This window comes from Phodopus roborovskii, unplaced genomic scaffold (genome assembly GCF_943737965.1).
Source record: "Phodopus roborovskii unplaced genomic scaffold, PHOROB, whole genome shotgun sequence".
In the NCBI taxonomy this organism is placed as follows: domain Eukaryota; kingdom Metazoa; phylum Chordata; class Mammalia; order Rodentia; family Cricetidae; genus Phodopus; species Phodopus roborovskii.
The window spans coordinates 28,867,237-28,939,325 of record NW_026126549.1 but is presented as its reverse complement, the minus strand read 5'-3'; the positions used below and the strand labels follow the sequence as shown (position 1 = coordinate 28,939,325).

Below are 72,089 nucleotides of genomic sequence, written 5' to 3'. Positions count from 1 at the left end.
GGTTGTGTTGGAAATTGAGCGGTGACTTCCCCCCTAGTTCCTGAAGCATATTTTGTTTTAAGTATGTAGTGGACGTTGATGAATGAGCTTGCAATGCCCACCTTAAATTCTCCTCCATAAAAAACCAATTCAGAAACTAACTTGCTTTTACTTTTTAATGTTATTCTTAGAAGAATACAACATCCAGGGAAGATATGAAATTGATGACTTATTCTCAAGAGACTGGGAAGGTTCCCATTTATCCTTCCTGGGTCATTGCCTCAGCTTGTCACAGCTAAACCTGACTTATCTGACAGCTAGCAAAAAAAAAAAAAAAAAAAAAAAAAAAGGTAATGATGCTTCTTCTCTGAGCAGACTAGAAAAAGTACAGCACTGAAGAAATCAAGCAAGGCACTGTAGGAAAAATGTATGATGAAAAGGAAAATTCTATCTCCTAAGTTACCTAAATATGGTGTCCTTGTTTCTTTCAAGCTTTGACACACAGCATTTCATTAGAGAAATTAGATAATTAGATAAAAGCTGAAAAGCCACTGATAAACTCACGACAGCCAGGAAAGAGAGGTATTCTGTGGGACTGTCACCAGGTTGCCCGGGCTCCAGCAGATGGCGCCACACTCAAGTGCAATGTGCATCCAGGCTAAATGGGACACTGTGTGTGTGTGTGTGTGTGTGTGTGTGTGTGTGTGTGTGTGTGTGTGTGTGTGTGTGTGTGTGCGTGTTTAAATGAGAGAGATAGGATAAAGATGAGTAGGGTTTCCTTCCCTAAAGGAGTTGGATGAAGTTGGGGAATCCAGGATGGGTATGGTCGTAACACATTGTGTATGAAACTCTCAAAGAACAAATAAAAAAGGATACTTCCATGCCAAGCCCATTTTCTCACTGTTAAAAAGAAGCCTTTTCCCCCTCCTAGTCCTCCATTTCTCAGTCTCCATTCCCACTGACTAAAGGTCAATCACAGCTTCTCTCTCTGTTAGGGACTTCCGCAAGAATGTTGCCAAGAAAGCTACTCTCTCACTTGAACGTAGTCTACTTTTCTCTAAGACAACAGTGACACCCCCCCCAGGTGGTCATTTTGGCGTGAAGCTATTCTGATTCACAGGAAACATAACATAATGAAGATGAACCCTGGCAACACGCTGTCCAGGTTCAAGCCATTGCTGCTCTGCCTGCCAGCTGTGTGGTTAGAGCTCCGTGTCCTTATCTGCAAACCAGGAGAGCAGTAGCTCTTTGGGGCCACTGTGAGTTTATGCAGAGAACATACAGATGTTTGCCACTGTTAATAAGAGTGTCATGAGCTGGTCTCTGGAAGTTCCCAAGCGCAAGCATGGCTGGGGTGTCTTGTCCATGGAAAAAGACATTCCCTGGAGCAGAAACAGGAAGGAGAGCAATGTCCAACTTGGATGCAGTTGATCTGTGTCACGTCCCAGACAGGAAGGCCCTGTCATTGCAGAGGTCACCGCCCTTTTTCAGTACATGTTTTAATGAAATCACAGTAGTGGCCCTATACTATTTATGTCCCTTTCATTTGTAGCTTCATGCAAAGTTCTCAAATTAGCTGTCTTTTGGGGAAGGGGAACTGCATTAAATTCAGTGGTATTTTATTTTCTAGACCAGCCTAACAATTTCCCATTATTTAGGATAATCATAGAGAAAACAATCAAATATCATCATTGGGTTTTCCTTATGTGTTAACCACAAACCACGTCCCAAATCATCCAAGAAGATAAAAGCTGGTTTGTAATCACAAAAGAGTAAGAAATTACAACTGAAATGTATGTAGTAAGGAATATTCTCTCAGGACTTGTAAGTTCCACATTTGACAACAGTATGCAAGATCTATCCAGTGTCAACACAAAATGAGAAAGACCAAACACCCTTTCTCAACTCATTCAGAAAACTCCAGATCAGCTGCACATAGCCAGTGTGTATATGGTATGGCAGATGGCTTAGCACAGGGCCCACCTACCCGTTTACTTATTCTTAATCACCAAGAAATTCTAAACACAACTGATCAAGAAAAAGGTCACTTTGTGTCAGGGACAGAGGGTGAGAGTACTGAAAAAGGCTACTGGAAAGAGGGGGGATGGGAGGGGCTGTCTCTGATTCTTCTACAGGCCTTTGGGACCCTACTCCTCATACTGGGTTGCCTTGTCCAACCTTAATACATGGGGAGGTGCTTAGTCGTACTGCAACTTGATATGCCATGTTTTGTTGACACAAGCAAACACTCACCCCAAAATTATTGTACCTAATGCCCAGATCTAAATTACAGATCATTAGTGACATGAAACACGAAGGGGAGAGGGGAGCAGACGTCAATAGAGAAAGGGTTGTAAGGCATCCCATCTGATTGTAGCATTTCAGGAAAATGGAACTAGGAAGAATCTGAGACGAGGACAGGCTTGGGAGAGGAAAGAGCCCTCAGATTTGTGGATAACTCAGTATGCATGACCCCTCTCTCACCCTACCTGGCATCTAGGATGCATCAGTCATACCTGTCCAGCTTCCTGGAGTGCCTGATCTCTGGATGTTTACCCAGAATTTGGTTCAGACACTGCAAGTCTCTGAAAACAGTCCTGTCACTAGGTTCTTTCACTCAAAAATGGGATGACAGTCTCCTAATAGTCCCTGGCCACAATGATGGGAAATGGCTTTCATTTATAGGGTCATTTCCTGTTTTCATGCTTGTCACATTCATCAGCATAAATTAAGGTGAATGGATGCAACACTAAAGCAAAATTTGGGAGGGTTAAATTGTCTCTGTAGTTTACTTAAGGGTAATCTGAAGCTTTGCTGTGCATAGATCAAGCTTTTCCTTTGTTTGATCCTCTTAGCAATAAATCAGTCTTCCAGAATGTATTAAGATTAGTTGTGGTTAAAAAAATATAGATAGATAGATAGATAGATAGATAGATAGATAGATAGATAGATAGATCTTCTTGGGTGGGTGAGATACAGTTTTTCTGTATAATCCTAGCTGTCCTGGAACTAGCTCTTGTAGACCAGGCTGGCCTCAAGCTCAGAGATCCACCTGCCTTTGCCTCCCAATTGCTGGGATTTAAGGCATGTACCACCACCGCCACCCAACTTGGAGTTAACTAGCACACTAATTATTCTCAAATACACTGAGAACAGAAATTAAATACATATACACACACAGCCTGGTTCAATTTAAATGACATTCCAGGGGAAGTTCAGCAGGAAGTTGGACAGTCCATGAGGCAGGAAATAGGCAGAAAAAACAGCATGGGAAGATTCTGGAGGGGGTGAACAGCTGTGTGTAGTCACAGTGGAGAGTGAATGACTACTTCTCAGGATTCAGAGCTGAGCATCAGTCCCCCGAGTCTTACTTAGTCTGTAGTATTAAAAGTAAAAACACATTTTTCAAGCCCGAATGAATGGCGGTTTGCCCCTTCAGGTAGACAAGAGAACTTTAGAACTCTGCACCCATGTGCCCCTATACATTTCAGATATTAACATTTATAAAGACAAAATAAAATGCTCAGACACTCCTATGAAGCCTTTAAATGAAGCACTCTAGGACAGAGTTCATCTTAACTGACATTTGTCAGGCACTATAGAAGTCTTAGCAATATGCCTGGCCTCCGTCCACTTGACGGGGCAATAAACAGCCTCGCCCTTCTTCCCCAACTGTAATAACCAAAAATGTTTTGGTATTAACCAACCTCCACTCAGAGGGAGGGAGCAAGTGCCCTAGATTAAGAATCACTATTTTTCACTAAAATTTGGAAATATTTTATAGGTAGAGGTGTCAAACCATCTTGTACATTTTTCAAGGAAACTGGAGAATTTTCTAGGACGGTGAGTATGTAGAAGAAGGAAATGGGAGAGAAAGATTGATTCTGGTATTGATGTTGACTTAGCAACAGCAGGCCTTCCCAGATGCAATGACTCCATTGTAGAAATAATGGGAAATAACACAAGTGAACATCTGTCCTCCTGTCCCAATGACCTATGCTTCTTAAGTAGTCTAGTCTCATAAGATTAGAATCAAGAAACTGCTAATATTATATGGAAGATGGTTGGATTTAAAAGGTGAGAAAGAGAAAATACCTGTGTCTCTAATTGCTGTGGTTAGTAAGTATTAGTGCTGAAGTTAAATGGAGATCTTTGTTGCTTGTTATCAGGGAGTCAAGAGTTGCCCTTAATGCTTAGTATCAAACCTTTCATTTGTTCCAGATTTTAAAAAAGCATTAATTACATATTAGTTACCTTATATAATTCATGGTTAAAGAAAGACCCTCATAATTTTATGTGATCACTATGACAATATATTCCTGCATGGGAAGAGTGGAGCGGACAGTGGAATGGCACTAGATGCCAACTCTTCCTTAAGTAGAGCTTTGCCGTAATTTTGCTGTAATATCTAAATATTAGCATGATTATCAATGGTGAGACCCCTAGGAATAGCCAAGTTAGCATCTGATACCAAAGTCCTTATCATAAAATGGTGGTGCACACCTTCAATCCCAGCTCTTGGGAGGCAATGGCAGGCAATCTCTGTGAGTTCGAGGCCAGCCTAGTCTACAAAACAAGTTCCAGGACAGGCTCCAAAGCTACACAGAGAAACACTGTATTTAAAAAAAAAAAAAAAAAAAAAATGTGCCTTGCCCAAGGAGAGGGCTGGCTTTTGTTGTTGGCTTCATGGTGGAGGAGGAGAAATAGTCCTAGTGCCTGTCTAACGATACTATTTCTTTCAGATGGGGCCTAATCGCAGTGAATTTTAGAATAAGCCAACCATACATATCTCAGAGTAACACTGTAGTCATCCACCACTTGAGAAAGATAAACTACCTGGTTTACGGTGAGGCTCTAGTTACATGCTAACAGTCAACCTGGAGACAAAATTCACCCACGAAGGCCATCAGTCCCTCAGTTAATGCTGTCTACACAGTGAAGCCTCAGGGAGAAAACACTACAGGCCACAGCTCAAGTGACCTGTCCTGGTTCACACTGGCCCATACACATCTCTCCAGTACCAGGTGTGTAGTGGTTCTCACAGAGTACAGTGGAGGGCCCCAAACCCTCATAGATGCTCCCCAATGTGTCTCTTGGGTGGGTGTCCATCTGTACTCGATCTCAGTAATACACTGCCACTATAAACATGATAGTTTTTAGTGCAATATTTTCAATTCTTGCAGCAAACTGTCAGGTTGAGTTGGCTCTGAAAATTCCCTGGACTTGCAATTGGTGTCAAAGGGAAGACTGTCTTATACAGGCCCGTACCTTCAAGTTTTCAAATGACAAATCCTAAAGGAATTTACAGTGTTGTTCATATGAGAAACACTTGGGGATCTGTCAAATGTAGTCACATCCAATGTGACAGGAAGGCCCATGCAGCTGAGAAGGGACAGATGGGGGAGAGAGATGCATTTGGCAAGCTATTTGAAAAGGAAATGCAGAGCCCTTGGGCTTAAAGAAAATGTAGGGCTTGAACAGACTGAAGAAAGGGGGGTACTTCTACAAATAAATGATGAGATACAGAAGCACAGGGATGAGGAAAATGTGGCACGAAAGAACAGTTAGGCACCTCAAACGAGAAGATGGAAACAGGTGCTGTGGTTGAGTCTCCAACCGCCACATCACACCCATGATTAATCTCAGCCATCGGGGTAATTCCAAACCCCTTTCTCAGTGACTAGCTTAGCAGTGGATATGTTACCCAACTGTAGCCAATGAGATACAAAGGAGTGGGCACAGGCAAGGTGTTTGAGGAATTCAGTGCTGACACAAAAAGATAAAAGCTGTAAGTATGAGCCAGGAGAGTGGGCAACGTGAAGAGTATATGAGAGAGAGCTGGTGACAAAACAAAAGCTGGAGGCAAGTCCAGCAGTGGGGGCACACACTTTCGATCATAGCACTCAGGAGGCAGAGGCAGGCAGATCTCCGTGAGTCTGAGGCAAGCCTGGTCTACAGAGTCATTTCCAGGACAGCCAGGGGTATATGGAGAGGGACGGGGATAGAGCAGAAGTACAGATAATGCCATCATTGCAGTCCAGGCAGGGGTTAACAAGGCTCTTCCGGGAGCAGCAGCTGTGAACATCTGTGAAGTCATGACAATTAGAAGCTTTCCTGTGCCCATTAGAGTTCAAAACTGAGCATTGAATTCATGTGACAGTTAGCTCTTGTTTTCTTAAGAAACCCTAAAGGCATGCATTCCTGCAACAGTCATTAACAAGCAGTGTGCAAAATATTGTTAGGATTGGGTCGAGGACTTACAGGTCACTGAGAACTCTCCTGCTGGCCTTTTGTGTCTTGGTTTTGGTCTCACAGGAAAAGATAAAATTTTGTTTTTAGTTGGGAATAGGAGCTAAGTTCAGTTTGGTGCATTTGAATTAAATAGTACTAAGTAATCATGTTGTGTTTTTAAAAACCTCTTCGTTGTTAGGTGTATGTTTTTCTTCCCTAAATTTAAGAGATTCTAATTCAGGGAAAGTCTCCGAGTAGCTAGAATTATTTTCCTTCTTCAACACTGCTTGTGTGTTGATTTTAATAATATGACAATTATAAGGAAATTAATTTTCTATTACATGTCCTCCCAAAATCTGTGTGTTGAACACTTGCTCATAAGCCCACAGGGCTACTGGGGCAGGCAATACCTTTAGAAGCCTAGAAGAAGCCAAGTCACTGGGGATGTCACCCTTGAACGGACCTCTGAATCCTGACTCCTTTCTGTTTGAAACTGACAATCTCCTCAGCACTTGCCGACACCACCCACACACATAAGTGTCCCAACAAAGACCCAAAGCTGAGGCCTCCTCCACCAAGACAGCAAATCAAAGCAAGCCCCTCCTGCTTGTAAACTGATTATCTCGGATATTTTGTCACCATGGTGGGAAGCTGACACAGTGACAATTCACTGGGTAAATCTTGGGAGGGCTGAGTTTGTTTTTAACTCACTGAGTAATACTGTTTCTTTCAGGTGTTTGTGCCTCTGTGGTAGGTGACTAATCTATCCCCTTCTTACATCGTGACAAAATTCAAGTTTGTACCATAAAGTTACATTCGTGGGTTTTTTTTCCCTTATAGTCATAGCCACAATACTGTTTGCTCATCTTCAACATTATATTAGTCACCCCATAATTAGAGAAGACAGAGAAGGGAAAGAAGGGGTCTTTCGAAGATGAAAGGAAGGCCAGCAAGTAAAAGCTTTAGCAAAACAAGACTAATGACCTGAATTTAATTCCCAGATCTCACTAAGGAAGCAGAGAACCAAATTGGAAGGAGTTGGCCTCTGACCTCCTCACAGACACCTGGACATACATAAGTATAAGAAGCATAAGTACCTAAACACATATACACACGCACACACATAGAGACACACGTACACACAGACACACAGATATACATACAAAGACACACACAGATACACACACACACTCACACACACGGATACACAGATACATACACATACTCCCACACACAGATACACAGACACACACACACACTCACAGACACATTCATACAGACACACACACACACTCACACACAGATACACATGCACACATATATACACACTCCCATACACACATAGACACACAAATATGACAATTATTGAAAAATTGTTTTCATACATATATTCTGATCATGGTTTTCCCCTCCCCCACTCTTCCAAGAGCATCCCTACCTCCTCATTCACCCAGCTCCACACCTTTCTCTCTCTCCCTCTCTTGGTTTTTCAAGACAGGCTTTCTCTGTGTAGTCCTGTATGTCCTGAAACTCACTCTGTAGACCAGGCTGGCCACCAACTCAAAGATCTGCCTGCCTCTGCCTCCCAGGGGCTGGTATTAAAGGTGTGCACCACCACCTGGCCATACCCTTTCTCAAACAAACAAAAACATAAACAAATAAAGAGAAACAGGCACACATACACCCCCCCCACCGAAAACTGAAACCAAAAATATACAAGCAAAAAGCCAAAAAAATAAAATATGGCCAACCAAAGCAATTTGTGGCATAAAGTAATCAAAAATGTCACTGAGTTTATTTTGTGGGTCTACTGCTGGTCATGGGGCCCACCCTGAAGTGTGGCTAACACAGGCTAACACACCCAGTAAGACTCCATTGAAGAAAACTAGTTTTTCCTTTGCAAGTAGGTATCAATTATAGATAGCGTCTTGGTTAGGGGTGAGAGCCCATGGGTGCGCACAAGTGCATGCACACACATGCACGCTCACATAATTTGATTCTTTACAGTGAGGAAATCCCCATCATTAACTGCACATTCTACCATGTGTTAATTGTAGGTGTTCTCACAAGTTCCTAATGTATCCATTGTCATACAACTAGTTGTCGGGACTGAGGCCTTTTTTAAAGTTGCACCAAGCCTTACCATCATTTTGACAGCTCCCTAAATCATACACATACAACCCCAACTTTGGGTTCTCTTTCAGTAAAAAAAAATCAAGGTAACTCTCCCAAAAGGCAATTCCAGCCCTTTAAAATCGCGTTTTTAATTTACTTGGTTTTTGTTTTGTGTTTTGTTTTGTTTAGAAGGAAGAAGTTGCTACCATTCATAAAATATTTTAGCGTGTGTTGAACAAGAGATAAACTTGCAGTACTCATCCACTGAATTAAGGTAGAAATTAAGATACAAATTCATATGACTGTGTGACAGACTGAAATCACTTGCCCAACCTTGGTGGTTCTTAGACCAACCTTTGATGGCTCATTGTGTTTTATTCCCTGTTGAGAATTCCACAGAAATGGCCTCATAAGGACACATAATCATAAAAGCATGCAAATTATGGCAACACACTGGCAGCCTCCTGATGGGAGATTACTCCTTACAGCCTCCTTAACTCCAGAAACAAAAGGAAGCTAGCTCTTTGTGGGAGCAGTGGCCTTAAATCTCTTTAATATCCTTTCAAAATAAAAGCATGTATCCCAAGCTTAGGTTTATTTACAACTTGTACACGTCTTGTACATGTGAACTACTCTGCTGACTTGTGCATAGTAAAACATAAAAATCCCAAAAAGATGAGATAAAAATAAATGTTGAGTCAAATAGTCCTACTCTCAATGAATGAGTTAGTACATGCCCTACTACATACCCAACTTTTTCTTTCACCAGGGCTTATGGTTCAATTACATCTTGTCACAGAACTCAGAGAATTGGCAAAACCTGAACATATCAGCAATAGTACCCTAAACCTCATATAAAAATAATCCCCAACATTCTATGTTAGAAGAACTATGCTTAGGTAGAAAATCATCCTTGAAAAAGATTTATCAGTGAGGGTATTCTGTTAAATCTTTGGCTAGTCACACCCAGGAGCAGCATCGTCCCTCTGCCTGGCATCAGCTTTTAGGGAGCAGGGATGCAATACCCACAAACAATGTGCCACTCTCTGTCACAGAGAGATGGAGGCTTAAGCAGGGCCAGCGTGGAGGGTGAAAGCTGTAGTGGGATATTCACTTTGTCTCCTTCTGTGGCACTGACCACACCCATTGAGGGGTGGAGCCAGGGGCGGAAGTGACCTGGGGAACTAGGTCGGAGGAGGTGCAGGAGAGGGCTCTCTTGCAAGCGTTAAGGGGACAGGAGGACTTCTGGAGGAATTCTTGGAAGCAGGAACCTGTTGGTGTTCACCTGTCTATGTTGTGAGTTATTTCTCCCTGAATAAACATCTGTTCGGCCTAATTGTTTATCCTGATCCTTATTAAACCGCCATAGAAAGCTTCTAGAAACAGACCGCTGTACTCAAATTCACTCCCTGCTCTGTGTTAATGTCCACAAACCATCTACGTGTCCATAATGGGTCTTAGATTCCTTAACTCTTCAATGAGAATAAAAATATGCATCTGTTATACAGTTAAAAATTCAAAGATGGTGGTGGAAGTGCCAAGTTGTAAAAGTTATATAAATGCAATTAGAAATAAAAAAAAATCCTCTTTATCACCTCCTTAAAAACTAAACTAAATGATAATTATTACAAAAGAGCATAAAAAACTTTTGGTCGCAGACTGTGTGTTCAACCTGCTCCATTCCAGGCCCCAACCCTGCAGGGCATACCCTGGTGTCACTGGCAGATGTTCCCTCCTGTGAACTCTGTGGAGTAACTGAAGCATACTGTGTATGGGGTACATATCTATCCATCCCAGTGGCAGAAATGAGCAGAGGGACAGCCCGGCTGGAAGCTCGGAAGCAGGGGCTCCTGAGGTCACAGCATCCTCTCCTGACTCTAGAGGACCCAGGCAGACACAGCAGAAGGACTGAGCGACTGCTTCAGTAGTGGTGAGGGATGTAAGAGTTAAGTTCTGAAAGCTCTGGGGCCCTGAAACCCAGTCTAAAGCCCTTTGTGTCCAGGAAGCCAGGGCTGTCCTTCATGGTTTAAGTCATTGACGATGACTTACACAGATATCTTTTAAAGCTTAAAAATTTATTGCTGTACATTTCCTCATAGCATTCACTATAGAAATAGTGCAAATATTTATTCTGAACTCTGTATCATTTGAAAGATCACAAAGCTTTTGATATCTTTTGCAATCATTTATGAAGATCTATATTAAACTTGTACTACTTTTAAATTTTAAACATTATAACATTCAAAGAGATTATATAATGCACTCTAGAGGGAAAAAAAGTTCTGGAAGCCATCGGGCACTCTCTGTCTTGATAAACCTTGTTTCCTAACTGTGTGAGTCTTTATTCACTCACAAACTCATTCAACAAATACTTATTGACAAGCACATTTCCAGGCATTGTTCAAAGTCCTGGGGTGGGCACTTTAAGATGGAAAGACACCAGCTCTGCTTTGATGTTGATTACAGGTCAGAGACAGACATGCAAAACATTTTTAACAATACAATAAAGTGCCTCCACAGAGCTATTTACAAAATACAGTGACAACTTGGACAAGGGTAAGAGCAACCACCTGGAGAAATCAGGGCAAGCATGGACAAGGCAGCCATTGAGCTGACACCCATGACTAGGAACTTACCATGTAGACAGGCAGGCAAAGGGAGTAAGAGGGGTACAGACACCAAAGCCCAGCAGAACATCAAAGAAGCAAGTGGCTTTTCTGGAGGTGAAAGGCAGTGGGGATAGGTACAGGGTGAGGCTACAGCTAGGAGGTCATTTAGTCTTGACTATTCTTCCTTTTTTTCCCCCTGTTTTTGAAACAAATTGAGTGCTTGTCTGACTACATGCAACAGGCTAAGCGCTGGGGCTGTACCAGGAAACAGCCTTGCTCCCATGGAGCTTACATTCTACTAAAGGGACAAAGAATCAACACATCAAATACAGGTTTCAGAATTCTCTACAGAGAAATGGGGTACCAAAAATAAAGCTACAAAGACAGGGCTACTGACAAACACCTCTCAAGAGCAACAGGGATGACAGTGACAGCTTTCTCCTGAGTGCACCTACTAAGTGCCAGGCATTGAACCAAACACCTCACAAACAGCATCTTGAGGAATCCTCACAACTCTATGAGGTAGGTATTGTTATTCCTATTTCAGCGAGGAGGAATAAACTCAAGGAGACGGAGGGCCCTGACATGTCACACAAAGGCCAAGTCTGGGATGAGACAGAGGCTCTCTAACTACAAATTCATGTTCTGAGATTTGAATCTGCATTTAAAGACTAGGGAAGAACTCTGAGCAGGGAAGGGACATGATCACCTCTACTTCCTTAGAGAATCTCTCTGGAGACAATAGCAGGGGATAGAGAGAGGAAGAAGAAGGGACAGTGAACAGTTGGGAGAAAAGAAGCTATTCAAAAGTCCAGAAAGAGGGAGGAAGGTTCCTGTGAATGAAGTGGTTGTGGAAGGAAGGATGTGAGGGGTGTGGTTAACTCAGTACTTCTAGAGGACTGACAGAGGCTACAAGCAAGGGAATGAGCAATATCCAGCATCATTTCCGTCTTGTCCAGCTGAAGTTGACTTTGAGCCAACTTGCAGAATCCAAGATGATGGTTGGTTTGTGGTGATAAAATAATAAATTTAATATTGGACATGTCCTGTGGGTATACTGGGAACATCACAGCCTCATGTGATAGTCACTAAGACACCACTTTATAATGGCTTTTACAATTTGTTTCTACCTGAGCGAAGTATACAAGAAAAAACTGCCAAAGCTTTATAGTGATGTACACTGTCAGTTTGCTGTCAAAGAGTCTGTTTACAGAAGTTTGTATCATGGGTTGGATTGTGCTATAAAAAGAATATATGATTACCAAGATATGATCCCAAGATGTGGTTACATGTAAAGAGTCAGGGGCTTTGTTAGGAGAACAACTTTTGGAAATCCATTCTAATAGTAGTATTAGCTCTTTAAGAGATTATCAATGTCAACTCCAACACTTAGCCTGAGCCACTCTGATAGGCCCCTAGCAGGGATCATCTAGCTACAATCCACCCACAGCCTGCAAATCTGCCCACTCATCTACCAGCAGGGATGCTTCAAAAAAAACTAGGGGCCTAAGGCTCAGACACAGAAATTTAATAAAATCAGAAATTTCAAGAAGTATTGTTATAGTTTGCAATACAGTTCCAAAAGCAGAATAGCCTAGACTCAGCCAGTCGTACAGCTTTGACAATGCTGATGCTCCTTCCTTCCCTGGAAATGAAAGGGTGCTGGGGGTACTGGTAATAACTGGGACATGGACACACAGATGGGCAGTCACAACCTGGACCACATTACCTTCAGGTCTAATTTTACTTTGTTCTTCATTTGGTGCTGGGACCTGTATGTAGGGACTCAGTCATGCTTAGCATGTATGCTCATTAACAATGAACATGAGTACAGCACAGGTCCAATACATAAACACATAAACTGTCCCTATAGAGATACATTATTTTGGCTCTGCTTTTCATCATTTTTTTACAGCCACTCCCTCTTATCTTTGGCTCAGATCAATTTAAGTGTGTTTTAATTTAAAAACTCACCAAATAATTTAATGCCAGTTTTAATAAATAAATATTAAGCTATTATCAGTAGTAATAAAGTTAGGCTTCTAATAGGAGAAAAATTAATACTTTTGTGGGATACTGATTAGTAAAGCATCACACTGTGGCTCATTAAACAACTTCATAGTGGCTGCCTCATACCGTGGGAGAGGATTGGAAGGGCTCTATTGGCTTAGTAAGCTAATAGGTACTAGAAAGGGAAAACATTCGGGCAGCACCTACAAGGGGCCTTGTGTACCTAACTCATGTCGTAGGAAAGAAAGAACCTTACTTTGTAGCACTATCCAAAGTACTAGTCACAGGCAAGAGAAGAAAACCATGTGGTAGGAGACCATGCAAAGCTTCTGGTGAGGCAACCCCTATGAAGAGAAGCCTGCAGGCACCCTGCAGCACACCAGAGACTTCCCACCACCTCCATTCCAAGCCATGGCCCAGGGTCACAGTTGAACGTGGATCAGGAATGCTAACCAGGAGCTACTATTGTGTGTGTTCTTTAACAGAAGAAGTTCCAATCAGTCTGTGAATATAGTCATTTATTTGTCTTTACAGTGATGATGGGAGAATGTACAGGTATCTTCTTTCAATAAAGTATAAAAATCTGTTTATATACAGAGAAGTCATAATAATCTTTTGCTGGGAAACTTATTTGGTACTCCTGATCTGTTTATATTAAAACTGTGGGGGAAACAAATATCTCACGTAAGTGCTACATTTCCAGTAGACTGCACCTGGCATCAGAAACTCAACTTCATTTTAAGGTCCTGTTGATATTATAAAAGACTAATTTTAAGTCCTAGGACTCAAAATAAACATCATTTGGAATAATAGATATATACATCAAAAATACATCTAGAAAAGCATTGGTTAGTGCTATTAAAAAGCTTTATGTGCTCAGGTACACTTTTTTCTTACAGGCGAAACATGGTGGAAATGTTTTAATTCCATTTCTAGCAATTTGCTCTTGGGGAAGGTCAGTCGAAAGTTACCTGTGAAGACAGAAGAACAATGATTTCTTAGATGAAAGGTCAGCAAGACTCACTTAGAATCCTATCTTTCAGTCCTGATAGAACACTGAGCTCCATGACTGGATGGGGATGGCTGAACACTGTAAGTCTCTGATAACTTTTAATACCCAGTTCACTGTCAAAGAATCATATGTATTATTACTTACATAATATTTTTGGTCTACAATTAGCTAAAACAGCATAAAAGGGAAACTCATGAGGTATATGAATAAAATATCATAACAGACAACAACCAAATCCAAACATATTTTCTTCTTGTTGTTCTCAAACAAGATTTACCCAGCACCCACCCCCACACCACCCCCAATTCACACTGGAGAATTCAGGCGAATCAGAGCAGGATCACACTGGTACAACAAAGACCTTCTGGATTTTGTTCTCATTCCCTCCCTCTTCCTCGTGCCAACTCCCAAGGCATGAAGCTACACACATTAATGCAAACACTCAAAATCCCACTCCTTTCCCTCACCTCCCCCCACCACCACACATAGAGCTCACCTGTAAGACATCTGGCTCTAAGGAAAGCATTTGAGAACCCTAAAGTGAGGAAGTGCCATTACCCCTAACTTCCACCCTCAATGTCTATGAAACGGGCACCTAGCCATTCCCCTTCTCACCATGCATGAAGTAGTTTCACTCCCTGGCTTCTGTACCTTGTCCATCAACCAAGAACAAATATGCTGGCACAACCCCCAACCTACAGCACATGAAAATGGGTTCTGTCCAACATCCCTCACCCAAATATAGGGGTGCTGGGGGAGTGGTCCCTGAGGGTCAGCAAAGGGTTAATGACAGAGGGGGAAAAGGATAGAAGAATTTGTCTTGAGCTCTGATTTGGGAGACAGAGAGAGGTAGTAGGCTGGCAAAGGTTTAGAATCAATGATCATATAGGAGGGTTCTCCCAAACATATTTGGGGGAAAATTCTACTTAATAATGATATCTTATACTTCACGGTGATTGATTTTATTTTACAGTCTTTATGGATGTCCTGGAGTCTCCTGATTACCAGAGTGAGAGGACGCAGTGCAATTGCGAACTGCACGATTTGTGTCTTTAGTACAGTTTGCTCACAGCTGCACGTTTCAACACATTTGTTTTTATCACCATCTCCTTTACAAAATAATTCCTAAAATGCTTGATAGCATGGGTACTTATCTATAAGTGCAAGATTAAGTATTATAGAAGATCATGGCCTGTTACTTAACTAAACAAATAACCTAAATAAATAAACGTGTGTCATTCTTGCATACACAGAATATTAGAAAGAGCACCAATCTGAGGAGGCTAGCGTTCGAGAAAACTGAATGTTAGAAGACCCCATCTGTGATGAGCTATGAGAAGCTGGCCAGCCCTACCTGTTATCTAGCTGTGCGCTAGACCTCCACCTTTTGTACACATAAGGATGAACATGGAATCAGGTTGTGTAATCATGCTCCAGGTTCTTGAGGACTTTCTGTGCATACAGGCTAAACAAGGAGGTTATGTGGATGTAATCTGAATGCTTAGAAATATTCGAAGTTTTCCACAAGCTACAAGTCTAATGACCTGATCTAACAGTGCCTTCTTCAGGTCAGAATGTAACATGGGTAAGTTGAACATATAAAACTAATGGCACTTGAGAGAATTAAAATTTAATCACTCTTCCAAACTGTTTCTTACTATTGAGATGCACACTGTTCAAGGCAATGAGCAGGTGCCAGCACCATGGAGGGGTGACTAAACGCTTGCTTGCTACTATGAGCTAAGTGTTGCCTCCCGAACAATCTAGAAGGTAAGCGCCAAAGAAGCAAAGGTCTAGGTTTGTCTTGACCATAGGGCTCCTGACTGCCTATGTTGGTTTCAGGAATAAATTTCAAAAGAAAACAAAACAAACAAAAACCAAACTGACAGAAGAGATGGGCCATCTTGACAAGATGGCCTGAAATATAGTGTGGGAACAACAGCCAAGCACATTCATTCCCTTACTGGCATTAAAGACACTGTGGGCTAGGGTCTCAGACCACAGGAATATGCTCCAGTCCTCTTCCCTCTCTCTCTCTCCCCCTCCCTCCCACCCCTCCGTCCTTCCCTCTCTCTATCTCTATCTCTCTGAAAAATGTAACACATACTGAATTAACTCATCAGATCCATGCAGTGCAACCTCTCAGCTTGGAAAACAAAGTGCAAAACATAATAAGCCCAGTGTCTTCTTTCCCTCAATGAGTAAAGACAAGGTTTAAATAGGACTGAACCACATTCCCCTAGTAAGGAAATAAAATACTTAAAACTGGACTGAACTGGATCTGAACTAAATGGATGGTCAAGTAATGATGTAAAGAGTAGACATTATATTTACTACTTGGTTGCAGTGTCATCATGGTATTGGGCACTGTTAAAGTAACGAGAGGCACTCAAGGGAAGGAAAAGTGATGCTGGCAATTAAACCCATCTTCTCTCAACTCCCTACCTGTGCTCTGCTCCTCTACTGAACAGGCCTCCCAGTCAGCAGCTTCAGGGGAAACCAATTCTTCCCTCTCCTGTCTCAAGCTCACTCTCAATCAGCCACCAGTCAGGATGATTCTACCACCAAACATGTCTCTGATCTACCCTTCCTGCTTGCATGTCCCATCACCTTCAGAAAGCCATCATTGTCCCTTATTAGACTACCACAGCAACTTCTTAACTTGTCTCTCTGCCTCCAAGCTTTCTCTACTCCAAGTCAAATAAGCAACTATGACCACACCTTCTGGAAAAAAGTCCTGCACTGTGACCCACAGGCCTTCCTGATTGGACCTGCTACCCGTACATTCCATCCTGCTCCCTAAGAATCAGGAAGTGTACATTCCAACCTCTCATCTTCTCTCTGAAAAAGCCAACATTCTCTCTGCTAACCCTTCTAAACAAGCCACTTTCCACCTGTGCTTCCCTTGACTCAATTCTGCTTGTCTTTCAGGACCCAGGTGAACGATCCTTCCTCAGAGTAGCTTTGTTGACCTTCGCATCATGTTCTGCTCTGCTGACTCACTCTCTTTCTCTCTCTCTTCCCTCTCTCTCTCTCTCTCCTCTCTCTCTCTCTCTCTGGCTTCATGAGGGAACAAGCCATTAGCATAGGGGTGGCAGAGATCAAAACAGATCTTGGCAAAACACAACAGAGAGGCTGGGAAGCAAGATGACACATCAAAGCCACAGAGTGTGAGCACACACAAAAACAGAGCCCACATTTGCATCTTCAAGGTCAATTCATGTTATATTTGTCAGTGCTCTTCCTGCTCCTTCTGTGTCTACTGTGTGGTATGAAGAATTAACTAAAGGGTAAGATTTTGCTTATCTTTCTGCCATAATTCTAAGGAGGGCATGGCATCCCTCAAAAGGCAAAAGGGGACCAGCCATTACTCGGAACCCAAGAGTTCTTTTCTCCATCCTGTTTTCTCTCAGGACACCCTAGGCAATTTTCACCATCGATTAAAACCATATGAAGCAGATCAAAGGTCCCCTCTAGGTGGCTACTGTGTCAAGAATGTCCTCACTGAATCAGAACAGATGTAATAACTTCTGGAACCTTAAATACAGAGGGGTCACATGAAGGACCCATGAGGGGAACAAGTACACTACTGAGTGTTGAGCAGGCACAAAGGGAAACCAATATGAAAGCGAACACCTTCCCTCTGCCTGTCTCTGCACTGGTGTTTGTTTACCTGATCATATCCTTAAGCGTCATCTCCACTGTCCATATCAATGTCTACCTCCTCTGTGTCAGCAGCCCGGGACAGGATGTCTGCCATCAGTGCTTCTTCCAATTTCTTTCGTACTTGTTGGACTCGCTCTTCTTGTTTCCTTTTCAAAATTAGAAGGAAATGAAACTGAAATTTTAGTGAGTAAAAAAATGAAACTACTCTGAGTGATGCCCCCATCACTCAGAAAAGCACAGTTCCTTAGACTTCCCTAGTGCTACCTCTATACACACAAACCAAACACTGCAAATTTTAAAAGAAAACTTAAAAGAATAAGCTGGCTACTCAAGGGTTGTTAACACTTGTCTCAAGAGATTCTGGAAGGAATAAATGAACTTCAGGGGCTGTTTCTTCTTTATGAATTTCAAGTGTGCAACAATTTGAAGTAAAAACTTAAAAAATAAGTAGAAATAACTTGGAAGCAAAGATATGCGAGGAAGATAAAATGGAAAAGGAAGGGAGAGCAACTTCTTAGGTGAAGTGTCAACAGAGACAGGCTAGAGGCTCAGCAGGCTGGGCTTGCTCTGGCATTCTGTGGCTGAGTCAGGGGAGAGCAGTACTGGGAAGACAGGTCTACACAGAAGAGCCAGGACCACCAAAGGCCATGGCTGAGGCAAGACCTAAGAGTACCTATCTCTTCTACTGAGATGAGCCGAAGAACCCAAGACCATTATCATGAGCTTCTCTAGCTTGGTAACATCAAGATGACCTCAAAAGTTATAACAGTTCCACATCCTAAACCATTAGATGAAAAACAAAACCCGGGATAAAGATGCTACTAGAATGTTCTGTACCTCAACGGATGGAGTACACGGGTGAGAGCATCTCCCTGGGAAAGTACAGAAGTGGACATCCAGAATCAAGCAAGGAGAGCAGAGTGAGGAGTAAAGAGACAGAGGAAGAGGTGAGTGGGCTAGCTCCACAGAGAACAAGCCATGCCCTCCTGTGTGAGAAGACAAGAGCCAGCGGCATGAATGCAGAGTAAGTGAGGGAGCTTCAGTCACTAGGAAAACAGGGGAGTGCGCAGAAGGGGAGGGGGAGAGGGGAGGGGGAAGTGGAAAGAGGAGGATGTCGCTCTATAATTAGTTACTAATCACAGAACCATTAACTAATCACAAAAAAACTGGATCTAGTGAACCTAACCCAGTAAGAAAGAAAACCGCAGAAACCATGTGGTGGGGAACTACAGGCACCTTTAAAAGGACAGGGCAGCCTTTGTCCAGCAGTCAACAACTCAACAGGGGGCTCGGCCCTGCAGCACACCGTGAAGTTCAGATCAAGTGTGTGAACTTAAGACTCCCACGCTCTGGAAGGGAAGATGGTCCAGACATAATTGATCTAGGCCTAGTGAGCCTGAGCAGAGCTCTGGCTGTCCAATCACAGGACTGAGAGCTAGTGAATGACTTCAGCTGTGATTGTGAGAACGTTACTAAGTATCAGAAAACAATTACACTCATGACTGAAAGCACTGCAAGTGTGCCGAGGTACCACCGTTAAGGCTGAGAGTTTTAGCCAAGTGCTCCCGAGGAAAGCTCACACACTACAACTGAGAGTTTTAGCCAAATGCTCCCATGGAAAGCACACACGCTACAACTGGAGTAACAGAGGATTAGCAGGTCCCTGTGCAAGAGTGAGGTCTTCAGTTAGAAGCTCTGCAGAAGCAAAAGCCAGCGGCAACTAGAGGAAGAGCAACAAGTCTACTCAAACTCACATCCTCTGAAGCTCTGCCAATTCAACAAGGAACACTGCTTAATAATCCCTGTTACACCAGTCACATCAAATGATTTGTTAGACAACTAGCCCAAGTCCGGGTCTGGATTTAAGATCCTACTACTATCAAAAGGTCTACTGATGAAGCCATTGACATTCAAAGTACCCTGTAGTGGGATATTCACTTTGTCTCCTTCTGTGGCACTGACCACACCCATTGAGGGGTGGAGCCAGGGGCGGAAGTGACCTGGGGAACTAGGTCTGAGGAGGTGTGGGAGAGTGCTCTCTTGCCAGCTGCATGGGGACAGGAGAACATCCAGAGGAATTCTTGGAAGCAAGAACTTGTTGGTGTTCACCTGTCTTTGTTGTGGGTTATTTCTCCCTGAATAAACGTGTTCAGCCTAATTGTTTATCCTGATCCTTATTAAACCGTGATAGTACCCCACTTCAAACCCAAACAACTTTGTGAAAATTCAGTTCACTATCTCTGTGTTTATACCAAGTAGGGGGGGAAAACCTTGTTTCCCAGGTAATTATCTTCCTCAAGGTCACAATGATCCACAAAGAAATCTCATCTCTTGCTTTGATTTTTATATTTTGTTTTTTAAAATTTTTCAAAAATAAAGTTCACTGCAAAGTTCAGGAAACCACAGCATATGAATACAACCTTGGACTCTGTTCTGTCTTTTCAAAAGAGATTATTTTAAAGTCCAAGAATGATTATCCAATTATAAACCTAGCTAGATTCATACATTTAAGAACATTTCCATTATCAACCTTTTATGGATTTAGATGGAAACAAATACAAACAGAAAGCTTTATTAAATTGGATGATTCCAAACTGCCATCTGCTGGTTTCATCTAGGAATAATACTCCAAGAAAACTTACTTAGATTCAAATAGAAACAGTGAAGTACACATACATGCTGCCCGGTTTTTAAAAGCAATGCCATAGACTGAGACATCATTATCATCCCTACAAAGTGATGGTATCAAAGTTCAAAAGTTCCAGAAAGTAACCTCACCATGATATTTATAGAGGTAACTATGTTTTCTCTTATTCCTGACTTTGTTTACCTCTGTGCTCTGTCTTTCTCATTTGCTTCCCATCTTGCTCTACTGTATGAGTATGTGTGTATGCATGTGCATGTGTGGGTGCATGTGTTCAAGCTTGTGGGGGGGAATCTATATGTGTGTATGTATAGATGAATGTGTGTCTCTGGAACAACTCATATTTTTACATGTAACAATAAAGATAGGTAAACCCTAGCTGAACTTGAATGAAATAAATATAACTAAATTAAACTTTTAAATGCAACTGAGCCTTAAGGCAGTGAGGCTATTTATCACCTGCTCTAATGAGGGGCTGGTTTGCAGACAAACCAATGCACAAGAATCACAAAGGCATGGTGTGGCTTGGGAACAGAACACCTGCCTTGCCTGCCTTGAATGCTAGCGGCCTGGGTTTTAATTTCAAGCACTACAAGAGGCAAATCAAAACTAAAAAGACTCTGCATAAAAGGCCTGAGGAATGAAAGGGGCTCATTAGAGCAGGGCTCCAGAGGCACAAACTGGAAAAGTGCTGCCTTGACAATATGACGAATCTGCTGTGATCTTGTGATGATCACTCTGACACACGGCCCACTTTTAAGAATATTTTTCTTATATAGATCCTAATCACATTCTATTCATTTTAGAAAAGCTCTGTGTCTTAGTTAGGGTTTCTATTGCTGTGATGAAACATCATGACCAAAAACAACCTGGGGATAAAAGGGTTTACTTATACATTTCCATTTCACAGTTCATCACTGACAGAAGTTGGGGCAGGACTCAAATAGGGAAGGAACCAGGAGGCAGGAGCTGATGAGGAGGCCATGCAGGGGTGCTGCTTACTGGCTTGTCCAGATTCCTTACTCATCATGATTTCTTATGAACCCAGGATCTTCAGCCCTGGGTGGCATTGCCCACGGTGAGCTGAGCCTGCCAACATCCCAGTCACTGTCCTGATCTTACATAAAGGCATTTTCTGAATTGAGATTCCCTCCTTTCAGATGATTCTATTTTGGGTTAAGTTAGCATAAAGCTAGCCAATACTCTGTAAAACTCAAAATATGATTTCTAATAAATTCATCCCTTATAGAATGGGGATTGTTTTCTTTTTTAATCTAAAAGGCTTAGAACCAAATAAATGTCTTACTTTTTTTTTGGAGGATTTGCATACACAAAGATTTCTTGGATATGTGACCTAAGGCTGAACACAAAGTTCACTTTTGTTTCACACACTATTACTTTATACACCTCTTGTGAGGTAATTTCCATGGCATTTTTCATAGTGCAGCACAGGAAGCCAAGTTTGATGGCATCAAGCTGTTCATTTTCCTTGTCATATCAGACATCAAAAGACTTCAGATGTTGAACTAGGTTTTAAGCTTTTAGTACAGGATGATCAACTGTACTACCTATGACACTGAACATAAGGCTTTTATAGAATTTACTTACAGCTAAAACTGAGCTGTTTAAAGCTGTACTGACATGCCTTACCTAATGTCTTCATCTGTGACAATGAAAGCTTTGCAGAGGGGTTGAGATGTGTTAAGCCAGACAGCAGGGTTCTTTTCCACGGCTGCAGAGACTTGTCCGGTGATTGGTGCAGAGCTTGTGTGCAGAGCACTGGCCACAGCTGATAGAAGGGTCTCATCATTACTCCCTGGACCGACTCCTGCAATGAGAAGGCAACACTGCTGAAAGGAAAATGCTCCTGAGCCAGTGGGCCGACCACTGCCTAACTTAACCAGTATTCTTATGCTCACTTAGGGTTAAACAGGTAACCCTGACACCCAACAAAGCAACAAAGAACAACACATATCCATTTAATAACCACTATGCACCAAAGGACTGACATTAAACAGTGGCAAAAAAGCTAAGTACTTAAAACAAAACTTAAACTTTAAAATGCACTTCTTAAGGCCTTAAACTTCTGAAAAGTTATGTGCATTTTCTCAAGAAGGGTAAACTATTTAAATAATCTAAAACCCTATAAGATCACTATACTATACTCAAGTACCCCTACTAACAGCCTGGATCAATTTCTCCCTATAACTTTTAATATCAATTCCCAGAAGTATCCAGGTTAATCATCTTTGTTCTGAGACTTCATGGAATGTCAATGCAAGCATGACATACCCAAAACTTAATCATCTTTCAAATGCCAAAAAAAAGTTCAGAGAGAAAGTACATAATCTCATGCTTATAGGGGCCTCTCTCCATAGCAAAATGTAAGGGAACTGATCAAAGTTCTGGATTTATTTAAAACAATAATTTCTAATAAAATACAAGTATGCTATAACAACACAACTGCACATTTGGAAGATTTTTTTTAAACTATACACTAAGTTAAGATTGAAGACTGACATTCTAGTCCTTGAAAAATAATGCAACTCTTGAATGAGGCATAACCATATGAAACAGTAAGTTGACTGCCTGGCCACTGAGTTCCCTACCCCAGAATCCACTAGGCAATATCACGGACCAAAGTGTGTATTCCTACTGCAACTTAAAGCAGTGGCTTATAGAGGTATAGGAGATTTTGGACTTGGTCTTTTAGTGTAAGAAGATAAGAGAAAGAAAATGCTGGGGTGATAGGCTGCTACTTGGGAGGGAGGAAACTTGGGGGACCCTCTGTTCATCTGTAGTTAGTGCTAAAAACAGCACACAGGTTAAAGGAGATGAAAATGGTTCAATGGAGCCAAATGTTTCACACAGATGCTGGGTGACATACTATTCATAAGCATCCCCATGACACGTTTGTCATGTATGTTTTCCCTTGGTGTATAACACAAGAGGCATGCCATCCAGCAAAGCACATTGTCCCCCAGAATAAAGCCCTGCTGCTACAGGTCAATTGTGAATGCACAGCACCTAATCACAGTGCCTGGCACACAGAAGGCACTTAATTAAGTATCCAACTAAACTTAGACAGTACCTTGAAGGCCTTTGGGTAGCTCCATGGTTTTTATAATTTGTTCTGTTACATCTGATGCACTAAGTCCTTGCAGTCTCTTCTCCCAGAAAAGCTGTAAGTCAAAATACCAGTTAGTTATGCATTCGATGCTGCTGAACGGAGCAATGTAAGTCATTTCAGTAGTTTCCTACAGTTTTCTCATTTTTTTCTTTCTTACAGCAAGCAGAATGAACTTCAAACAAGAATATTTCAACTCATTGTAATTCCTTCAGATGAAATTACTCAAAAAGTGTTGTTTTGATTATGTGAACTCAATTGTTACAATATTACAAGTTGGTTTGTGTTATAAGATACATATAATTGCTCATAAGTTATCTTCAAAAGAATGTAATAATTTGAAATTTTAAAATGCCAATGTTAAAATTTAACAGAGAAAGAGTACAGACAATAATAGCCAATATGTTTGTAGAAACATGATTTTTCTAAGATATTTATATGTTTAGCCTTTCAGTACACTTTGGAGAGGTAAATACTATACTCACTGTTGATAGAAAATTTTCCAAAACATCTTAATACCAGTCATGAATTGCCTTCTCCCTGTTGCACAGGTCTCTGGGTCACCCAGATTACTGTTCTGGTGTTGGTGAGCACTGAAGACTCTCCCTGCCCTGGGAAGCTACCTAGGTAGACAAGTATCTACTCAAACACAACAGCATACACTATATGCTTTTCTGATTGTATTCTTATGTTGCACTGAATGTGTCCAGCTTGCAGCATGTTTTCTGAGTTCCTACCACATACGTGGATGCATAATCAACAATGGATCTTACCCTGCTTCTTTTTTAATGTATATATTTACTGCAGACAAGGAAAAAACGAAGGATTCTACAGGACTCTCTCCCTTCCTTTAATCCTAGATAATAGGACCTGTTGCAGAGTTGGTGCTGAATTTGCGTAATGAGAAACCATGGAGGCAACAGAACTGGGGTTGTGAAAGGCACATGAGCTCATATGGAAATTCTAGATCCACCACCTGCGAGATGGACAGCCTTGAGCTTTACTCCCCTTTTACAGATGGGGAAGCAATAGCTATCACACCAGATTACTGTGGAGAGTAAGTAAGGTAATGTATGTCAAGCACCTATCATACAGGAGTCATAAAACACTATATTTACTTCCATCAAGATTTAGCTACATTGGGGTCCTTAGGAAGCTTAATATAGTAAAGTTATAAGATAACCACATATCAGACAAATGAGAAGATATGGTAGTATAATTCTGTTTCTGGCAGAATAATATGTTATGTTTATAATAACCTCAAAACTAGCACTAAGAGTAACTTCCAACAGAGTGCCCTAAAGACCTTCCATATACAGTTATATTATTATATGTCTTACATAATTCTGCAGGTAATAGTCTCAGTAGAAAATGTAGCCAATTAAGCAGTTAATCAATATGAGGAAGATGGAAGTATATTAATCAAGCGTTCAGTGAAAGTATGATAATCATTATAAACATCCCGAGAATCCTTTCTGTGTTCTATTTATGCTCCCCAAACTCTATGTTCTATTTTTACTATCCTGTCAGTTTATAACTCACAATCCTTGCAGAGAGTACAGAGGGGAAACGTCTTCTTTTGCTAAATCAGTGGTTCTCAACCTTCCTAGTGCTTCGACCCTTTAACACAGTTCCTCGTGTTTTGGTGACATCCAACCATAAAGTTATTTTTGTTGTTACTCCATATCTGGAATTGTGTTACTGTTCTTAATCATAATGTAAATATCTGCTATGCAGTAATCTGGTATGTGGCCCTGTGAAAGTGTTGTTCAACCCCAAAAGGGGTCAGGACACACAGGTTGAGAACAGCTGGCCTAAATGTTTCTGAAGGCCTTCATGAAGTTCAAGTGTTTACTAGGACTAGATTATGTTCACATGGAGCTTTCCTCAGTCAATCCATGTCTAACAACATATTCAAAGCACGTCTTTCCAAATCTGTAAGGTAGCCTAGTTCCTCTTCTGTGCTGTAATAAGCTACCCAGGCAAAAGCAACTTGAAGATAGAGAAGGTTAATCCAGCCTCCAATTCCAGGTTGCCATCCTCATGTCAGGGAAAATCAAGACAGGAACTTGAAGCATTAGTCACACCCACAAGGAAGAATAGAGAGACAATGAATGCATGCCTACCTCTAAAATTTGGCTTTCTTTCTCCACTATTAATATACTTCAGAGCCCCCAAGTCAAAGGAATGGTACTGCCCACAGTGAACTACATTCCCCATCAATTAACATTATCAAAACAATCCTCCATAGATTTGTACACAAAAGTAATCTAGAGAACCAGACACAGATAACTCTGGGAGAGTCTCTTCCCCAGTGATTCTAGATTGTTTCCCATTAACAAAACTATCAGAGGAATCTCTATTTCTACCTAGACTCTCTCAGTACATTTTGTAAACACTACCATTATCCTCAATTCTAAAATGAAAATCTGGTTTTTTCCTGCCTAATTAAGTGATTTTCTCAACCTAACCTTGCTGCCTGACAATCAATAAATATAATATGTAAGAGAAACAATGATTTAATAATTGGGTCAAGTCCCAAAATCAATGCATTATCACCTTGGGTTATTCAGTACCTTTCTAATCCTTACCAATGAAATCCCTAAGTGCCTCTAAGATCTTCTAGTCACACTCCAGAATACTAAAGCAATCAGTCAGCTCCCACATGAACATCACTTTCTATTGCTCATGGTCTCCACAACAGCCTATCAAATAAACCATCTGACTGTAGGAAAAAATATTAAACGGGATTAAATGTCACCTGTAAGCACTAAGCACTTAAAATGCCAGTAATGGCAATGTTGGAAGAGGCATTCTGGTTACTACAAAGTCTATACCCCACTATGCCTTTTTCTCTAGGGTCTTGGTTTAGAATGTATATTAGGGCATTAGTGGGACACAACTGCCTGCACTTGCCTCCCTAAGGGGGAAACAGGATGGTATGTCACAAGAGCCATGTCTTTTGTGAGACAAGCCACCACATATGTTTACTGAAAGTAAAACTAATCCCAAACACAACTGTAACATCTTTGCTTTTGAACCACTGAGGTTTTACTTGGCTTTGGGGGATATGTTAACTTGCCTGTAGAACAGAATCAAAGAGAGGAGGAAGAAACAGGAATCACAAGAAAACTCAAAACCACATACAATTCTGGAGCCCCAGAAACTGAGCTGCTAAAATGTTTATCATTCTACATGCTCACCACCCTGAGAACATTAACTCATATTCTGAACAGATTTATACTCTTGGAGAACGTCAGAAACATGGGGAGCCACTGAGTCCTGAGTGGATGAGTATTGTTGACATCAGCAGTATAGCCATGTCAAAACCTCTGAGGCCTCAGATACATGGGAATGTCAAGGCCTCCCCAGGGCAAGCTCAGGGGAATGTCAAGTCTTCCCACTGGTCTAGGCGCCAATGTTGACAGTGCAAAAAGTATCAAACAGGGCTTCATTTTCTTAGATGACTGTGGCCTGAGACTGCTTCCCTTCAGAGACCTTCCTGCTACCAAGATTAACTCACTCATCTCATTAAAATGTATATGATAATCACACTGAATTTTTGTGCTGCCAGTATGCCCCATCAGAGAAGACACCCACACCCACACACCATCCCAGCTTTCCTATGTGTCTATTGTTTCTTCATTCCTGGTTGTGAAGGGACCAGCCCCCTACTTTAGCAGCCATGGCAGACTGCAAGAAAAGACATGCAGGCCTCTGACTCAGCACATGTCTGACCTTGTCCTTCCTGCCCTAGTCACTAGGAGGCCAGATACCCTTCTCGTGGCAAGAAACCAATCAGAAGTTAGCTGACTGGGCTGTACTTTATGGCTCTGGGTGTGCTTTATGGTACAAATGCACAACAGTGATGTGAGGAGCATAGCAACCGTCCTGGGAGAACCTATAGGCCATAAAAACCAGTTAACCAATCAACACAGGACAGGCTGTTCAAGCATGGAAGTGCACCAATCCTGAGACTTGTGTACCCCTAGACACTCCCCTTATGCTGCCCTATAAGTTCCTCACCTTGTGGTTTCTGGCGGTTGGGGGTAGGGGGTGTCCTTCTGCCACCCGCTGTGATGAATGGAGAAAGGGCCCTAGTTAATGCAGTTAGCTACTTAAACAATAAAAGACTCTTTGCTTTGCATCGGAATGGGTCTCTTGGTAATTTTAGGGTTCAGAATTTGGGCACAGCAGTTGTCAATCAGGTCAATCCCAAAGCTGTACAGGTTGCAGCACAGAAACAGGTGATTTACAAGGAAAGGGTAATTGGAGAATCAATCCCAGCTCAGGAAGTGTTCTTTGAGCACCCATCCTATGCACAGTATTTTGGTAGGTTCTGGGGTGTCCATGTACTGGCTAAGGAGCTCTGGTGAAAATAAGTCAAGGGAGACCACTGAGACTGTAATAATGCTATCACAACATTAATGTCAACGACGGAGTACAGGAATATTCTATAGCAATGCCTACCCATAGAAGTAGTGTAAGCAGTAATCACCATTCCTTAGTAGTTTACACAGAACAGTACATCCTAAAGCCTGGCTCTCAGAAACTGTTCTATAGGGCTATCCTTTTATAAGCATCAGTTTCCTCCCCTATGAAATGAAGTTATAATAACAATATCAAATGGTTAGACCAATTGAATGCAGTTTTCTAAACAACGAACAAACCCAGGACATAGAAACTACCAGTTCACTAGTATGCCTGCTAGCAAATGAAGATCCAAAATTAACAGTTTATCACTTTAATAAAAATTAGAAACAAGACAAAAATCAGTTTTGAAGGGGCATTAAAACTGAGCCTGAGCATGTGCATAAGAGTCTCTCCTTCTCTCCCAATTACTCTTTTTTAAACTCTCATTCCTCTCGTTCTCATACAAGCAAACTACCTCCAACCGGGCTTGGTATAATTAGAAATACCTGGGAAGCAGTACCCACTACCTAATTTGTCAATCTACAATAAAATGAAAACACGGAGCCCCTTATTTAAAAAGTTCTAAGAATTCCAAGGCACCAAGAGCACAGCCTCAAACCAGGCCCAGGGCTCTTCCTTCTAATAGGGAGGTTTTCAAACACATATCCCTCTGCAGTTTTACACAAAGCTGGTAGTGAGTGGTCTAGGGCAGCAGTGGACACAACGGTAAGAGAAAGAATGCTCTAACAATTTCATCCTGTAAAATTTTTAAAAAGTCAACAGAAAATCATTCTGCCTAGACCTACACAGTAAAAGCCTCCCACCTCCTGGTGAAAATAACCCAAGGAGTGTTCCTCCCTGTAGTGCCACACTGGAAGGAACAGTGAAAGGGGGCACTGCCAAGGCACAGCTAAGCCATGTGAGTAGGAAGGGGAAAACCTAGGGCATGTGCACTGGGCAGAGACATTTCTGGGTTGTTGGAAATGGGATGGTGGTCCCAGAGGTCCCGAAGGGTGTAGACCGCCATGCTGCTAACACTCCATGGTAACTGACTGAACACCCAGATTTGGCAAGCCCTGTTTTAGACACTTGTGGCTGGTAATGGCTTTGCTTTGCAAGCTTCTTAATTATTGCAGCACAAGCAGTGATTGTTACTGTACTCCACCTAGCAGCCTGTCAATTGTCTAAACTAACTGAAGCCTACAGAAGCTCAAAATCTTGTTCTACTTCAAGTCCAGAGGATGGCATAGGCTTTTCATTAAGAGAACCCCAAGCTGTAATTTCTGGTTATTTTCAGTCTGTCTACTTCTACACTGTGATGATGGTAAACCCTAAAGGAAACCTCAGCAGAGTCTTGTGTCTGGAACGGCAGGCAGGAATCAGGGAGCAAACAGCTTCTGTGCTGAAGGTATCAATCAGTACGTTGGAAAGTGAAACCTTCCTAAGCCACGAGGGTCTACAGCAGGGTTTTCCGACAATTCGATGCATCTTCAGCAGCTTTTGGGTGCCTGGGGTACCATTTCCAACAACCTAAAAGTGTCAGAACCTTGCCAGGCCTCCCATGGTGCCAAAGGAAAAAATTAGCTTAGTTGTAAAGTTCTGGTCAAGAGAGAGAACAGAAAGGTGGGGCATTTACCACTAAACAGACAGCAAGAGTGGAGTGAACCCTCTCCTCTGACAGGACCACTGTTCCACCCTGCCCTTTCTGGGCCTGTCAGACCCACCTAAGTACCAGGCCAGCTGCATTTGTGTACATGGCCAGATAACTAGGTAATGATCAGGGAACAAGTCAGTGCGAGTAAGAGAACACAGATGTGACAAACAAACTCAATGGGATTATTTGTGGACTTTTTGTTTATTTTGCTTTGTTTGGGCAGTTTTTGTCTTATTGGTCTTTTGTCCATTTGTTTAGTTTTCATTCTTTGTGTTTCTTATGGATTTCTTGTATTTGTTTTTGTTTCCCATTTTGCTTGTTTGGAGACAAAGAAAGGAAGAAACTAATACTAGGTTGGCAGAGATCTGAGAGGAGTTTGAGGAGGGAAAGACATAATCAAAATATATTGCATGAAAAAATGTGATAGAAATATTTTTAAAAGTTGGAATTCTGTCTATTTCTAACTAAAACCATGGCCAAAAACAGCAATTACTAATTGGGGGTGGAGGGGGGGGAAGACCAGGGGTTCAAGACAGGGTTTCTCTGTAGCTTTGGAGCCTGTCCTGGAACTCACTCTGTAAACCAGATTGGCCTCAAACTCAAAGACATCAGTCTACCTCTGCCTCCTGAGTGCTGGGAGTAAAGGCATGTGCCACCACCAACCAATATAATTATTAATAGTCATTAATAATTGAAACACACTGGATTAAGTCATGTTCTGTGGGCTATTCTATGATACTGAAACCATTCTAAGATTGTTTATTTTGGAAGATGTAGAGATCCAAATGTCTGAAACATTTGAAGACATGACACATATATCAGAGTGCAAATACATGCATAGACTTTAGAAGGAGCTCTCCTACCCACAGCACCACAGAGCATGCCTGGACAACAACCTGACACAGATGGCTACTGTGAAAGGTGAGACTTCTACTAGAGTGACTTCTGGTGTTCCAGTACAGACAGAGTAATAAAGCAAAATAGACAAGCCTTGTCTTGAACCTGCTGCTTTACATAAACCCTACTGTGCAAGCATTAGTAGCCTCATATCTAGCTAAGAACCCACAGCAAAAGAATCTCCTCAAGCCCAGCAATGTAGAAGAGAAAAAAAAAAATGTGTTTTCAGCCACATAAATCATCTTGAAATGCATTTTCCCTTTTGCAATATAGTCTCCATTGAAATAAAAATTAACTTAACACCCAACAATGTTCTGAGGTTCAGGAGTGAAACTAAGCAAAAGTCTTCTAAAGCTATCTCAAAACCACCTCTTTCTGCTTATTTTCAATATCAGGAGCTACATATTAGTACCTAAGCTGATGGACCTGTGAGACTCAATCCCATGGCTAACTAGAAGTGCCAGGCATTGAGCTTCTGCAAAGTCCTCCTTCCAGCTCAGGTGTCCCATCCAGAGAAACAAGTGTCCTGGTGCCTTGCTGAGCCTACCCCACACCCACCCTACTGGTCTCTCCTCCCTCCTAGGCTGCCTTAACCAAATCCCACATTCGCTATCATCTCCCTTCCCCTCTTTGGGTTTCTTCCTTTAAAAGTACAAGCTCACTTGAACTCTGACCACCTGGAACACATCCTTATTCATTCTGCTTCTTTCTCAAACCACCTCTTTCCTCCCAGAAGAGAAGGCCATCTCACTTCCTGACCTGTCACTCTTTCCTTTCCTCCTAACCCAGACTCTGCCCCTACCTGCTATCATTAAGCACTGACTTTGCTTTAGACCACAGACCCTTCTAATTCCAAATCCAATTCTTCTCTCAAGACCTCTGCCTAGCTCCACTGACACCTGTACCAATTGTCAGGGGACTGAAGAATGACTTTAGGATGGTTCTCTGCTCTAGTATTCCCCACAACTGTGAAGCAGCACATTAAACACCTACTATTACTAAAGAAAAGAGAACTGTAAATAGCATTCCAATAAAATATTTAAATCAATATGATAACTTCTTTTATTCTTTTTTTAATTATTTATTTCAATTTTATGTGCATTGGTGTTCTGCCTACATGTATGTCTATGTGAGCATGTCAGATCTCAGAGTTATAGACAGTTGTGAGCTGCCATGTGGGTGCTGGGAATTGAACCTGGGGCCTCTGGAAGAGCAATGGGTGCTCTTAACCTCTGAGCCATCTCTCCAGCACCCATAGGACATAACCTTTAAAGATATAACTTTTAAAGTATGAAGGAGAAAAGTGCTAATGCTTTATCAAACAGAAGAAAAGAGTTACCTTAAAACCTCACTTTTTAATAGTTTTAACTGTTATCTTTAACTTGGTCAAGAATATGAGAGTAACACATAGTTGTTCAAATAGCAACATGCAATATAGGACAGATGATGGCATGCAAATTATCTGTAATCAGAGGAAGGTGGAGTGATAGAGAGCTAGTTTGGCAACTAAATGTTTTAATCCTGGCCCAGCACTAAACACATATATTATTTTAGGGAAATTCTCCCTTAGATATATTTTCACAAATAATTGTCACTTCCAACACAAGTTATCAAAACACTGAAAACCTATGAGAAAGTTCTTTGTTAATAAAAATTTTTACCAAGTTGCTCACAACTTTTTTTAATGTTAGACTTATGAAGCTTCAGTGAATACCATATTTATTTCATAAGGCATTTAACTGAATCTAATCAGAGAATAAAGGATCTCAGGACTAGGACTGCTGTTCAGTGGTAGAGTACCCTCCAGGACTGCACATGTAGTTCAGTGGTAGAATGTTTCCCTTAAATTTAGAAAACTCTGTGTTTTACCCTAAATTCCATCCAACAAATAAAGAAGGGATTAAAAAAAAAAAGGAAATACAAATGTCTTGTCACATACTTACAGACTAAAGCAAAACCAAGAAAATATGCATTTTACATCTACCAACTTTTGAAAAGTTAAACACATAAAATACTAGGTTACTATTACATAGGCAAATGATGTTTCTACCTAAAAGGAATCCATTGTCCAATGTTTAAACTGTTCTATTTAAAATCAGTTCCATTTAATATCTGAGCTGCCTGATTATGGCCAGCAAAGACAACTTAAATAACATAACATGCAGCAATCAAAGGACAAACATAAGCCACACTGTATTTTCTCATGGTGTCCTAGGGAGAAAGGACTACATAATGATGAGAAACGTATGGTACAAAAAAGGTCAAGTTTTATTTATGTCACTGGAAACAAACAAACAAACAAAAAACAAAAAACCCATAATGTGATCTCATGGTAAGGCTAAATAAATAACAATTTGGTCTAAAAAAAAAATCAAGGAACAAACATAAAGGGAAATGCAGGGTTGATGAAGATGAAGGCATAGTAACTACCTGCTACAGTGGTTTCTCTAAATTTTTCTATGATTACTCTCTACACACAGCATGATATATTCACCTAGTGTCTGAAAAACTAAAATCATCTTAAGATGCCTTTGAAATGAGACCACCATCCACAGTGCTAACATTTCTCAGGTGCTAATCCCACTAGGTTTAATCCACAACACAGGAGGAAAGAGAGAAAGGGCAGAAGGAAGAAAGATACATAAAGATCATCTTGAACCAGAATAGTAAAACTCCAAAACTTGCACCATTATACATCAAGAGGCTTTGTGAAGCTTGTAATTATGGTACTGCAGCATCAGGAAGGAACAGACAAAGCAACAGAATAGAGCAGAGAGCCAAAAATAGATTCATCTGTACAAACAGATCAAAAGAACAGAACAAAGGAACCCATGGGGCTGGGGGATGGCTCTGTCAGTGAAGTGCTTGCCTGACAAGCACAAAGACCTGACTTAGATCCCATGAAAAAAAAAAAAAAAAATGCCAGGCATGATGAATACACAAGAAAGCCTAATGCTGCCTTTTACCTACATAAGTGTTTCATCTATGACAATGATGACAAAACAGAGCAATGGAAAAATATTTTTTCTAAACAATGGTGCTGTGTCAGTTGTGTGTCCTTATGTGAGGAGTAAATCCTTCTTACATCAAACACAAGGTCAGTTCTTGGTGGACTTAGATCTAAATGCAGAGCAAGCTTCAGAAGACGACCCAAAAGGACCACACTGATAACCTTCAAGTAACCAACAGTTAAGAAGAAAAAGAAGTGAGTGAAGTTCAACAAATAAACACTAACTACTACCAGGCCAATAGATAGGGTACCATCGGCACCCAGGTCTCTGCACCCTCCTGAGCATGTCCTTTGACCCCCACAGCTCACTATATCATGACACTCACACACACAAGGAATAAAGTAATAAACAAATTAGAAGCCTTGAAGAGATACTTCTTCAGAAAGGATCACCACATAGCCAAACCACAAAACAGGTTATTAGTGAGACTACTTATCAAGAAAATGCACATACTTTAGAGCCATAAAAGACACCACTGAGTACACACCAAAATGTTTACAACTCCAAGGACTAACAACACTGAGTGTCAACAAGAACTTCATGTGAACCTCACATATTTGATGAACATGTGGGTCTGTACAACCACTGAGAAAACTATTCTGTGGCATCTTATACAGCTGAACACATACTCTATGACCCAAAAGCTCTACTCTGGGTCTACACCCAAAATTAAAAACCATACTAGAGTGTTCACTTGAAACAATGAAAGAACCACCAGTTTAAAAAAGAAGAGGAAAAAGGCAGAATCTAAAATGAACAAAAGAAGGCAATACAGAAAAAAAAAAAAAAGCATCAAAGGAAAGCATCCTTATAATTAATACTCTAAGAAAGGAGTAAAGATTTGATCCATGGAAGAAGAAGAGTAAATGATCATAACAACAACAAAAAAGCACTCAAAATCAAAAACATAATCACCAAAATACACGCTATGAACACCTAGAAATTAAAAGTCAAAAGAATAGTTAACAAAATAAAGGAACAACAAAATGTAGAATATAAAAGCAAAAACATAGGCAAATTAGAGAAAAATTCTAAGAAGCCAACATACACACAGTAAGATAAAAACTTGTGGGAAATTCTAAAAGACAAGATTGAAGAAATGTTCGACAACAAAAGGCAAGAATCACCCATGTCTCCTGAATGAAAACATACGGGGGCATTCTTCTTTGGTTTGCTTTTTGAGAGTCTTTTCACAAAGTCCAGACCAGCTTTGGATTCTCTATACTCCTGCATTAGGCTCCTGAGTGCTGGGATTACAGGCATGCACCACCATGCTTGCCAGCTCTGTCTCTCCATCTCTTGCATAAAATACATGCACAAGTTTAAAATATATATGTACACTTACTTTTCTAATAAATTCCTTAAAATCATATATAAAAAGTCAGAAAAGCAAGCAAACTATGAAAGCCTGTGCTAGCTTCTCCACCAGAAATCCTAAAGCTAGAGGATTATGAGGCAAAGCCCTTAGAATGCTTTTTTTTTTTTTTTTTCAGCCTAGCCTCCCATCAGCAGAAAAACACCTGTGTCCAAATAAAGTCATTTCTAATATTCAAGTTTTTTCAAAAACTTCATCTCCCATCATATTTTCCCAGCAAGTTTCTAGAGGCTTGATTACCAACTGAAGGAGCATCCTGAGATAAAGATGGAAATGCAGAAACAAACTCTGGCACAGAAGCTGAGCTGAAGAAAGCCTGGGGCTCCAGCTACACAGCAAATTCCAGGGACTAACCAAGCTAGCTGCAGCAGGGGCAAAGACAACTCCAGAAAAACCCCATGAAGACACAGAAAACATTCCTGATGGGCATGTGCCAGAAATGCTGAAGATGGTAATTATGTAGAAAATCTGGCCTGCTTCTGTGAAGGTTACAAAAGGAAAATTACATGGCTTGCCCCATGTATGAATGTTTTTGATCCTAAGAAGGTAAACCATGACTATCAATTCAGCCATTCCCCTCAAACTGTGATACAGCAATGTTGGGAGCACAGCAGCAGAGAGGGAAATGGCATCCATCTACCACCAAGAATTAACTGTGAAGGCACGCCTGTGAAGTGCTTTAGTGTAAAGGGAAGAACAGGAACTAAAAACAAAGGCTTCTGGGAACCAGAATAAGAGATAACAAGCTAGAGTAACTCTTGATGTGAAACAATTTGACATTTCTAATTTTTTAATCTATATTTCAGTTATTTATAGAAATTTTGTTAATGTAATCATAGCTTGGGGTTAGGAATTTTGCTCAGCGATGGGGCACTTAACCAGCAAGTGCAAAGCCCCAAGGTTCACTCCTCAACACTGGGAAGAAAAATCTTGGACACCCCCACCTAAGTCATCATGTCTTATAAGGGACTGGGATGGGTGAAGGGATGGGTGAGGAAGCTGTGAATGCCTTCATTTTTAATTTACATAAAATGTTCCACTGCAACCCTTGCCTCCATAAAGAGAGGTAAGCTAGGATCTCAAACTGTTCTTCCCCCCACTTGGGCCGTAACCATCATCTTTTACAATCCAGACCTCCAAAGATTATGAGGATTATTAATACTCTAACACTCAGCTTACTGTTTTACTTATTAAAACTATTGTGTCATCCTTTATTATTTCCATATTCCTATTCATAGCATTAGTCTCTCATCTCTTTTGAAGACTCCACACAGAAGAAGCTGATCAGTCAATAATATTATCAATTATCTCACCACCTTATCAGTTATGTCCTACCTTCCTATCACAGTTGCTGAATGATCTTCTAGCCCTAAGTCAATCTTTACATAATCTATGAAGAGCTCTGTCTATGATGTTCTCCCCATATTTCTCTACTTTTATTTTTTTAATTGAGTGTGTATGGGTGTGTTGCCTGCATATATGTTTGTATACCACTTCTAAGCCTAGAGCATTGGGTGTCCTGGAACTAGAGTTACTGATGGTTACGAGTTGCTGAGTGGGTACTGAGAATCCAGTGCTGGTCCCCTGGAAGAGCAGCAAGTGCTCACAAGCACCATACTGTCGCTCCAGCACTACTTTTATAGACCATGTATTCTCTCACTCCTGTTGTTCATCCCATTTACTCACAACATGGTATACTATACTGTTCATCTCCCTCACTTTATCACACTAGATGCTCAGCTCCAGGGCAGCAGGGACATTATCTTGCCCACTGCAATGTTTTTATTGTTTAGGAAAGTACCTAGCACAAATTAATGTATCAAAAATAGATGTAAGTGGATAAATTAAAGAATTCCATTCAATTGATTCAAAATACTCATGAGTTACTGACATGGAAACTGTAGTAATAATCAGAAAAGGAGAAAGAAGAAACAGACAGGTCTCTAAGTACAGATTTGATGAGTTAGGTTTTCAGAACAGATAAAGTAGTGTTTAAGTGTAGACATTAGGGATCAATCTAAAACTGTGTAAAATATGACCTAGGTATATAGGGTGAGTTGTATGAGCAGAACACTTAGAAAGCTGGAAACCAAGTTTTCAAAGTTATCTGAGTGTAGGACAAAAGAAGAAAGGCCAGAGGTAAACAGAGAGAAAATGAAAAGAGCTTTGGGGAGAGGGCACAGCAGTAAGGACATTTGCTGTCAAACCAAGGGCTTGAGTTCAATCCATGGAATCGGCATGGTGGGTAGAGAGCCTATTCCTGCAAGCCATCCTCTGACCCCCACACAACTCTTATGGAACAATCTTCCCAAATAAATAAGTAAATAATTGTGATTTGGGGAGAAAGTGCTTTGGGGAGCTAGGGATATAGATCAACTAGTAGAATGCTTTACTAGTTTGGCTGAGACCCTGGGTTCAATCCCACCAACAAGCATGTGATGAGGTGGAGACAAAAGGATCAGAAGTTTAAAGCCATCTGATGTCGTAAGTCCCTGGCCAATTTGTCTCAATAAATGGAGGGAAGGACCGGGAAAGTGTGTGTATTATCGTCCTCTGTCCTGGGGCTCATACCAAAAACCTCTCTGTAGAGAAGATAGCCATGTTCAGTTTTGTTGTAAACTGACTCACCAAGCAATGAACCACTGAAAGCTTCCTGGTGTATGGTGATAAGAGTGATAAAATAAAACTTAAAAAGAATTTGTTTAAAGAGGGAGTGTTAGGGTGAGGCCAGTAAGACTTAGTTAGCCAATAAGAAGGCTAACTAGATGGTTTGGAGTTATAAAGATATAAGAGCAGAACACACTCGGGTTTCTGGTTTCCCAGAACAGGGTGAACAGTGCTTTTAATGAAATAAAGCACAAATAGAAACTAGCTGGTTTGACAGAACAGAGTTCAACAAGTTATATTCAGAGGTTCTTATGATACTTCCATGTGGACTGAGCCAAACAAGTGAAAAGATACGGAGTAGGGACCCTTAACACATGAGATGGGAACCAGAAGAGGAAAAAAATCCATGGAGGTTACTCACATGGAGGATGCACAGAACAGCCTGGGAATCCAACTGTCTAAAACAGTCAGGAGAACAGAAGGAGGACATGAAAACAGGCAAATACCAACAAAGACTAACATCCCACCCCCACCCCAACACACACACAATCAGTCACACACACACACACACACACACACACACACACACACACACACACACGGGGGAGGGAAGGGGCCAGAGGCAGAAATAGTAATGGTGCCTAATCTGGAGCAGATCAGGAGGTAATTTAAGGAGAATATTTTATCCTTTTAACTTACCAACTTCAGTAAGCATAACAAGAGCAATTTCTGCGGCAGAGCAAGAATAAAAGTTTTGTCTTAGAGATACAAAACTACATGACAGGCAACCAGCAGATATACAACCCCATGCAAAAGTTTGGCTAAAGATAACAAAAAGAATAAACAATAAAAGTGCATAAAGTAAAGTGAATGTTTTAGTGCATAATTTGAGTACACTGAAATGCTCTGTTGTAGAAGTCAGTTTATATATTTTGACACAAGAAGCAAATGACTGAGTCTACAGAGTAAGGTCTCTGAGAAAGTCACAGGATGAGCTTTTGCCACAAGAGGTTAAGGTCACATTCATCATCTCAGGCTAATAGCAACCAACAATACAGTCAAAATCCTCTAAGAGTTCTCCTTACAAGGGAGGGCCTAGTCCCTACTCCAAATGACTTGACAGATTTTATTGACCCCTCCTGGAAGGAATCACCCACCCTGTGGAGTGTGGAGGGGGAATAGGATGGGAGGGTGGTCGAGGGGCATGGGAGGGAGGGAAGTAGAGTGAAGGAACTGTGATCTGTATGTAAAATAAGAATAATAAATAAATAGGAGTTCTCCTTGCAAATGAAAACACAGATGCTTGTCTATTCAATCTCACAATGTTCAATAAATATAAATGTGAAATGGACACCTTTATAGGTAACGTGTCACAGAAGACGAAATGAAACAGGTGCTTAACTTGATGGTAAATAGTCTTTTAATTTCTTACAACTCAGTGGAAGTCAATTTGATGAAATGTTTCAAAATCATAAATTCAGGCTAATTACATTTCTGAGACTTTACCCCAGGAGACCATTGTAACATATAGGAAGAGGCTTAGTGTGTGCCAAAAAAAAAAAAAAAAAAAAAAAAAAAACTCTCTGAACACTACCTTAAAAACTAGGGAGTAGCCAGGGAAATCATAAGCAAGTGTAATTTATAATTGTTAGCACAACATACAGTATAGTTAACTTACAAATTACAAGAACATATCAGATAAAAAACAAAAATGTGTTTAGTGTTATATGAAGCTTTTTAAAGTGCACAAATATATAATATTATTATGCTTCTCAAAATGCACTAAAGTTCTAAAAGAAAGTATTTTAAATGGTTAAAAATATTTTGATTACATTAGGTAAAAGAAATAGTATTTTTTTTCCTTTGTCTATTCATTTCTTTCTCTTATAAAGAAAACAAACAATAAATAACATAGTTTGCCCTTCTTAAGATCAGCATTTAAGGAATCCTCTACATGAACTACTTTCAGCTTCTATATTTTCTAACTCAAACCCTCATTTCTAACTAACTTTTCTATGTGGTCTGTGCCTATTGCTGATGAGCAGCTCTACAACACTGCTCTCCCCAGCACAGCATCCCTCGTTCTGCTGGCTCTCCTACTAAATCTTCAGTCCTCTAGCTTTTACAAAGTTCACCCCACATTTCCTAGCCACAGCAGCTTGCCTTCTTGACCATCCATAGCACCAGTCTACACTATGTATCTAGCACTTTGTATGAGACATCTTCCCAGAATTCCTTAGAGTAACACTTGAAACACACACCGAACATACTATCTATGTTTTCTGCCTAAGCAGCCAACTCTTCTGTCTGGAGAAGATAAAAGGAATATAATATCCTCTCAGGGGATTTGTCTCGGTCATAAAGACTATACTAGAAGTAACTGTTGAGGCTACAGAGGCTAAGAATGCTAGAATGAACAGTCATTTTCTGAATTATAGCAACTCAACACTGAATTAACTCACAGATCTTTCACACACATCTTTAAATGTTCTTGGGTTTTATTTTTTTCTTTCATCTGGAAAGTTTCCTCTAATATACTTTAAGAACTCATTCTAAAAGAAAAGGCTGGCTGGGTTCCAGGAAGGAGTGAAGGAAAGGTGCATATCCTTTCAAGAAGGACTAGAAAAACAAAAGACAAACTAGAACAAGTAGGATACTCAAGCGTACATCTTCACTTGCTTTAAATACTAACTCCTCCAGGAAAAACATAAGTATTCTTCAAGAAAAACAATGTCCAGAGACTCTCAATGGCAATGAAGGTACATCGGCCCTGTTAGATTCACAATTATTTTAAAAGGAAACAAAAACTCAAAACTGAAACTTACACAACTTGAAGATAAAAGAAACACACAAGAGACCAGAAAGCATCAAAGACAGGAATATTAAAAAGAAAAAAAAAAAAGACTCAAAACGGTGAGTTACCTACATATTCAAAGAAGTAAATAGGAAAGACATCCTTAATAAAATTGCAATTCAATTAGATTTTTCAAAAACTTGAATGTGTCTTATATATCTAAGTAAGGCACTGCAATGACTCCACTGGGAGTCACAATCTGATAAAAGACTTCCCTCCAATTTTTCCATCTAATGAAATGACAAACATGCTGCTGCTACATATAAAAATGACTGCTACTTACCCTGTTATAACCAGAGTTAATACATTCCATTTCTATTTTACAATTTTAATTTATGCAGATAACTGGTTTAATAAATTATTTTAATGCATTTTAAATATGTTAGTTTGCACATCTAGAGATAATTCATTTTAAAGAGTCAATCCATACAAATTCATAGTTTATACTTTACAGAATTCATATTGGACAATTATATAATAACCTAGGCATAAAATGCTCATTCTATAAAGACAAGACTACTAATTCTATTTCTTCTCATCTAGCATGTCAAACCTACTGAAATGAAGCCTAAATTAAAATACAGAAATTTTATTCTAACTCTAGGCCTAAAATGCAACGCTCATACCACTAAATTAAATACCTTAGTGAAAGAGAACAAAATATTTAAAGAATAAAAAATATCTGTTACCTATGAGAACCTTAGAAATATAAATCTCATTGTGTAATTCATTCACTGCCTAATAAAATAATTTTGCCAAGTTGAGTAATGAGCAATTCATATTGCTGATCTATTTTACTGGATCTAATAATGAGTAGCAAATTAGAATTTTTTGTCTTTGTATATTTTTGTCAACCATCTACCCAACAATGGCTGAGTTGTCATCTGCTATGCAAAGATACCAACATATAATTAAAACCAGCATCCTTTTACTAACACACCTGTATCTAAACTGGACTTTTTAAGATGATACAATTATAAAACTGATCTCTATTATCTTCATATTGATTACACAGCATTCAAATGTTACTTTAACTCTTAGGTTGAAAGATAACTGTCTTGGTATAATAAAAAATCCTAAATATATTGTCAGGTTAACACTAGAATAAGAGGAAAAAACAGCCATTTTTGCTGAAATAACCTGCTAAATGATTATAATACCACCTGCCTACATTAGCTAAAAGGAAGAGCAAACTTTCAAAAGATTTGTGTTAGAATGATGCTAAAATTCTTTAACAAGAGACAGAGGAAAAGGGACACATACTTTTCACTTAAGAACAATTCCATAAACCATAATAAAAGAGAGAAAACTCAAAACTATTCCACAAAACAAAGAATGAAAGGTATTGTTCAGCTCATTTAAGCTTTAAAATTCTTGGTTACTGATCTCTGTAGACAGGTACACATCCAGCACAACACAGTTACAGCTTTGGTTACTGATCTCTGTAGACAGGTACACATCCAGCACAACACAGTTACAGCTTTCACAATCTGTGACTGCCTTCAGGTCCAGTAAGCAATAAAATTACTACTAAAGTGACCAGAATTAATCAATTGATCTTTAAATAAAACTCACATACAGTTTATAGTATGTAATCTGGCAAAGAAAAGAATAAAATCTATTAAATAATACCTGTTGTCAATAGGACAACTCAAATTTCCAATGTAAATGGTACCATTAGATGTTATACTCTACCTCTGTCTTTAATGTTTTGGGAAACATTTTAATCAGTTATAAACATTCAAATTTTTCAAATAATAAAAATTTTTGTAACAAAACAATTTTAAGTCATCAAAAAGCCAAACCACAGATACTAAAGACTACATAACTTATCTGCAAAAAGAATACAACCAGAGAACAGCTTGATAAAGACAGGCAGAGTTCAAGATGGCAGAATCCCTTCCATGTTGAACTGAACTGAACACACTAAAACCACCAGCAGTCTTGTGTTTATCCTGCCCGTGGTAGTCAAACAGAGGGGAAAGCCTCACACAGAAAGCTGAATGGCCCAAAGAAAACCTATGTGTTGACAAGACCCTAATGGCACATGCAGGTACGCATCTTTTATACTTGATGTGATACACTTACATGGCCCCTGTTGAATCTCTTGGGGACCAACAGTAAAGCAAGTTTAGAACTTCAAATCTTGAGACATCTATAGCAAGATGCTGATCCAATGTGGCTCCAAACATCTTCTGTTTTCCTGGCTCACCTGAAGAGGAAAAAACACTACAGACGATGTGGGAACTGAATTTCTTTCTGTAGTTTTTTTTCTAGAGCAACTGTCTGAGAGATTTGGCCCAGTCCTTTGTGAAGTTTGGAGATGAAACACTTGAAGGACTAGTGAAAAACAAATTCAAATGAAAAGATGGAGTGGAAAATATTTGAGCAAAAGATACTCATTGTAGGCCAATCATTGTTTCTAACCCATTACGTGGGAGGAAATAGAGAAAAGAGAGAAAATGCAGTGTTTCTCCTCCACTTCCTCACCCCAGGCGTGACTGAAATTCACAGAACACCTAGCTTCTGACCACATGAGGGAGGGAGTTGGGAGAGCAACCTGGAAAGCTGAGCCTTTGGTACAGTCTCCATCCCTGACTGTGTGACCTTGTTAAGCAGCAGGGAGGTCTTTCAGATAATGCCTTTGTCTAAGACAAGTTGCTGGTGGACATAAGTTGAAGAAATATTCAAAGAGAAAATGCATTGAACTCATACAAAAACAGAACTCACAGTAATATACCCATCCTGGCAAATAGTATCTAGTTCTGGTTTGTTTGTTTGTTTGTTTGTTTGTTTTCAAAAGGTTTGGGATAGATTCCTTGAAATTAGAAATCAGAAACAAAGGGGGAAGAGAAGCAATTTCCAAATAATAGAAAATGTGTTCAAACCAAACACAACACAAGCTGCACAGTTCATCTTTCTAGGAAATACTATCCCTAGAAACATAATCTTTAAAATCTAAGATTAGCACAACCAAGCTTGCAGAATATTATAACACAAAGCATAAACTGCTGCCAATAATATTAGCTAGAATCACTTTAATTAACTTCTAAAGTATTTTTATTAAATATTATATCACATCGTTTATTCTCTATAAGAGTCCTGGACATAAAACTTTTTTTCAATGCATTGAAATTTAACCAGAATTTATTTGAATGATGCCTGGTAAAAATACCAGAATTTTCTGGAAAGTATGACTGGAGAACAAATCAGTCCCTTACCTGACGTGGTTGTTCGTTCATCCGTTGTGGGTCTGACTTCACTTTATTATTGGGGTGGTTTGTGACTTTGGTGACTGGTTGCTTGAAAATTGATGCAGTTTGTCTAATTGGCAAGGTCGTGTTCAAGTCTGGTTTACCCTGTGAATAGAAATGTTTTCATTAATATTATACATAAACAAAATTGAATCAATACCCTTTTAAACTTATAACCCATGACTTTAAATAGATTATTCCAACATTCACTCTGTGTCAGCACTTTAAATTCTCTAAAGGTACATTTAAAATACATTTGTTTTGTGTATGTATGTGTCTGGGTGTAAGTATGTTTACCACATGCATGCAAGAGTATGAGGAGGTCAGAAACAGCATTGTGATAGCCTAGAACTGGAGTTACAAATGGTTTGTGAGCAACTGAGTAGGTGCTGTGAACTGAACTTGGGTCCTCTGCCAGAGCAATATGGGTTCTTAACTGATGAGCCATCTCTTCAGTCCTTCTAAAAAGACATTTTAAGCTCTTTATTATGTAGTAAGCTTTTTTCATAATAATGTATACTTTTAATTCTTTGTGTGATGACAGCAATTGAGATAACAGTTATTTCTACATTCTAAGACTAGGGACAAATATTAGAATTCAATGATATGAATATTAAAACTTAACTTGATTAACAATGAGACTAGACTTCATATAAAATCACATAAAATTACTGATTCCAGTAAACATAATTCATCTTAGAAAACATTGATAAAATGAGACATGCTTAAATTAAAACATCAGAATTTGAGCACCCACCACTGATAAAAATGAAAAATTTCACACATGATTTCATACAACACGGTACAAGCAAAGGTTCCCTAAAAGTAGTACATAAACTTTCTTTCTGTACAATACAGTAGTATGTATATGAAAATCAATAGACAACTTAGAGCTGACCATCAAGGAAAGCCTACCTACTTACATATGTAGAAATATTCCAAAATCTGAAAGAAAAAAAACACATCCAAAACACTTCTGATGGCAAGTATTTTATACAAGGAATAAACACTCTGTATTCCTGTTTAGTTTCTGAGACAGTGTCAAGCATGCACCCAGCCTGACAGGCATTCCTTATTTCTGTTATGTGTCACACTTCATGTTTTTGGGGAGATTTAAAAATCAAAGCTTCGAAAGTCATATGATGTGTTTATCAAATTTGAATCATCCAGTAAATAAAATGTCAGACATATTATTTAGTAAAGTCAAATTGTAAAACAGAACTCTTGTTAACTTCATTTGCAAACCCAATGGAATGATAACAAAAGGACAGGGAAAAGTTGTTATTTTGATTCTGAAAAAGATGTAAAAAGCCATTTACTGAGAACAATTCATGCCTGACATTTTTATGTAAAGGTCTAATTAAGTTAAACTTGATGAGCGTATGTCTTTACAGCTATCTACATACAGAATCTCAATGTGTAGTTCCATACTACCAAAGAGTAGGTCTCAAATCTGAGTACACATCAGAATCAGCGAAGCTTGTTAGAAAGAAGTACTGGGCCTTATACCCAGAGCTTCTGATCCAGCAGGCATAAAGTGGAGCCACAGAATTGGCATTGGTACAGTGCCTGTGTATCCTTCCAATAGTGAAGGATGCTGATGCCCACGTTTGAAGAAGCACTGGTCTAAACACAGATTATTGATTGGTGGCAGGTAGTCCAAGTCTAACTGTACATATGTACTGTCAGTTTTTAGGGGTCTTTAGTGGATTAAGTGTGGAGTCCACATTTCCAGCTTCTCTTAAACACCAACTGACTCTGGTTGAGTAACAAGCATGACTAATTAGTCACAACTGCCCACTAGGGGAACAAGGTATCCTTTGGTATTCCTGGACAACTCATATTTGCATTAACTGTATGGGTCATATAGGTATGGAGTCCATGACCACTGTTTATAGATTATTAGCAAGCCTAGGAGGTAAGCATCTAATCCACCACTGCAAATTCAAGGGACAGGTTGCAAAATAACCACCAAAGGATACCAACTTTAAAACTATGCAGTGTGAGCTATCAAGATGGCACAGTAGACAAAGTAGCTTGTGGCCAAGACTTGTGGCCTGAGTTCAATTCCTGGAAGCTCCATGATGGAAGGAAAGAATTTAATCCTCCACATGCCACAAAATAGGAATGGCCACACACATGCACATGAGCACATGTGCATACACACACAGAATAAAGTTTTAATGAGGCTCAGATCTTTTGTGTGTATGTATGTGTGTGTCTGTGCACATGTCTGGTGTGAGTATACATACACATGTGCCTGTGTACAGAGGCTAGAGGTTGATGGCAAGTGTCCTCTTCACCTTATTTTTATAGACAAGGTGTCTCACTGAACCTGAAACTTACCAGTTTGGCTAGACCAGCCAGCCAGAAAGCTAGGAGACTCCTGTCTGCCTCCGTAGCATGGGGACTGCAGGTGAAGGATAGACTTGGTGCTTTTTTGTGGGTACTAGGGGTGTGCAATTCTAAATCTCCTGTGGTGATTCTGGAGTGCATACAGGGAAACAATCATTTCTGGCTTACACAGCTTACAACACGTACAACATGTGAGGACCTAAATACCAAAGTCATCCAACCTAAAGTCAATGTTCAGTCTCCTAGAATCCTAACCTAATACTTTGGGATTACATGTCATTAAACAGTATCTTGTTTGGTTAACATTTGTATTCTTCAATAAACAACAAGCTTTATTGTAGTAGAACAAATATGGCATTGGTGGATACAGAAGTAATTACAACTGTTTGTGTATACAGTATATCTAAGTCTGAGACTCACACTAGAAAGATGAAGCAGAGGCTACTCTTCACTATCACAAACTACAAATCTTAAATCCACAAAGACTAGAAGTTTGGAACATCTGAAATTATTAGTGTTAAAAATGCTAGGGTTGGCACAGCAGTAGTAGCACATACCCTCAGGAGGCAGGGACAGGCAGATCTCTGAATCTGAAGCCAGCCTGGTCTAGAGAAAGTTCCAGGTAGCTAGGGCTACACATATAAAATCCTGTCTCAAAAAGAAGAGGAGGAGGAGAAGGAGGAGAAGGAAGATGAAGAGGAGAAAGAGGAGGAGGGGGAGGAGGAGGAGGAGAAGTAGTAGTAGTAGTAGAAGAAAGGAAGCAAACAATAAAAACCCCACTAAGGTTGATGTTTATATATGTATTTATGCTCTTGGATCAATAAAGAACAGTAGAAGAGCTTGCTAAAATATTCAAGATAGATTGCAAGGTTCCACTGTGTAGTGAGATGGTTCACTTCATCCTATCTTAAAGAACCCTAGCCTAATTCCTAAAGGAAACAACTACACAGGGTAGGTTATTAAAGAATGTACTTCATCATTCTTCTCTTGATTTTTGCAAGCATTTTTTAAACACTTTTTTTTTTCTTTTCCTTTTAAATGGTCAACAAATTTGACAATTAATTTTATATTCCAAAACATTCTCTTGGGCAATCTGCAAAGTAGATTGACCAGCTTGCCAGAAGCCCACAGCAAACTGTATTACCACTCTCCCCTAAGGACTGCCAGAGTCACTTAATTCATGATGGCCATCAGTTACCTGGGTTGTCTTAAACCACTGGAACTCTGCCATAAGCTTGAGCATTGAAAAAAAAAAAAACACCTTGACATGCAGCAAGAATATAGCTGTCCACAAAATCATTCTCTTTAAATATAAAAGAGTTCCTTTACATTACAAATTAAACCAGCAAATTCACTGCAATATTGTAAACATCCCAGCTCATAACTTGAAAACTCTAAAATTATGTTACATTTAAATCTAGAATAAAATTGTGCTACTAAATAACACAAGTAAGCAGCTATTTCCCCCTTTTTCTTTCAATGACCTTCCACAAAAGCCTAGAATGTAAGCCTTAAGAACTATGCAATAAAGGTGACTGTGGAGGGGCTGCAACTATTAGAAGTTATCCTTAGTTACACTGTAACAAACGGATAGAATGTTATCAACCCTTTATACATGAGCAAACACTTCAGCAGCCTACCTTTTATATATTCCTTGAATCAAAAATTCTACTTCCAGTTATTTCCAATTTTACACTTGGAAATACTTACTGATATTTTGTCAGTATTATCAATACTGATATTTTATCAGTATTAATAATCAGTATTTTATCCATATTGAAACTTAGTGGGGTTTTTTCCACTTTCCATTATATAAATTTCTCAATGATGTTAAAAAATAAACTCTCTGGTTTACCAAGGATGGTACATTATCACATAACTACTAAACATAAATGATAACTTCAGATATGAAATACAGATCAAAAGAAAGGGATGGAGTCTTCTGTTCCTTCTGTTCATATTTGTTTTTTTTTTTTTTTTGTTTGTTTGTTTTTTTTTTGAGTTTTTGAGACAGGGTTTCTCTGTGTAGTTCTATAGACCAGGCTGGCCTTAAATTCACAGAGATCGGCCTGCTTCTGCCTCCAAAGTGCTGGGACTAAAGGAGTGGGCCTTCACTACCCAGCCTTCATGTTTTTCAAATGGATTCTTGCTTTATTGCCTAGGCTGGCCTCCCAATTCCTGCCTCACCCTGCCAAGTGTCTGATTGAAAGAATTATAAAGTAACTTCATGTTCTTAGATAAGTATTCCTAATTACTAGCGTCAACTCTATTTCTTATTCCCTTTTTAATAGGCACTAAGACCTATTTGCATAAATGGGCAGAATGAGTTCATCTTATGTGACTCGGACCTTCCTTGAGTTGCTTTTGAAAAAGTTTGTGTTTAAATATCACAGTAAGTCATCAATAAAAAAAAAAAAGAAAGAAAGAAAGAAAAATAAGGAAAGAAAGAAAAAAGAGAAAAAGACCTTTAAAAATCAGCAGGCAGATACATAATGTTCCCTACATTTTGTTAAAAACAGATTTTATTTGTGGAAGAAGCTATCAAGTGATTCATTTCTCAACTTAGTATTTCCAACTGCCCCTCTGCTGAAAACACACCATTCAGTAACAGTGTAACTGCAAACAAGGGAGGTGTGTGCTTGTCTCTGAAGGAAAGGTTAGTGATAAAGGAAAACATGGAGAAAAAACATCACAGGAATCTTCATAGATCTGCTGAAGGGAAGTACACACAGTTTTTGGACCATCAAAGGTATGCTGAAATGGGTTCCTTTCAAATCCTCAGGGTACAGTGCAGATGTGACTCATGTCAAAGTGCTTACATAGTGTGGGTTTGACCTCCAACACTATATGTCACAGAGCATGGTGACCGAAGACTCCAAATATCACCTTCCTAGTCAGATTTATTATTATTAAAGGTTGTTTCTCCATATGTGCAAGCCTGTTTGCCTGTACATATGTATGTGCAACACATGGGTACAGTGTCTGCAGAGGCCCAAAGAGAATATCAGGGCTCCCGAAACCAGTTACAAGCATCTGTGAAGCCACCTTTTAGGTGCTGGGAACTGAGCCCTGGTCCACTGCAAGAGCAGGAGGTTCTCTTAAACCTGGAGCCAACTGCAGCCTTGTCAGTCACGTTTTGAGAAAAGCTGTATGAAAGACAGTTCAACACTGTACAGATGCTATAACCAAAGCATGGAGGTTTTACTTTCCAATTGTTAATTTTTCACTTTTAAAAATTCACCTTGTCATAGGGTGAATATTTTTGCTCTACTTGCCCAGTGTTTATATACAACTGACATTGTAAAGTATCATTTACATACCATTTTATTTCTGTGGCTTTTAATACGCAACATGTTCCAGAGATAGTTATGTCCCTATTGGGAGCAAAGATTCAGTATCGCTAATATCAATTCCTTATTGGTTAATGAGGACATTATAAAAGATTCATATTCAGAGCAAAAAAAATGGCATGTGATGACATTGATGCAGTTTTTAACCAGTGACTAAACAAAGATTATGTGTCTATTATGTGCTAGGTATGAACTAGAAGCTGAATGTCATTTTTAGTAAGTCCCTGCCTTAACGAGTACATTCTGGGAGGTGGATGAGGACAAGCGCTAAAATCATTTAATTGTCTTGGCAAATAATTATGGATAAATAGCTTCTGTTTTTGCATTAATAAGAGACTGGCCATGCTATCAAAATTTATAAATGTAACTAACCTCTTAAATTTTTCCAGGACAGCTAGCTACATCTTGGGTGTGCCTGAGTGAAATCAAGATTATCTTCAAGTAGCAATTTCAAATTCCACAAAATCAATGCAAACTATCTAGCAATTCATCGCAGTTTTTTTAAAAGTAGATGCAGGGTCTGTAAAGATGGCTCTGTGATAAGAACACATTACTTTTGCAGAACCCTGGTTCAGTTGCCACCATCCACCCAATGACTCACAAACATTTGTAACTCCCATTCCAGGAGATCCAATGTTCTCTTCTAACCTGTGAGGGTTCTTGCATACATGTAGTGAACATAAACTCTGTGTATATAGGCAGGCAGGCATGTGCATGCACCCACATGCACATGCACATACACAAAATAGGGATGGAGAGCTGGCTCAACAATTAAGAGCACTTACTGCTCTTTCAGGACCCAAGTTCAGTACCCAGCACCCATGTCAAATGGTTCACAACTGCCAATAACTCCAGCTCCAGGAGATATAACACTCTGCTTGCCATGTGCATATGTCCTTGGAAGAACTGTGGAAACAGTGACACAAATGCTTTTCTGTATGACACAGTGACCTCAGACTCTAGGTCTACAAAATTGAGCTAATACCTCAAGACATAAAATTTAATGAAATTCTTAGGAGAACTGGGTAACCAAATATAATCAATCATGTGAATGCCATGGAACATACAACCCTGTCCTCCCTTATTAGTCTGAAAGCCAAACCCAGCCCTCATCAGAAGTTTCTGTTACAGAGGGATCCATGTGAACCCTGAAAAGTTGGATAAGCCTAACAATATACTGAACAAACTGCTCATCAGCAAGCTTACAATTTGGAGTGTTCTTGTTGCTAACAATATTTATCTTCCCAAGTTTATAAATACATGACTCAAACTAGCCATAAAGATGGAATGCTACTAATAGTTAACTTCATTTATTAGGATAAATATCCTCTACCCACTTGTTAAGGATATTTTTATACATAACAAAAAAAAAAACATAAGTTCTTTGGACAAGAGAATACTAACCAACCAGTTTTCTTTGGTACCTCTTATTTTTTCTCTTTTATTCATTAAACTGCCTAAGTCATCATCACCTCCATCTGGACAAGTACAACAGTCTTAACAGCTCCCAATACAGAGCCTGACTTCCGTTTATGCCTTTTTACAATATATATTCTCCACATGTACTACGACCAGTCCATGACTTCCTCCAAGGACTTTCAAACAGTACTCTGCACCATTCCCTGTGCTGGCATCAAACTCTGAGTAGACTCACCTACTCTTCTTTATCCTCAGCTGGGTACCACTCTCCACTCACCCAACTCCAGAACCTTGACCCTCTTTCTGTCCTCACATACCGGGTGCATTTTTTTCTTATTTTGCATTGGCTCTTTCGTCTGCATAGAATAATGCTTTTCTCTCAAATGTTTGAAGACTGGCCACTTGTTACCCAGAACTCAGTCCAAAAATTACCAGAAGAGAAACTAGTTCTCACCATTCAACCTAAAGTATCACCCTGTCACTTTTGCATTATTGAGTTCATTGCATAGCACTTGGCATTTTAATGAGTGACTTACCACCCCATTTAAATATAATCACCTGAGACTTTCTCTACAGTGTTTCCAAACTGAGAATCATGCTTGCCCAGACTTTGAAAATTCCAACCAATAAGCTAATTAGAGGCAAAATGCCACCACACATTTGGCCCTATACAGTATAGCTCTAGCTTGAGTAGTCTTGTTTTCTGTACCAAAGGGGTTAAAAAATGTAATCTAAGTTCTGTATCAAAATTGCTATTAAAAATAATATTGTCTGTTGGTTTAAAATGTAAGAGAAACAATCCCTAGACTCAACCTATCATGGTGCTACATGCCAATCTCTATTTTTTAAATTATTTGCATTATTATTGTGGGCTGTGATTGTGACAAGACACAAGTGGAGGTCAGAAGTCAACCCAGTTCTGTCCTCTCACCTTCATGTAAATTGGAGATTGAACTCAGATTATTAGACTTGCACAGCAAGTGCTCACCCTCTGAGCCCTCTCACCAGCTTTCCCAGACCCCTTAAAACAGCCTTAAGGACCAGGAAGGAGATTTCTGATCTCCCCACCACTTCTAACCATATCTCCATTTTTTCTCCTCCTCCTCCTTCAAAAGAACCAGCTTCTAGAGCCCATGGCATCTGGCTATTCCACCCTTCACCCGTTTTTCTTTTTCAGTTCATGACCCTTTGTCTCCTTCATCCCAAATGCTGTCCTCCTTTTTAAAGACCTCCATCTGTGAATAATTCACCCAAAACTGAGTCCTTGACCTTCCCCTGCCCAACCTCTTAGCTGACATTAGTATTACAGGTCTGTAAAGAACAGCAACTCTAGCTCCACATCTCATGGTAGCATCTGAGTCTCCATTTTCTACTTCCGGTCTGCAGCTCACATCTCAAGACTGTTTTTCGCCTCTTCTAACACCCAAATCTCCCCATTGGCTATCCCATTTTCAACTGTGCCTTCCATATTTTTCCCTAACTAGTATAGTTCCATGGTCATGTCATCTGCAAACACGTTTCATTTTTGTGATCCCCATGATTTCTACTCTCATGATCCATATTTTTAAGCATTCCAATCTTTGAAATGAGACAGAGCCCAACAGTGTCTCTTTCATCTCTCATCTAGTGATTCTGTGTTACTTAAGAAAATTTACTGAATACTGCCCTTGCTGACCAATTTTATCTTTTTCACATTACAATCCAATTTGTCTTCTCACAAAACCTAGTGTTCTGAAGCTAACTAAAGATTGGCAGAGTGATGCATGCTATCTTTAACCTCAATGAATCTCTGAGTTCAAGGCCAGTTGGTCTATACAATGAGATCAGGGGCAATGAAGGTGATCAAAAGAGAAATTAAAATGTCAAACTGCTAAAATTTTGTCCTACTCTGACCAGTCCTTCAACAGCAGCCACTCGGTTTTCTGGAGTGTGATTTCTCTCTCCTTTGCCCTACTTTACTAAGTAGTGATCTTTTTCTCAACCCATTTTTGCTGATTCCATCTACAATAGCTGAACTCTAGAGCATCTTAGGGCTTGATCCTGTATCTCTGCCTGTGTCTGGGATTCACCAGTCTCATTACTTGGAATATATGTGTGTGTCAGTGACTTTCCACCTGACCTCTGTACTAGTTCAGAGTGCCCACTGCTCAGGGCATCCACATCTGTGTGTTCCAGGCATCTCGCTCTGGCACCATCACGTCACTTCTATCCAGCCTTATTCATTCTTCCTCTAAGCTAATCTGAGAAAACAGAAAGCCCATCCACTCCCTCCATCTAGAACACAAGGGTTCACCTCCAGTCTTCTGTCCTTCTCTACATCCAATCTCCTAACAAATCCCATTAGTAATTCCATTGTGTTCAGCACTATGCATCTCCTAAGTCTTGGCCATTCCTCACTAGACAAAACTATTTTCTCACTTCCACTCTTCTCCATTTCATATCAAATTAACAGTACCCTGTATTCAATATGGACCCACACTTCAATACTATTAACACCTTGAAAAGACCTCCATGCTGTACTAATTCTATCACCTGTGAAGTATCTGCTCCCTCTCCATCCAACTACACCTACAGGCACTGAAGACACTCCAACCAGCAAAAAATACACAGGCATAGCACAGGGGTCTTTGGAAAAGCCTTCAGTCACTTTCTCTGTAAGTCAGGAGACATATTATCTTTGTATTAATTGGAGTGGAAATCCTGGGAAGGCTGAAGCTAAGGGTAGGTAGTCCTTACCACAATACACCAGACAAAGCAATTCATGATGGTGAATGGACCATAGAACCCTCAGTTACTCAGTAACTGAGACATCCATAATCAGGTAAATAGTTATTCTGAACTATATCAAATGGCCTGGCCCATCTTTACCTCTCACGCCTTGCTCTCCTTCCTGCTTTAGTAAAAGAAAAAAGGGAAGGAAGGAAGGAAGGAAGGAAGGAAGGAAGGGAGGAAGGGAGGAAGGAGGGAGGGAGGGAGGGAGGGAGGAAGGAAGGTTGGTTAGGTTTTTTCAGCTACAAATTTGTTTGAGGTCCTAATGAAGATAAACTTTCTGTAGGAGAAACACACACACCAAAAGTATAGCACACAATTCAAAGGATCCTGGAAGTTTCTGAGGCAAGCACCCCCAAGTTCAATCCTCCATCCTGGTTTAGGTTCCTTCCAAGCTGTCTTTCAATATTTAGAGAAAGCCATTCTAATCATTTTATAGGGTAATTAAAATATGCACATATAATATGCAAAAAGGGGGGATAACTAATCTTGTCCTCCAGGGAGCAGGAGAGTTGAAGAGTTGAAACAGGGAAGCAGGAGGGAATGTTTACCCACTGGGTATCCTTTCACTATTTACCTACATTGTTCCACCTAATAAGAAACCCAAATTATAAAACTTTTAAAGACCAGTCATAAAATATGCTTTCTGAACCTTCTAATCCCTGGAAATTGGTGATATAAAGGACAGCAGGTCCATTCCAATTCTGATTGTCTCTACCTTCCTTGATTTCTCCATGGCATTAACAAAACCATTTTCTATGCTTCTGTAGTGCAGTATTTTCTTGACTTTGCTCTTACCTTTGGAAAAGTCCTTTTCAATTTCCCATGGGAGTTTTTATTCATCTCATCTGCATTCTGCAGTGTGAAAAAGTACCTTTCCTATTTGTCTCTATACTGAACACTACAAGAGACAAATCACTAGGGCAGGAATCCTCGAGTAATGAATTGTGAGAGCTAACATGTTCCTCTTTTGGAAAGCTAAGAAATACAACTACTATAACTCCATCAGCTTCAGCCCAACCCACAGGTTCTTCCCTTGCCAGCAACCACCCCATGGACAACTTCACACACACTTGCACATAGCTAACACACTTTAGAGTAACAGTCTACAAGCATAAGGGGCATGTGTGCAAACAGATTAGTAAGAGCTAGGTTTGATCTTTTGATAATAACCCACTGCTACAGGAATGCCTATGAAACCCACAATGCTCCAAAAAGCTAGCACTAACCCATTACCAAAGTGGAACCTATTGCTTATACTCCACTAGGCCACCCTGTCAATAGTTCCTCCCCCTCAAAATCACAGTGCTGAGGGCCAAGTCCCCAAACAGGGACCTCTAGAACACAAACTGTAACCAAGCTACAGCAGTGACTAAGGCCATCAATTCTCTTTCCCTATGACCAGGAGGAACTTAAATCTATTTCTTCTGATTCTTCTCTTTCAATACATCCTATGAAGGCATTAATTTAAGACCACTAGTTTTCTGGACTAAAAGAGCCCAATTAGCTTGCCTACTTCCAGCTTCACCCTTTTCCAATCCAGTCTCCATACTAAGTCTAAGTCTAAGTCCACATTAAGTCTAAACCAAAGTGCAAACCATCCACTAACTTACAAATTTTTTTATCCTCTACGGCCATTGCCCCCGAGTTACACTAGTGAACTATAAATTTTATGTCTCATTACTTGGCGAGAATAATTGAAACAAGCATCTTCTAGGTGTCTGAGAATCTAGGATACAGATATATATTACCCAAGTCTATGCCTGTAACCACAATAACATACTAACTACTCCCATTACCCAAGATAATTCATAAAGAATCAAAGATGGCAGATTGGACATGAAACTGGTCTGAGGAAATAGAGGAAGGCAGTGGAAGAACTGCATACTCCCAGGGTAGTGCAGTGCTGCTAAGTTAAACTCAGAAGACTTGCTCCACACAATAGTGTTATAATTCAAGAGAAGTAGCACATAAGAGAAAGATGACATGCTACAGGGTTCAAGGGGGGGGGGAATATTAGGGAAAGGAATCATAAAGGGGGAAGGAGGAGGGGGGAGACTGGAGAGGAAGAGCAGGAGAGGGCAGAGAGACAGAAAGGGAGAGGGAGAGATAGAGGGAGGGAGGGAGGGAGAGAGAGGATGGGAGGTAGGCAGGTCCCTTTAAAAGGGAATGAAGAGAATGTGCACAGGTGGTGCTCTTAGTGGCTGCAGCTGAGGGCGTATCCTGTCAGAACTTCAAGGACAGGCCAGTACAGATGCCTGAATACTAACAAATAGTAACCTGGAAAATAAATCGTAGGGCATATTAACATCAGGATATTTGCACTTTAAGTTTTGTAGCTTCACTTCTAAAACATTTATATTACAGTATTTAAAAAATAGAAACATAAGGAATTTAATTTAATGTAGGATTTTTAATAGAAGCTAGATTCCCAAATTCCCTAAATATGCTTTGCATTCACAACCTAATGTAGATCATCCCAGAAAATCTCCAACTAACTTTTAGAAATTATCTTGTTTTAAATTAGTATTTATTTTCTCCCTCCCTCGTGTGTGTGTGTGTGTGTGTGTGTGTGTGTGTGTGTGTGTGTATGTGTGTATGCGCGTGCGCGAGGGCTCACTCGTTCATTCTCACATGATGTATATGTGTGCATGCACATACATGTGCCCTCTCCTTCCACCTTTTCATGGATCCTGTCCTGAGAATGTAACTCAGATCGTCACACTTGGCAACAAGGGCCCTTAACTGCTTAGTCATCTCACCCACTTAAAATTACCATCTTGTTTCTACCACCTCCTTAAAATGTCAAATCCTATCTCTGAAACCTTGAGATATCTTTGAAGTCTGTGTGTATGTATATACATATATATATATATATATATATATATACATACACACACACACACACACACACACAAATATAGGCACAAAAATATTTTACACGTGAAACTAAGATTTTGCCCTTTTATTCCAAAACTGTGCTGCCCACAGGCTAAGCACCAGGCATACACAGCCACACATTAGTCACGTGTGTAGTTATAGCTAACACAATTCCATTCCAGAATGCTGCACAGTGAGAAAAGTGCCATCACTTCACCACAACCTAGTTGGTCACTTTCACAAAACTGTGTGCCACCTGCCCCCATCAACTCCCGTGAGATCTTCAGTACCAACTTGGTATTTCAACTATTTTATCACCTTGACAGATGGGGGTTGCCTGCAAATAATTATAGCAGTGGCAAGAAAAATCAATAAAGTATAATGAAATCAAGAATGCAATCAACTTGGGAGGTTAGATTCAGACTAAATTTGAGAAAAGCAAAACAAGTACAAAACTGCAGTGTATGCTAACCCAAAGCCAATGCCCACTCCATCCGACTTACCCCCTGGAATATAATTAAAACCCACTTTGCAAAGATCTTCAAAGCAGTCTTTTCAATTACAATTGAAAATCCCATTCATTAGCAATAACCTCTTTAATATAGAAGATATACATCAAGATCACAGTTTATAGTTGGTCAATCCTCTTTAAAACCTTACTTTGTTAACTATATTCCCAGTTCTAAAAAGAAATTTTTAAACTTAAAAAAAAAAAAATGTACTTTAGCCAAGCTTACTACATATACAAATTTCTGTCAGCCACATTTCCTAACTCTCTTTCTATAGTACTATCACAAAAAACAACATCACTCAGCTAACTACACCACAATTATGTTTCCTGCTTGTAAAAATAGTGTTACTCCCAAAGGGAGTCTGCTTTTAAAATTGCAACAACTCCCACTGTGGCTACTTACCCAAACCTTTTAAAACACAGATCAAGGCAAGACCAGGCACCTCACACTTCATACAGAATGTCAGAAAACCATGAAAACAAAAGGCACTTCCAAACTCGTGTTGTATGAATTTATTATTACCACTATACACTTCTTCAATCAGGTGGCTAGCAAATCAAACATTAAGTATTTATTTAACAGGCTACTGGGTGCAAGGTTTGGGGGCTACTGTACAAAACAAAAACAAAACAGAGTCCTTGCTCCCAAGGAGCGCACAGTCTAGCTGAAGCACAGGCACAAACACAATGGCAAAGCTTAGCAGTCACCATGGAGGAAGGGACAGGATTCCCAGTGATGCAGGCAATAGAGCTGAGCCTCAGCTGAGGAGTCGCCAGATGGAGGGGGAGGGGAAGCACATTCCAAGCAGAGGGAACAGCACAGAAGCAAGCAGGTCCTGAAAATGCATGCCATGCTGCAGGTGAGGAGTGAGCAAGCGGTCCAGAGCAGCTAGAGCAGGGAGGTGGGGGGCACACAAACTAGAGACAAATTAGTGTTTGCTTTTAATGAACCATCACTGTCAGGAAGTAAAGCTTCAAATTAAATGAGGCTAAAATGTGATTCTGGGAACAACAGCAGAGTTTAAAAACACTGTCTTCACTTCACAGAAAGTTAGGGCCTCCTATAGCATGTACTTGGGTGGTATTATGGTTAGAGTTAAAGTGGCAGTTTTAGACAATCTTAATTTTCTTGTCCTATATACACACATATATGCATACACACATGTAGACTAGTGTGTATGTGTGCTTCAGAAAAGGAAAAGACAAGAAGGGAAAGAACTTGAAACAGAAGCTTCCTCTATTGAATACCATGCTACACAAGGTAGCATGGTGCACAGCAAGGTGGCTGCAGTTTAGGGAAGGGGCAATTAAGGAGGGCAAAAAAAAAAAAGAGAGAGAGAGAGAGAGAGAGAGAGAGAGAGAGAGAGAAAGAAAAAGAAAAAAGAAAAAATAGCAAGGGTCAATATTTTGCTAAATGTTTTTATGTAAATTCCCACTTCGTTTCTGCAATAATGCTATGGGAGTTTTATTAGCCTCTACTCTACAAAACACCTGAGGCCTTCAGAGGCTTCAACTTCAGAAAGCTGTCTATATCAGACACTACACTACCATAGATTGTATCAGCTAATCCTCAGCACAGCCAGGCCACCAAGCCCATGCCTGGCTGAGTGCAAAGCCTGGTTCCTGAATGAATGCTACACTTCTAAGGGCCTGGCAGGGTTACCTCAGTCAGATCCTATGAAATGCCTCTACTTCTTTGTTTTCACAGGATTGCTGTGAGAACGTCGTCATCATGGTAAAACACAAATACAGACTCCTAAGATTTATGGGAATGAAACCTTTAACAACTGATAACAATATCATCATCATTAACTCAGGCATCCACAGTGCTGACTTCACCTAACTCCTGACTTGGCACCAAGGGTGGCAACCCAGAGAAAGCATGCAAGTCAGTGAGCTGTCCATGGGTCACACACAGCCAGTTGTCCTTGCAAAAACAAAACAGACTTTCGTTTGTAAAGATGCTAAAGCTTTAATCAAATTAAATTAACATATTCCAATGCGACTTCTTTATATTGCTATAGAATAATTAACCAAGCAGCTCCAGAAAATTAAAGACTAGTGAAAAAAATCTAAGGATGAGAATAATGATGCCTACGAGTCGGTATCATCAAATCAGTCACACTACCCCTCCTCAGATTCTGAACTTCAAAATTAATTACACACTATGTGGTAATGCGGCCTGTTTTTAGGAAACAGAAAAAATATACTTTAAAAAAAAATTCAAAGTGTAATACATGCTATTGATCTACCCTGCCCAATTACTCTCACTTTCTCTGTTCAAGTACTTCTAAACACAGAAAACTAAAGCCTGCTTGTAAGTTTTAAGATAGTGTGTAGTGGGGAGAGACACTCAGACAACAGAGATCTGGATGGCACAGGAGACACCTATACGGAGCTTCCGGCAAGCATGTCTGTGCCTGAGAACATTTACCAACCTTGTTCTGATTGAGAGGGTCACTCCGCAGCCTCTGCTTGTTCTTCTGTAATTTGCTAGGCATCATCTTGCCAGTTCTGAAGTCAAAGCTGCTGAGGTCAACGGCATTGCCCAGATACCTTGCCAGTTGAGGTTTACTTCTGAACTTCTTACCACTTGGACTACAAGAAGAAAAAAGTTTAATTACACAAAAGGAAATATTAAATGCCTCTACATAATCCTTTTAAAATAGATTCCTATATAACCTTTTAAAACAGTAATTTCTGTTCCTGATTGTTACAAATTATATGTGTTTGGTTTAATTCTGCAATGATTACAATTCTTGAAGGAATGCCTTAACTTTCTGCAGAGAGAGATACTGTATCATTTAATACAGCTCTCCCGGCCCACACTGCACATTCTGCTACTGATTGCTTGCTATCACTCACTCAGCTAACTGCCTGAGAACTGAACACAACACAGCACACTCCCTGCAAGGGTCTGTATTCTCACCAATCCTTTCCATACTGCCTTTGGAAAACACTGGCTTATATATCATGCCACGCACTCAGAAACTTTTAAAGTCAGTAGCCTGTTTAAAACATGAATTTGGAATCCACATAATCTGGCATAAGCTTATAGTATCTATAACAGGAAAAAAAAACTCAAAATTTGACACATAAATGCTTCCTAATACTAAAACTACAATAACTAGACATTAAAAACAAGCAAGAACATCTGGAAACCTGTTTATACAACAGCAAACTATCTAAAATAAGCATATCAAGTGAACAGGTTATATTTAGGAACATATATGTATATATGTGTGAATTAACAACTAATGAAAAGAGGCCATAAATTTGAAAGCAACCCCAGAGGAAAATATATATATGGATTTGGAGGGAGGAAAGGGGAGAATTTTTGCAATTATAATCACAAAAGAAAAAGAAAAAAAAAAAAAGAACAGGAATCTAAAGAGAAAAAGTTAAGTAAAATAAGCCTATCAAAAATAACTTCTTAACCAGATGTGATGGCCTGGCCTGTAATCCCAGCACTCAAAATGTGGGAGCTAAAGGTCAGCTTCAAACACTAAGCTACTTCCAGACTACCCAGGGCTGTGAGATCCTGCCTCAAAAAAGCCAACTAAATCAATAATTTACTGCTTGTAAACAAAAAATGCTAAAGATACAAACTTGTAAAAGTGCCAGGGCTCCACAGAACAGACTTTTCCCTAATAGGATTTCTGTGTCATTAGTCTGTAATAAATTGTTTTTTAGGGACAATGTCCCTAAAGTCTTATCTAACAATTTTGATAAGCCAAACAGCTAGAACAAACTGTAACTATGTCTGCAGAAAAACCCCTGAGAATTCCAGAAAGCATCTCAGAGAGGCTGGCATGTTGCACCTACAATTTAGCCCTGCACTAACTAGTCACAATATGTGAAAAATAATTCAACAGACAAAGAGCTTTAAAACAATGAGAAACAAAACAATAAAACATTACTTTGAACTGAAGTAACTTCAGGCTCAGGTCTAAGAAACAATACATGCCACCACCTGTCATATTCTACAGCAATCTGTCATCACAGATTTTGGACAGATGGAAGAACTATTAACCTTTGTTTTTCACAATCCCATGACTTAAGCATACTTGGAACACAATTCAAATTATACAAAATCCATCCAACAGATGATGATTACAACCACCAACAACAGACCATAAGAGAAAAAAAAGTAGCCAAAACCAAAATCCAGTCTGGGAAAGAAGACACAATCCCATAGAGAATACCTCAAATCCAACTGCAATTTATACTGGAAACTGCTCAAACTACACAATAAACAACCAGGGTACTTCCAACTCTACCCAAAGCTTGATCCTCACTATGAACCACATGCTTCCTTCCCCCTTCACTCCCTGCCTGTACTTAATCAGTTACTCCCTTCTTTGCCAGGAGCATCACTGCCCATGTGGCTAACCCTCCAAGCTGGATGGGCACTATCAATCCTTCAGCACCCACATCCCTCTGCCACCCACCTGGCACCAAGTTCAAATTCTATATGCTCAGATCCCCCAATGGTGACAAAATGCCTTTCCCTCAGCACATCATCAAAAGAGCTCAATCAAATGTACTGTTTGCAGACTTTTACCTGTCAACTTTGGTATCCTGAATTCCAACCTCAGTCTCTGAAATATATACCTGTGATTCCTCCCAGTCTTTCCAGATAGGATGAACTTGTCAATGAGATATTAAGTTCTTCAAGCCTACCTCAACTGTCATGTTCCTAGGTAACTATGTTATTCTCGAATCCAAATGAAAAACAATTACACAATCCTCTGAAATTTTATTTCATTATAATTCTTGTATGTTTACAACAACCAAATATTATAAACCCCTTTTTCTAAAACTGTCAAATGCATTGTATAGAAGCAACCATTAAACAAAGTAACTTTCTGAGAGCAAGAGACCTATCAATTGAATAAGAAAGAATGTAGTTTTCTTTTGCAGGCACACAAGGATGAATCATATATTTAAAATTAAAAATTTCATGTTGAGTCAATTTTACTACATAAGTCTTTCTAAATCACTCAAATTAATTTGAAAAGTTGTACAAAATATTATATCTGTCATTTATATGATTACAGTTTCAATTAAACTAGATATCCATAAAGCCTTTGTAATTCAATAGTCACGTGACTAATAACAGTCTGATAAGCAATCCTAAAAAACAGAGTGAATCAGGAAATAGAGGAGGAAGAGAGGGAGAGAGGGAAGAAGCTAGGCTAGTGATGCAAGCTGTGATCTGGGCTACTTAGAGGCAAAGCAAGAGAGAGTTCAAGCCCAGCCTGGGTAGCTTCTAAGACGTGAGGAGCCATAAAGCTCAGCAATAGGACACTCCTAACATCTACAAGGCCCTAGGCTCAGCATCTCCAGTACATAAAAAAGAACAAGAAAACATTTTCCACAAAATAAAATGACAATTCTCAATCAGACTTCCCCCAAAGGATCCTTCTAATGTAATAATAAAACATGCTCCAGCATGGACCTTCCTTTAACTGACTTATTTTCAGAACTTGAGAATATTCAGACAGTAACTTTTACCAAAAAGATAAGCCCAACTATGCATAGTATGTGGCTGAGACAAACAGAAAGTTGTTTTGGGAAGACCAATAAATTTCAAAACTGAATGTGCAAGAGGTACTTCCTTATGTGTTAAAAGTCACCTTAATACACCAGCACCTCAGTGTCAAATCTTCTACAGAGAAATAGTCATTACACTCTAGACACTTCTCCAAGGAGTGTAAATACCTAGGGATTCAATCCCAAAACTATTCTGGGCTTGCCGACACAGGTCAGGGTACAGAGCTGGCCCAGCAAGCACAAGGCACAAGGTACAAGTCTCACATACTCCACTAATAAACTATATAATCCAAGAAGGGTAAAATGTACAAGTTTACAATATTAGTAATATCAAGTGGTTCTTGTAAGTTCTGCTTCACTCCTGCCATACAGATGAGACTCTGCAAGGTATCTGGCAGATATGTGCCATGTAGAAAACTCGGGATAGCCACTGGCCTTTCTGTAATGAGCTTCAAGAAGGTAAACCTGCCTTCTCCAGGGAATTTTAAGCCCAGGGACCTTGTTCTATAGGAGATGGGGCAAGCAATAGAAGGACAAGGCCCAAGAGAACAGTTTCAGAAGGAATGTGCTCATGACATTCCACCATCTACCTGCACAGCAGCAACTCATGCACCTTCTGAGTGCCCGCTGAGCACAGTGACCGCATTCCCAACCACCCTCTAAGATGGCTGCTACTGGTAAGCATCTCAAAAACACCAGGACTTGCAAAGTGACTAAGCTTTTATTCTAGAATGTCAATAAACTTTTTGTTCTAGAAGCACCAATTCATAACTTAAGTCTATAGTATTGCTTTTTTTTTGTTAACACTAGTAGATTGGTGAATGATGTTAGTCATTTTCAGTTTGCTCTGACCAAAGTTAATCCAGTAATGAAATAACTATCTCACTTTCAACCACAAAGAAAAATTCCCTGTCAACTGCCCCCATTCCTGAACTAACTTGCAATCATGCATTTAATTTCTCTTACCCACTATTTAATTAAAAATCAAAACCATGAGTTTAATCTCAGTTCATATGAAGACATTTCATCACTTGAGCCCATCTTCCTTTAATTTCTGTCAAACTGTTTAAAGTGATTGTTAAACCTAACTATACCTTAAAGGTTCTTTAGATTTATATATTTATTATATACTCAGTATTCTGTTTGCATGCATGACTGCACACCAGAAGAGGGCACCAAACTGCATTATAGATGGGTGTGAGCCACACTTCCGTTGCTAAGAATTGAACTCAAAGCCTCTGGAAGAGCAGCTAGCTCATGTTCTTAAACTCTGAGCCATCTCTCCAGCCTAAGATTCTTAAATATAATTATCCAAATGAAACATTATGTAGAAGAAAATATTAAAACTGAACCTGAAACATCAGAATACTTAGTGTCATTGGCATTGCGGTCACATTGTGAACTCACCTGGAACCATCATCACCTAAGGCAGACAACTGTACCATCGTGCCATCCTGCCTCTCCACAGACTTGCATATGCAACTAAAACTCTCCTCTGAAGCCTCTTCACTAACAGCAGAACACATTTTGATGACATGATGAACAAGAGCTTTAGTAGCTGTTACAAAGAACACACAAACTTATCTTCAAAGCCAGCCGGTGCTGACAACATGTGCTGTGAGCCTGGCAGTCACTACAGTGGAATGACACACAGCAGTCTGTGCAGGACAAGGACATCTCAGAAGGCAGGTGAAGAACACACTCAAAAGCACATACCCACCACCATCAAGAACTTTATAAGGAACTAAAGAACACACACACACACACACACACACAAATCTATATACTTTAACACTGGAAAAGATTAAACTAACCAAAACCTCAACTTTAAAACAAAACAAAAAAAACTTATTTTTTTTAAATGTATTTTATGTGTATGGGCATTTTGCCTGCATGTACGTCTGATACCACATGTATGCAGCGACCTTGCTCCCTGGAACTAGAGTCACAGACAGGCATGAGTCACCATGTGGAGGCTGGGAAGGAAATGCACACACGTCCTCTGGAAGAGCAGCCAGCACTCTTAACCCCTGAGCATCTAACCCCTTAGACTTTTAAGTTATGTCTTTACCCCTTTAAATTGTTCAAGCTTGAGTAAATATTCAAAACAAAAGATTTCCGTAACATTAAAGACAGCTCTCAGCAAAACCAAATTTGATCTGAGACAAAAAAAAAGTGAAACTGGAATTATCTTTTATCCTTAAATATAAACGTTGTCAGAAAATTGTCAAATATTTTTAAATGCATACCCCTGCTTCAGAAAACAGTGTAGACTGACAGGAAGGTCAACTCAACTCCACTCTCTGCAAATGTAAGTGCTCCTAAAATGGACATCCAGAAGCCCCTATACAACATGCCCCACTGGATTTTCACCTACTTTCATATTATTTCTATCTCCAGATCTGATCACTTACTAAATAATCACCTTTGAACTCATCCTTCAAATGGCCACAGTCAAAATGGTCTCAATCCCCTCAAGTCATCCTGACAGACTATCCACTAGTCCTTCCACAATGATCTTCCTAAAACAGCACCTCAACCATCAAAGCCGTCAATGTAAATTTAATTTTTAGAATATATAAATAAATAATTTTTATGTTTTATGTAAGCTTAAAATAAATTGAAAACATAAAACTAACAGTGGTCAGGGGTTTTCCCCATTAGCCACACAGAGAAAAGCTTTAGGCCTGCATTTGAGCCCCTTTTTAACCTGGCTCCTTTCGACCTTTCAACCCTACTTTCCACTTCTCTTATGCCATGACCTTTGTTCCCTCCATGTTGGTTAAGTCATTCTCTCATGAATGAGCTGGACAGAATGACCCACCTTTTACCTGGTCCATATTACAATGCTACAATCTCCAACATCTCCCCTGGAGACTCCTGCTTTTATTAATCTAACATCCTGTGTTTACCATGAAGACCCCACAGCACTCAGACTAAACATGTTTCCCTCCTGTGAAGCCATGCAGACAGCACCACTGTGGCAGAAATAATCACAACCTGACTTATGACTTACGAGTAAGTGAGCTATATGTGGTTATAAAATTTCCATGTTTCAATTTTAGCACCACAAGCAACCTACTTGAAGAGGTTTTTTATGAATGAAATTATGCAGTATTAAATTTGATTCCAATACTGAAGGTTGGGTCAGGGGTAATAACCTGGGACAGGGCTACAGTCATGCCTTCCCAGCCACGATGGATTGTGAACAAAAATAAACCTATAGGTGGTCGACCCTTACTGAATGCGTTGCTTATCTGGATACCTGAGCAAGGACAGTATTACTCAGTGTCAAGTATCGTGAGGTATGTGTGGCAACCAGACTCCACTAATAAGGGACAAACAAGGGCCTTGCTCATACCCACCACTGTTGAGCCAGGAGTTGGAGAACCATCTCCAGATCGACTCCTCTGGAGGCTCCTGCTTCTATTAAGATCTTTGTGGTTTTCATGGACCTCAACAACATCGAAGGCCTGTTCTTTCTAGCTCAAGAAAGTGAAGCCAGCCAAGAATGATAATGTGTGCCTGTAATTCGAGCATTTGGGAGGCTGAGATAGAGTTGCCACAACTTCAAAGCCAGCCTGGGATTACATGCCTAGTACCAGAACCAACAAGGGGTGTCAGGCGTAGGGGGGAGGGGGGCAGCGAAGGAAAGAGAAAGCAAGTTCCTAAAGAACCCTATGAAGAGAAAAGTATTTCAGAAACACAAACCAGCACTTGTTACCCAGAAAGCCAAATACTGGAAATAGAGGATCAAGGCCAGTAAGAGTTGCTGTCTTAGGGGTTCAAATGTGGCAATGAATTTTTTCAGGAACTGAACCAATGGATCCAGTAGTTTAGCAAACCACACCCTTTTTTAAAAAACACGCTTTGGATGATAACATATAAACTGCCACAGGACTATCTCAGTAACCCTGACAGAAGGTGCAATTATATACAGCACTTAATTGGCAACCAGAGGTGCTTCTATTACAACTCTGGCAGTTTCAAGGTGCAGCCAAAACATATTCCACCAAAACCTGAGCCCTTCCCTGTACATTTAATTTCAGTCCAATTAATAAGTGTCAGGCATACACCCTGTGTTAATAGGCATGGCTTAGTTTAAATTAATCTCCCCAGGAGCAGACTAATTCAGGGGTTAGCATTATTTGAATTGGTGTGAACAGCTGGGTAAAGGTGTTCACATTACCAGCAGGAGAGTTCACACTTGACCTACCATCACCAGATATTTTGAGCACCTGGTATAAGGCAGGTATCATATGGGACAACAACATGTAAAACTGAGTCTGAAAAGTAACATGAACTCAGTTACAATGGTCCATCACCACATAACTTGCCACAGAAAGTTTAGATCACAAGTCAAAGAACTACATTTCATGCCTTAAGTGTAAGAGAATCGCAACAAGTGACAGCAATTCTCATAGTCACTAACACCTTGCAAGAGGTCAACAAACTACAAACACTCTTTGTAGCTCTAAATAAGCACCAATCCTTTCAATGTCCTTTCCATTTCAGAGTACACGAAATCACACTGTCATGTCTTATAAAAAGATAAAATTACCACTACAGTGTTTAATGAATTTCCTAAAGATGAATTTGTACAGAAAGACGACTTTCAATTGGTTAAATTAGGATTATCTACCAAGTAGCGTTAGTATTTAAGTTTGAAAAAAGAAGAAGAAAAAGAAGGAGAAGAAGAAGAAGAAGAAGAAAGAAAGAAAGAAAGAAAGAAAGAAAATCCTATTAAAAATGTAGAACAGAGTCAGAAAAATGTGACCACGAACAGACAGGAGCTCTGTGGCAACCTGATCCGTTTCTGTTTGTCTACTTTTGTGAAGTACTGAACAAGCCCAGAGCCTAAAGGAGAACAGGCAAGGTCTTGAGATGGCTCAGTGGGTAGAGCGCTTGAAACACAAGTGAGTGTGAGGACTAGAGTCTGCTCCCTAGAATCCATGCAAGAGCTGACTGTCCTGCCTGAATTTCTCCCTCTCAGACACTTGGGAGAGGCCAGCTCCACTGGATGAAAAGGCCAGCTCTAGGTTCTGTCAGAGACCTTAACTAAATATGAAAGGTAGAGAGTTATTAAGGAAGAAACCTGATGTCAACCACAGGTTTCCACACCACATGCTAGATGTGCTAGATGTGCTAGATGTGTACAGTAGCACACGCCTTTAATCTCAGTACTTGTGGGGCAGAAACAGGCAGATCTGTGAGTACAAGGCCAGCCAGAACTACATGAGGCTCCAACTCCATGATAATAACAACAACAACAACTGCTAGGCAAGAATTTTACAATAGTTCAAAGCTCTGGTTATTTTATTTTTAACTTTTTACATGTATGCATTTATTTGGTGTATATGTGGTAGACAGTGTGCATATGAGGAGGAGGAGGTTAGAGGACCACTTCTGAGAATCAGTCTTCTCCATTCACCATGTGGGTCCCAGGGATCAAACTCAAGTCATTAGGCTTGACACCAAGCACCTTTACCTGCCAAACCATTTCACCAGCCTCTAATGTTGAATGCCTAGAAATAAGAGTCCCATTACTTAACCAAGATGGTGAAAATTCCTGGGCTCAAGTGATCCTGTCCCTCAATTTCCTGAGTATCTTGGACTAGAGGCATGTGCAACTGCACGGAGTTTGGCTTTTGAAATAGCCTTTCCAGCTGCATGCCCACCTAGAAAAGTTAACAGTCAAATGAAATCCAAAGCAAAGACGTGTAAACAATACTAAATGAAACAAATGTATCTGAAAGTTGTAGTGTTTTAACTTTTTGTTTTGTTTTTCAAGACATGGTTTCTCTGTGTAGCTTTTCTGGAACTTGCTCTGTAGAGCAGGCTGGCCTTGAACTCAGAGATCTACCTGCCTCACATCCTGAGTGCTGGGAGTAAAAGCCCAGGCCACTATGTCCTGCTAATGATTTATTTTTAGCACCATCACAGCACTGAATTGAACAGCGATGGAGAAACCCACACAATCACCTTCATAATTTGTTTTCTAGCTAGGCCTGGTGGTACAGAGCTGTAATCCCAGCTACCCAGGGGGCTGTACAAGAGCACCAACAGCTCATGGGAAATTCAGTTCAACTGGGAAAGTTTGCAAGGCTCTTGGCACAAAATTTTTAAAGCGGGCAGGAGAGCAGGTCATAACTGAGTTTATAGCATTTGCCCAGCATGTACAAGGAACAGATTCCATCCCCAACACTGAAAATAAGTTGTCTCAAACAAAGTGAAAGAATCTGAGTTGGAACCCAAGAGCTGAAGAGTAAACTAATCATTCCTGTGTCTGAGCAACAGGCAAGAATGTGGGGATGCTGCTCAGTAGCAGAATCCTTGCCTATGGATGCACAAGGGCCTAAGTTTGACCAACAGCACCAAGGAGGAAGGGAAAGCAATTATGTTCACATTTATGTTCTCTATCAGCAGTAACTACATCCATGTATTTGGATGCATGTAATTGTACACAACTTTTTAACATTTTAAGCTAAAATGTTCACGTGTATGAACTGGAAACACTATACATAAGCATATTTCCCCTGCCCAGGTGAATGACCAATAGGAAATCTTTCATATTATTCCAGCTTCTGGATGACTAAGGACTAGTTCCCCAACACTCAAATATCCCACTACCTGAAAACCCTTCAATCTGTCCACACAGAGACGTCCAAAATACTGAAGATAACATGTTTGTACTCTCTGATAAATGGGGTGGATGTGGAGGAATATTCAGTTTATTTATAATCCCACTGGTATCAACGGCCACTGGCCCTTTCCTGAGGTTGCCACCTATCGAAAATGAAGGACATGAGCAGTGTAACCACGGGACTGCAGGATGACATTCAAGTGAAAACCTTGAAACATTTTGGCTCTATTTTTCAACTTTATTCCTGGTTGGCACTTGGGGGAAGATAACTGCACAGCAGCAGCACCTCTGAGCCTTCCCTCACCAAATGCCAGGTGAGAACCAAAAAATGTCTCCAGACACTGCCACATGTTCACTGGGGGGAAACAAACGTTGGTCTAGGAGTCTGACAACTTCCGTTGTCAAAAGACGAGAATGTCCTGCCACGCCAAAGCAGTCCACAGTTTCAGCAGTTACAACTGCCTACTTTATGTGAAACCTCCTGGATCCTACAAAGTTCACTCAAACTGTCTTCCTGTAGATGGCTAATTCTTCCACATGTGCAAGATTAAACGCACTTCTGATGATGAATCTGGGACATGCTGGGACAGGCGCCAACAGTGACTGGGTTTTATAGTTTCGATGAATTACACCTTCTTTTAACCCTTTCATGGAATGACTAACTAGCCCTCCATTAACCCTTCATTCGCAAACGGTTTTCCCCGGAAGCCTTCTACAGAATGTGCCCTCCCCACCTCTCAAACACTTGTGCCCCTCACTCCACTGAGGTCTAACCTCTGCCAAGGGCTCCAGACCCCCTTCCCTATCAGCTAACTCGGTCCTTGTCATATACCTTCAGGACTCCGTTCCAATCTTGCAACCCCTGCCCAGGCCAGTTCTTGACCCCTGACCCCCTACTTGACACTGCACACCCCCTCCCCCCCCCAGGAAGGTACCTGAAGTAGTAGACATCGCTCTTGCCAGCACTGAGCCCTGATTTTCGGATCACTTCCTCCTTCTTCCATCCGGGGGGGAGGGCAGGGCAGTCCATCCTCTTCCCGCTTTCCGTGGCCCGGGGTCCCCTGGGCCCCGGCCCCGCGCTCCCCGACGGGAAAGGGACAGGCTCCCGCCGGGGGGCGACGCCGCCACCGCTGCCGACGCCGGAGCCGCCCGCGCCGCCGTCGCCGCCAAGGCCGCTGCCGCCACTCTGGGGACGGCCGCGGCCCCGGCCCCGGCCCCGGCCACGGCCCCGACCCCGGCCCCGGCCACGGCCACGGCCACAGACGCCGCCGCCCCGGGCCGCCTGCTTCCACCGCCCCCGGCCACGGCCGCCGCCCCGAGCGCCTTCCCTGCGCACGCCGCTCACCGGGGACGGAGCGAGCGCGCTGCCCTGGCCCCCCTGCTCTATGGCGGAGTCGCCGCCAGCGCCGCTGCCGCCCGCCGCGCTCTCCCCCTCCTCCTGCTCCGGGCAGCAGCGGCCTCCCCCCGGGTGCGCGCGCATCCAGCCCCCTCCCCAGCCGGCTCTGCGCTTCTTCCGTAACCGAGCCCTTGGAATCCCGGAGACCCGCCCCGCCCGCAGCGCGGCGCGCGGGGGACGCGCGCAAGCATCATAGAGCGGGCGCGCACAGAGCGGCCCTCCCGCCCGGGGCGTGGCCCCGGCCGCGCCTCTTAGGTCCTCCAAGCTCTAGGCACGGCCATGTTGTCTCCGCCTCCTCGGGGCCACGCCCTCCGAGCCCACCTGCTCCGCCCCCCGCCTCGCCCTTCCGGCCCTACCCCCACTGGGCGCGCGGAATGCTGAAGCCTGGTGGGATCTAACTGACAAGTGTCAAGGGTGACCCTGGTACTTTGTTTCAAGTAAGGTTAAAGTGTAGCCACCGTGCGAGCCTACCTGTGCTTGCTTGTTCCATTAAGGAATAAATAAGCAAGCAAACGTCTCATTTCGTGTTTCCAGACTCAGGGGTTCTTTGAACGCAGTAGCTCTTAGGCCTCCTGTCCACCAGGGACTTCAGATTGGATGAATGAAGCACTATCCCCACGAAATAGTTCTCGGTGTCCTCCGGTGCTTGTGGTCAGGGCCACTGACTAATTCTCCTAGGACATTTGAAGGGTATAGGAAGGGAAATAATTGGGAATATTCTCTTCAGTGGTAAGGGTTTTGCTTCTAGATTCTCTGTAGAATGTCTAAAGTCCTTGAATTCACCTGGAATTGACCGCGTTTCAAGGGTCTTTTCTTGTTCTAAAATTGCTTTGTCTCGCATGAAATATCCGTGTCCTCTCACTTGGTAAACACGTCTTTATGTGGAAAGTCCAACTTGACCCACTGAACTACTTGAGGAATCTGTGTGTAATTCATCTAAGTGGGCCAGGTCATTATTCTGGAGTTGGATTGTCATGGAGAGGTCAATACTGGAACTATATGCTTTGGGGAGTCATTTATGAAGGGGAAAACTGAAGGAGACAGCCAAGCTAGGCATACAGCTCAGTGGTATCATATTAAGCAAGTATACATGAGGCCCTGGGCTTCATCCCCAGCACTACAAAGAAACGGGTGCAAAATCTCTTTCAAAACAGTAGTGAGACCACAAATGGGAAAATACATACTTTTGGAAGTTTTTATATTTCCATTTTGTGTCTATTGTACCTATAAATGTGTTTTAATGGAGCAAGTCACATGCATTTAAGCTCATTATTTTAGCTGCTAGCAGATTCAATTTACTAAATTCCAGTATATAGAGTTTAATGTTCCTCTATTAAGAAAAAAAAATGCATTTAGGAATTCCAGAAGTTTTATTGTCACATGTGATTTTCCTACTATAATTCCATCAAGTTTTTTAAAGGTCCCTTTAAGACTTGGAGTGGGAGTGAGCTCTGGAGCTAGTTAGAAGGAATGTAAGGGAACATAAGATCTATAAGTGTTTCAGAATTCAGGGGTTCGAAGCTATGAAACCTTTTACAATTCAGTCCATATGTATGAACCCAGGATGTTGGCCACTCACATAGTTTCCAAGAGTAGATGTCTCTGGAACGCTGAATAGAATTCCTTATCTCAGAACAATAAAACCTAAAGACATGTACTCTCTTGGGGCTGTGCAAGAAGATTCAACTTTATTGAGGAGATTTACAGAAAAGTGATAAATTATGTAAGAGAAATCTCCAAGAGTAGGAGGGG

The 72,089-nt window shown here is 40.5% G+C and overlaps 1 protein-coding gene across 1 annotated transcript; it reads right to left on the bottom strand.

The window, feature by feature from the left end:
* Nucleotides 1–13,445: 13,445 nt before the first annotated feature.
* On the bottom strand, nucleotides 13,446–70,535 carry Mbd2 (methyl-CpG binding domain protein 2). The gene is made up of 7 exons (XM_051201087.1): nucleotides 69,877–70,535; nucleotides 59,181–59,340; nucleotides 43,426–43,563; nucleotides 23,358–23,448; nucleotides 21,917–22,094; nucleotides 17,630–17,768; nucleotides 13,446–13,915 (listed from the first exon to the last, which is right to left on the bottom strand). The coding sequence occupies exons 1-6, from the start codon at nucleotides 70,419–70,421 to the stop codon at nucleotides 17,642–17,644; spliced, it is 1,239 nt and encodes a 412-aa protein (XP_051057044.1). The 5' UTR covers nucleotides 70,422–70,535; the 3' UTR covers nucleotides 13,446–13,915; nucleotides 17,630–17,641.
* Nucleotides 70,536–72,089: the final 1,554 nt, after the last annotated feature.

Coding starts and splice junctions, on each gene's coding strand:
- Mbd2 (XM_051201087.1), bottom strand. CDS start 70,421: ATGCGCGCGCACCCGGGGGGAGGCCGCTGCTGCCCGGAGCAGGAGGAG. Junction 59,341..69,876: donor AGCGATGTCTACTACTTCAG/GTACCTTCCTGG, acceptor TTCTTCTTGTAG/TCCAAGTGGTAAGAAGTTCA. Junction 43,564..59,180: donor ACCCTCTCAATCAGAACAAG/GTTGGTAAATGT, acceptor TTCTATTCACAG/GGTAAACCAGACTTGAACAC.